The sequence below is a fragment of the Natator depressus genome, chromosome 9, assembly GCF_965152275.1.
Source record: "Natator depressus isolate rNatDep1 chromosome 9, rNatDep2.hap1, whole genome shotgun sequence".
Classification (NCBI taxonomy): Eukaryota; Metazoa; Chordata; order Testudines; family Cheloniidae; genus Natator; species Natator depressus.
In genome coordinates this window covers 34,196,902-34,253,814 of record NC_134242.1, presented here as the reverse complement: position 1 = coordinate 34,253,814, position 56,913 = coordinate 34,196,902, and the positions used below count along the sequence as shown (strand labels likewise).

The 56,913-nt window shown below is 41.6% G+C and overlaps 2 protein-coding genes and 1 long non-coding RNA gene across 9 annotated transcripts; 2 read left to right on the top strand and 1 right to left on the bottom strand.

Moving 5' to 3' along the window:
- The first annotated feature begins 5,332 nt into the window (after nucleotides 1-5,332).
- Nucleotides 5,333-46,822, top strand: MFF (mitochondrial fission factor). 4 transcript variants are annotated; one of them, XM_074963892.1, is made up of 9 exons: nucleotides 5,333-5,522; nucleotides 8,352-8,517; nucleotides 11,130-11,347; nucleotides 13,108-13,280; nucleotides 15,904-15,992; nucleotides 25,641-25,799; nucleotides 34,392-34,454; nucleotides 45,333-45,417; nucleotides 45,963-46,820. In XM_074963892.1, exons 2-9 carry the CDS (start codon nucleotides 8,480-8,482, stop codon nucleotides 46,092-46,094), a joined length of 957 nt encoding a protein of 318 aa, XP_074819993.1. In that variant the 5' UTR covers nucleotides 5,333-5,522; nucleotides 8,352-8,479; the 3' UTR covers nucleotides 46,095-46,820. The 4 variants fall into 4 exon arrangements, with proteins under 4 accessions (XP_074819993.1, XP_074819995.1, XP_074819996.1 ...); XM_074963894.1 differs by lacking the exon at nucleotides 25,641-25,799; XM_074963893.1 differs by lacking the exon at nucleotides 8,352-8,517 and having other exon boundaries at nucleotides 5,334-5,522; nucleotides 45,963-46,819.
- LOC141993989 (uncharacterized) lies at nucleotides 41,775-48,703 on the bottom strand. Of its 4 annotated transcripts, none has more exons than XR_012640987.1 (4): nucleotides 48,625-48,703; nucleotides 46,291-46,441; nucleotides 45,276-45,435; nucleotides 41,775-42,709 (listed from the first exon to the last, which is right to left on the bottom strand). It is a non-coding gene; the product is annotated as an uncharacterized LOC141993989 (long non-coding RNA). The 4 variants fall into 4 exon arrangements; XR_012640986.1 differs by lacking the exon at nucleotides 48,625-48,703 and adding an exon at nucleotides 47,891-48,115; XR_012640988.1 differs by lacking the exons at nucleotides 46,291-46,441; nucleotides 48,625-48,703 and adding an exon at nucleotides 47,891-48,115.
- Nucleotides 48,704-49,650: 947 nt separating this feature from the next.
- Nucleotides 49,651-56,243, top strand: MRPL44 (mitochondrial ribosomal protein L44). Its single transcript, XM_074962967.1, has 4 exons — nucleotides 49,651-49,941; nucleotides 51,664-52,132; nucleotides 53,722-53,900; nucleotides 54,785-56,243. The coding sequence occupies exons 1-4, from the start codon at nucleotides 49,766-49,768 to the stop codon at nucleotides 54,954-54,956; spliced, it is 996 nt and encodes a 331-aa protein (XP_074819068.1). The 5' UTR covers nucleotides 49,651-49,765; the 3' UTR covers nucleotides 54,957-56,243.
- Nucleotides 56,244-56,913: the final 670 nt, after the last annotated feature.

Genomic DNA, 56,913 nt, shown 5'->3' with positions numbered 1-56,913 from the left:
TGAATGTAGTCTAGCAGTTTGGAGCATGTGACGAAGTCAGGTGGTCAGGGTTTTGTTCCCAGTTCTAGACTCTGCCACTCCCTTACTGTGTGGCCTTGGACAAGTCACATTGGCTAAAATATTTTGGGCAGCTTGAGACTTTGTAAGTAACGAGCACTTGCAGCTCCCACTGACTGCAACTGGAGATGAAAGTGTTCAGCACCTCTGAAAATCAAACCCAGCATGTTTCAAATTGGGCACCCACAATCAAAGGCCATTTTAAAAAAAATGTTGGCCTTAAAAAAGTCTTTATGCCTCAGTTTCCCCATATATAAGTCAAGATCATTTCACTTTCCTATCACTCAGCATTGCAAATATTAGCTAGCTAATGTCTGTAAAGTTCTTTGAGAGCCTTGGGGAAAAGGTGCTAAAGAAGTGCAAAGTGTTAATATATTGCATTAAAAGAATGCAAGTGGCACTACGGGCAATCAGAAATAATGAGCAAATAATCAAAAAGACTAGGGAAAAGAAATCCTTTCTCTAAACGCAACCAAATAAGTAACTCTGACTGTACAGATAAAGTTCATTAAACTTATTTCTTTCCCTCCTTGCCAATGTATATACATAAAATAAAAATATCCAAACATTAATAGCTTGTCTTCTGACTAAAAACTGTAAATGGGGCTATATCATTCTACCAGTTTTTTAGCAGAACTCCCTTTTTAAAATCACAACTTTCAGTTTGGACAACAAAGTAAAAATGGTAAATCACAAAAGGGTGACTCCTATGATATCTGATATTTCAAATAAATATAGCGCTGGTTGCTTTTAGAACAGAGTGAAATCCTGGTTCCATTGAGGTCAATGGAAGTTTTGTTATTTCATGCCAGACATCTGGAAAGGAGAATAAAGCAATATTCACAGTAAAAAGAGAGAGAGAGTAGTACAAAGCAGAGTCCTCTGAAATCTTTTCCACTACTGTACATGCACAGTCTGCCTGCTATGTATCTCACCAACAGAAAAACATAAACAAGCCTTGCCTGCCATCCACCTGTATAATCTATTACAGTAAGAATACTTCAAGCCCTGTCTGTCTCAGTGCCCTCAAGAAATGCAACCAACCTAATGTTTCCTAACTTGACGCTGTATTTTGTAGTTGGTTTGATGTCTCGGTGCTTTAAAGTGTTTGATAGTTTCATGTCATCTAATTTATGCCATAAATTCAAGCCAAACCCTCACTGTATCTATTGGATTTATGCAGTCTTTCATTTAAACATTTGAACCTTTCATTGACCATGGAAATCATTGAAGCTAAAATTGTTCCCATCCCCCAGTTTCTTTTTAAATATTTCCCTGAAGGATTTATAAATTAGATCAGTAACTCCCAGAGGTCAGTTACTTTCCCAGTCAGTGAAGATTTGAGAATAGCAGATTCCAGTTATTCTGTGCATAGGAGTGATTGTGTCTTTTGACTGAAAACTAATGAAAAAGCATGTAATGATTTGTCTTGAAATGAGCCTCTTCACGCTGCACAGTTTCCCCTTGATTTTTTTGTGGGCAAGATTTATTCTTCATGTGGATGTAGAAGATAATTTTTCCTGGAATTATATTTTTTTTCCAGCTGTTACACACGTATGACCCTTCTTATACCAGGCAATAAAATATTATGTTACCTTTAGCCAGCTGAGTTACAAATATTTGGGCTTGTTATTTAATTGACTACACCAACGTTCTCAGCACCTACCCTTCGGACTCTTGGGGGTCACAGATCCCTTGTAGAGTAACCCTTGCTGAATGAAAACTGCTATATACTTATATTTGAGTGTCACTTAAGGGAAAGGGCCACATTCTTCCCTGGCTTACACCCTGTGCAATGTAATTGATTTCATTAAGGTTGCACGGAATTAACGTCAGAAAAGTGAGAGCAGAATTTGGCACAACATTAAGAACTACAGTAGCTGTCTGTAGAAATGTCTAAGTTATATTTCAACAAAAAGCAGTAAAAAAGTTGGCAAAAATGCTTGCAATTTTTCCCTCTCCTAGTTTTCCATCCAGCTCTAATATCTATTGAAGGACTTCACCTTCATTCTGCTCTCACTGAGCTAGACTTTGATATCCTTACTTACAATGCACAGTACCTTTTCCTTAAGTATCCTGTTGACTTTAGTAGGACCACCCATTCAGTATGAGTAAAGTTATAATATGGCCCTTTGAAGTCAGTGGCAAAACTCCTATTTGCTTGAGTAAGTGCAGGATGTGGCCTCTGCGCTGAACAATTGTACATCCTGCAGCAGAAGCTTTCAGAATATTAGGCTTAACTGGAGCCTCATGTGAACATTCAGAATTCCTAAGAAATACATACTTAGCAGGAAAGCATTTAAATGTACTTAACCAAGGACTTGTGTATACTAGCAAGTTTCTGCACAGTAAAGCAGCTTTTTGCGCTCAAACTGCAGACATGTACACACTGCCAAGCCAGTTTGTGCGCAGAAACTCCTCAGTTGCAGCGCTGCAAAAAAACCCACCTCTACAAGAGTCTTAAGGCTATTTGTGCAGAGGCTGCAGCGCTCTATTGCCAGTGTAGACACTTGATTGCTTTCTGCGCTGTAACTGGCCTCTGGAGCTGTCCCATAATGCCTCAAGTGACTGCTCTGCTCATTGTTTTGAACTCGGCTGCCCTGGAGACAGGCGCCCCACCCCTTTCAAAGCACCATTGTTTCTGACAGCCGTTGCACACTGTGCTGATCTGCTTTGGGACACACTTCCTGCCGCTGTCTGAACTTACAAGACAGCATGGTGACACACTATCCCCCAAAACACACTGTCTCTCTCACCCCGTCCATACACACACACACTCACTCTCTCCCTCTGCCCCCACTTCAGTTGAAAAGCTGCTGGCAATGTAGTAGGATGCCCATGGAACAACAGGATTGAGAAACCTGCATCATGTGACACTGTGCCTGCCCCATGAGGCATTGCAAACCCTTCCCAAAGCACCCTATGGCCTGTTGCACAGTGGGATAGCTACCACAATGCACTGCTGTCTTTGCCATTGCAAGAGCTGCTAATGTGGATGCGCTCCAGCATCACAAGGAGCAAAGTGTGGATATGCAACAGTGGTTTAATTCCAGCATTTTAATAAAAGTAGTATAACTTGTGGTGCAGAAACTTGCCAGTATAGACATACCCTAATTTAAAACCTATCAGACTCTATCTGGTATGTTCATTTTAAATTCATTTTTGAAAGGATTGTTGCCTTCCCAATTTTGACTGAAAATCTTTATGCATTTTGCAAATAAAGCTGTTAAAAGAAACTGTATACTTTCTACTGGCTGTGTGAGAGGAGTAAGCAAGAATTAAAGATCATCCCTGTGTTACTTGTATACTTGTATATTACAGTCGCATGCTGCAACAAGGTTTTCAGGCAAAGCTAGAGTTACTCAGACCATAAGAAAACAGCTGACCAGTACTAGAATATTAATTCCATCAGTCTGATACCAGGATAATGCTTTTCAGCTAGTAAAAACAACGAAGCAGCAGGGCCCAATGAATAGAGTCAAGAATGCAGGAACCTAAGGTTCTAGTTTTAGCTTAGCTGCTGTACAAGTCACTGCACCTTTCTCTGACTGTTTCCCTTCCTATCCTTCATCCGTCCTGTCTGTTCAGATTGTGAGCTCTCTAGGAGAAAGACAGTCTTACGGAGTGTCTGTAGAGGGCTTAGCGCAACGTGGCCCTGATTATATTGCCACCATAATACAAATACCTACCAAAATATCAACATAATATTTATCAGTAATATACCAAAGTTAATAAGACTATATTGATATTAGTTAATATTACTACTGCTAATATAACAGTAATTCAGTATTAATGTTACTCACATAGATCTTGTTCTTGCAATGAAAAATTAATGGGACACCACACATGTAGGGGACCTAGGAGCTTGCATTGCATGATCAGGGCCAAAGTAATGGTGCTGTCTGATAGCACCCCACTCTTTAGCCAGATTTAGCTACCAACTTCGGCAGCACATTCACATACTTTTGCCAATTTTCTTAGTTAAAATAATTAAATAAAATTATGACCTCAGATGTCTTAATTTAGCCTGTTATTGAAACTTCTCTTTCCTGTATTGCTTATATTACTGGTATTATGCTGTGCAGTATCATGTGTTAGGGCCCTTTTGCAAAAGTTAATAAGTCATTCTGTTCAGGGCTATCACAAAGTGCTTATGCAAAGTCCTATTGTAAAGAAGTAAGTAGCTCAAGTGAAAAAACTCAGAGCCAAGGTTGTTGCGTGTTCTCAAAGGAGGGAGTTGTTGGGGACCCTGGGGTATGGCCACTAGGTAACTCAAGGGGATGGAAGACCACGAGTGTTGATGAAGCCCCCTCGCACTAGGCCCAAGTGTCCTTGCCCCCCCCCCCTTGCCCGGAGGCACTCGCAGCCGTTATGCTGAGGATCTGCAACAATATGTTGCAGAGTCAGACTGCCTGAAACTAAACAAGGCCGAACAGGGCAGATATGGAAGAACAATGCTGAATAAAGCACCTTTATGTATGGTTTAACAAATGATACAGAGAACAAGGGATCTAGCTGGGAACTGGATTGGCTGGCTATATGGATACTTAGGGCAGCTTGCTATTGGATAAGTATGCTGGGAAAAAGGATGTATAAAAGGCTGTGTAACTTCCTGCTCTGGGTGCAGGATTTGAGATTCTATTCTCCCTGTACCTTTTTGCAGCTGCAAATAAACTTTTCTGCTTCTCCACCCCGTTGTAATTATTGGGTGTAGCACACCGGGTAGCGAACCAACCCCAGCTGTTGTTTAGCCTCTCGGCACTGGATGCCGGCAACAGCATTATCCTGGTATCAGACTGATGGAATTAATATTCTAATACTCATAGGTGCTGGAACTACAGGTGTGGTGTGGGGGTGCCACAGCACCCCTTGGCTTGAAGTGGTTTCCATTATAGAGAGGGTTTACAGTTTGGTTCAATGGCTCTCCGCAACCCCACTATAAAAATTGTTCTAGCACCCCTCCTAGTACTATTCTATTATTGATCTCTAAGAATGGGTTAATGTGTCCACATTGCTGGTGACAGTAAAATATAACTAGTGATAGACATTGAGGGCATTCACTCAGCATTATCACCTAACACTACACCGTCAATGTTACCGACCAGCACTGTATTTGTAGCTAGGAGCCTGTGGCAGCAATTACAGCAGTAGCATCACAAAGGCACACAGCGCTCACGGCCTGTCTGACCACAGTAAAGATGGCTTCCCCCTAGCGCGCGCGCGCTCTCTCTCTCTCTCTCTCTCTCAGGTGAAGGGCCAGAGAATCTCTTCCGCCCTTCTTAGGTCACGTGACGTTACACCGCTCTCTGCTCAGTGGTGGCTACGGCGGTTCGATGTGGACAATTCAGTCCGTTTTTCCATCTAAGCGGCCCGGACTGCATTGCGCTTTCTTATCAGTGAGAGAGAGCCCTTGAGTGTCTGGAGCGCGCGAGGGGCCTGCCAGGCGGCTTCCCGCCGGCCTCTGGGTGAGTCGGTAACGCTGGGGCCTGCTCCGCCAGACCCCGGCAGCCAGGGTGGGAAGATCCCAACTGGGCCCCCCCTATAGCAATATGCCCCCTACTCTGCCCCCCTAACTATAGGCTCCCCAGCCTTACCCCCGCCTGCTCTAGCCCCTCCCAGCTACAGCCCCCTCCTGCCTCACCCCGGCCTGCTCTAGCCCCTCCCCGCTACAGGCCCCCCTTCTCCCCGGCCTGCTCTAGCCCTGTTATGCCCATCCCCCATGTGTTGCTCCATGGCCTGTTATAACCGCCCCCCCCCCCCCGCTGAGTCCACTCACATTCACTGCCTGTCCAGCTTTGCCCCCCCCCATCATCTTCTTTATGCCCACCCCATCTTCTCTGCCATTCTCACTTTCTCTCTGCATATCTACTATTTTTTATACCCCCAGCTGGCCCATTTTCTCTTTTTCATGCCCCCCACCCCCAGTGTTTTCATTTTCTCTGCCCACACTATTTTATTTTAAATATATTCACTTAATAGGGGATCCTGCTTTCAGTAGCCCCCTCAGGGGCTGGATGCCCCTGATTTCACATTTCGAAAGACCCTAAACATTAGGGGTATATCTACATTGTGGTGCACCCTCTATTAACAAAATAATTTAAAATGACTTCTTAAATGGTTATGAGACTTGAGTGGTTAGGATTATGTAATACTCTAACTTACTGGGCCTGTTTTTCCCCCTCTCATTTATGCCCTTGTAAATCAGGACACTTCCGCAGAAAACAGTGCTGTGATACCAGTATTAGCTCAGGCTCAAGCCCAGTGAATTCCATTTTACTCTGTTTTTACTTTAGTAGTTGTCACTTTGTCCACAGCATTATTTGAAGTGTTACCTCTCAGTGACAACCTGGATATTTCAAAGTAGCAGCTTATCAAACTACAGCCTTTTTTTTAATTTATGCTAATTTTACAATACTCGTTTTCTACTAGAAAAATAAAGACGTTTGCTTGTAAAGCTACCTCTTTGCCCCAATTGGGATCTTCACTATGCATTGCAGCTTCAAAGCTGCTGCTGGCAGAGTGGCATTTGCTCTCTTGCATTCGTTAAATATTATACGAACCCAAAGCCTCGCTAACATTTGTTCATTCCTTCCATGTACATGATGTGCATAGGTGATGTGCATAAATAGGTCTGACACATGTATCATGATGAATGCATTTCAGTATTTATCCCTTGTGCGCAGATGACATGTAGCTCTGCATCCCCCTCCAATCACCCTGATAGTGTTTTGTTACATCATAGCTTCTGATTCTAAATGCTTCAGTGACTGATGTGCTGACAGTTAATCAGTCCTCTGTGTCCCATAATACATCCTCTTAACTTTGCTTCCAAAGCCCAAAACTGTCATGTCGTTTATGACAAACTTTTTCTCTCCCTCATCTCTCTTGTCTGTGTCTGGCAATTGCCATATCATGGTGTCCAAATTCATCCTTTGTTTAACTTTGTATACACAGATCCATATATTCTCCTTAATCACAAACTGCTGTTACAATGACAGTCCCTTTTAGGAGATCCAGAATGGGATATGCATGCTACTTTCTGTGTCCAGGAAGTCAGCGTCATATTGTATTGTCTCCTCGATCTACTTGATTCATCTTCATCTCCAAATCCCATTCAAAATAGCCCTCCTGGGTTCCCATTTACACTCCTGTGTGCACTCTCGGATTGGCCCCCTCTATCCCTTTTCCATGATTCTGCATAATTAATCATGTTTTTATTTGTGATGACTTATCTTTCTCAAACTTTCATTCCTCCCCCACCTTGACAACCACTGAGTTCTGTAAATGTCACCTTAAAACTTCCTTTCCCCCTGTTGACTTTGAATACTGTTCAACCACTCAGATTTTTCCAGTTAATAATGACAGTTCTGCTTTTCATTTACCATAAAGGAGCTAAGAATTTTATTTTTCTACTTTGTGCTTTCAGTTTGAGCTCTCTTGATGGTAATGAACTTTTTGTTATTATTTTAAGGTCTAAATATGGCTTACAGAGTTAGTTTAAATATTGTCACTATTTTACATAGGAAACTGAGGCACAGATAGGTCAAAGGTCACAGTAAATCAGGAGTGGAATAGACATCTACATATTCTGACTTAAGCTTCAGCCCTGCAAACTACTCTATACAGGTGCACTGCCATTGGGGTCACTAAGGCTGTCTACATTGCAGCTGAAAGCAAGCCCCCTAAACAGACTTGTGTTAGTGTGACTCACGCTAGCATGCTAAAAAATAACAGTGTGGACATTGTAGCACCGGTGGAGGCTCATTTTAGCCACCCAAGCTCAGACCTGGGGGCATGCAGCTATTTTTAGCATGCTAGCACAGGTTTGTCTACCTAGGCTGGGAGGCTCACTCTTAAGTGCAATGTAGACATACCCTACGATTTTGCACAGGTGCAGGAATCTGCCTACTATGGAGCAGATTGCAGGATCTCAGCCTTAGGTCTCTGTGCTAACTATTCTTTTTTCTAATATGGACTAACATCTTTTATAATAGACCTCCTCTTCTTTCTTCCCCATAAACATACATCTCTAGTTTAATTAGTAAGTTTCAGTATTGTAAGGATTGAGCAGCTGAAATCTCACTGTTTTTTCCTCCTGCCATTTAGAAAATCAATGAATTCTCCAGAAATTACATGTCTGAATTCTAAGACGCATGTGAGCATACTGAAGTATTGTATTTGTAGATACTTGGCAATTACTGCCAGACTCACATTATGAAACTGATATTTAGATTCTAAATATTTATGAAGTTGACTCTTCTAATGCTGTTCTTTCTTTATTTATTTTTTTACAGCTGGAAAAGCAATTGTCATGGTGTCTTATGTACAAAAACAGATCCAAACTTTACTGTGTTGTAAAGTAAACAGTGCTGCAGTGTAGTGATATTTGATTACAAAATTATAGCTGTGCAAATATTTCAAAATGAACAAAAGAACAAGCAGTGAATCACCTCTAGGGAGGTTAGTAAAATCTTATCGAACTCATCTGGTACATGTAACACTTAATAGATCGTGGCCATTTAACAAGGCTGTTGCCATAGGATACTCTTGGTATTTTTAAGTTCTTGTTAAAATTAAATACTTTCATTTGCATAGGGACTCTCAGCTCAAAAGATCTTGAAGTGCTTTTCTGCTTCTTCTGCCTGAACTGTACATGACCTTTTGGGATGTGCAAATCTCAGAAGGCACTTTGTACTTTGGCCACAATACATTAGGCTACTTTATTGTAGCAGGAAGGGTAAATCTGCTCTGTGAGACCAAAAGTGTGGGGTGGAGGGAGAGGCCAAAGTCTATGCATTTAAGTGTGGCAGAGCTGCTTGATTTCAGAGTAGCAGCTGTGTTAGTCTGTATTCACAAAAAGAAAAGGAGTACTTGTGGCTCCTTAGAGACTAACAACTTGAGCAACTGGTGAGTGCCTGTCAATGAGCTATGGAGTCACTTCTGCTCCCAATTTTTGGGTCCTATCAGCTCCTTCTATTGGAGCCATACAACCTGCAGGAGTTAATACAGACAGCCTATAACTCTGCATGGTTCTCAGCCTCAATGAAGGAAAAGGAATGTAATTTTTTTTTTTGCAAGCTTGCATAAAACAGGGCGTTTTTCCTTCCCTAATTTATGGTGTGAGGTTTTAAATATAAATATAAGAACAGCCATACTGGGTGAGACCAGTGGTCCAGCTAGCCCATTATCCTGTCTGCTGACCGTGGCCAATGCCAGATGCTACAAAGGGAATGAACAGAACAGGGCAATCATCAAGTGATCCATCCCCTGTCCTCCAGTCCCAGTACCTGGCAGTGAGAGGGTTAGGGACACCAAGAGCATGGGATTGCATCCCTGACCATTTTGGCTAATAGCCACTGATGGACCTATCCTCCATGAACTTATGTAATTCTTTTATTGAATCCAGTTATAGTTTGGCCTTCACAACATCCCCTGGCTACGAGTTCCACAGGTTGACTATGGATTGTGTGAAGAAGTACTTCCTTTTGTTTGTTTTAAATCTACTCCCTATTAATTTAATTGGGTGATCACTGGTTCTTGTGTTATGTGTTTTCAGGTTGGTGGGATTCCTTCTAATTGCCAGGGGTTTAATGTGTTGGGGAATCCCCATCACAACCCTGAGTATCCCTGTATTGGTTCCCAGGTGGATCTTACTTCTGGCACACTTACATTTGTTTCCACTTCATCATTTAATCTGGTGTCCTGTGTCATCAAACTAACTGTCTTTTTGAGTCACCTAAAATACAAAACTCTGAAATTAATTTTGGTGGTAGGGTATGAATGGGACATCCGGAAGGGCATCTCTCCTATATAATATTAGTAAATATATCAATAACTTAGTTTCACTATAATTACAGCAATGGACTGACTTCTCTATATGAAGTTTAATATGCAAATTAACCAAAGGTGCCCAAACGACTTACAGGTCTTAGAAGATACTTTATTTTGAGAAACTGTCTCTGTGTTTGGATTCCAGTACTTGATAGTTTTATGAAAATGCTCAGATATCCTTTTCCTTTCAGAAAGATGTTAAATCGAGAATGTGATACAAGTGAATAGTCTCAATTGGGGCACTAGGATCTGTACTATCCATATTGTAAAAAACATCATTACCATTACAGTCTTGTCACAGAGGCATGGTCAAGCAGAGTGAATTCCTTTCTTGCCCCTAAAGGGGGCCCTCCATCTCAGGGTGGAAATACTGTACTCTGGTTTGGCAGTGTGAGGAAACTCTTCCTGCTTCTGCCCATGGTGTATCTGTTCTGCAGATGTAGGATTTCCATTTTGAAAAGCACTCAGATTGTATATTGTAGATATATTTTTAGTCTGTCCAGATCATCAGATACATATTAGTAAAAAGTCTTTAAGTTTACAAAATAGCTTGTCCTTAAACTAGAAGTACTGAATAAATCAAATGGGAATGTTGTAGGAATGCTGAATTTCTGAAACTGATTGGACAGCTTACTGGTGAGAAACTTCCTTCTTGGTGAAACTGGGTTCTGTGTAAGTTAATCTCTCCCCCCGCCAACTCAGGGCTATGTTGCGAGGCTACTGTGCAACCCTGTCCCTTTCCTTTATCCACCACCCAGCAGCCTGCAGTCACCATTCCATTCTATAGGCTGAAATAGCAGCCACAGCCCCTGTGTTCCCATTGCCTGGGATACTGATGTTGCATAAACACATCTGTGCCCCGACTTCTTACCCAGTGTAGCTTTCTGTCCTAGCCTATGTGGGGGCTAGTATGGAAACCTTATCAATGTTGTGTAAGGAATTGCAGGCAGCCCTGTGTCACCATTGAGCCAACAGACCACCTGCACAGCCTCAGTGTGGGGTTTGGGTAGCATACGGAGAATTACTGTAGTCCTTTGCAGCTGGAAATTTTGCTCTTTGAATTTACATTGGAGTTATTCTCACTAAATATTGTGTGTGCTCAGTCAAGGAGATTTGACACTTGCCCAGTTATTGGAGAAATGTATCCACTTAACTCTATTGTGCATCGAGAAAGAAACCCACCTAATGTTTAGTTTTGCTGTCAGTTAATAATTCATGGCTTTTTGGTTTTCTTTCATCAGAATGAATGGGGCAGTGTTCCCATCTCCAGCTGCTGAGATGGCAGAAATTAATCGAATTCAGTATGAAATTGAGTACACTGAAGGGATCAGCCAGCGAATGAGGGTACCAGAAAAATTAAAGGTAGCTCCACCAACTGCTGAACTTGAACAAGGCATCCAAGAAGGACTTCCAAATGCCAGTGTAACTATGCAGGTTCCAGAGAGGATTGTAGTGGCAGGTATGTGTACGTTGTAGAGTAAAAGTAGCAGCTAAAGCATTATCCTGATTTGCTCTCTGTCCAATATAGCTTGTTTTGCAGGATTAAAAAATAATTTAGTGATGTTTTGGGAAAAAAATATTATTCAAAAACAAAGACTTGTGAAATGTATCCCAATCCTCCAAATAGGAGCTGCTGATCAATTATGACCTCTAAAGTTTCTTAAAATATGAAAAATGCTTTATTGACCAGAGACATTGGGATAATTTTTAAGACGACATGTTGATATGCACGGTTTCATAATTTTGATGTGCTATGTCTGAATGTATATTGACAATAAGCTGAAATAATTACATGCACCAATCTCTTACTGTGTCTTTCATGCCTGAATTATGAGTACTACAAATGGACCCCAGCAAAATTTACTTTGTATTCATAGACTTTAAGACCAGAAGGGACCATCATGATCATCTAGTCTGACCTCCTACACATTGCAGGCCACAGAATTTCACCCACCCATACCTACTGCCTGACTTCTGATTCTTAATATAATAGGAATAAGCTACAGTAGCTGCAGCATATTCTAAAAATATACTTTGTCTGACCCATTAGATATAATTCAAAATTATTCTGATTAATAGGAGCATCGACATCATATTGATGATATCTCTGCTACTGAGTTGGCTCTACGGATAATAAGCTTATGATATATAATAATCTGTGTTTGATCATACGATTATGATAAAGCTTAAGAACATCGACAATTCTTACATCTTTTCAAAGCTTGTCCTTGTTGCTAGTATGCATTTGTCCCACAGTTTGAAATACTCAGACATTCAAACTTCTATCCATCTTTATTTCTGAACAAAGAGAGCTTTGGTAAGACCTAATTCTGCAGGTTAGAGAGTGCTCTCAGTGAATCAGGTGCTTCCAGGATCATGTATTATGTCCAGAGAATACTGCACAGGTAAGAGTGAACAAAAGCTATAAGTGTGTCAAAGGGCTATAACCGTGACTTGTAATAAGCAAAAACCATGACATGTAGCTTGTAATAAGCAAAAACCATGTGAGAGATAGGTGGGCTCAATCATATTCTCTAACGTTAGGTGTTATGTATATGATGGCTATCTTAAACCTCCCTCCCCCCTGCCTCGCCCCGCCAATTTTAATGAGAATTTTTTTATCAAATGTCCCTCCTGCATTTGTGTCTTTATATATAATTTACCAAGGCAACAAATGAAAACCTTTCAGATGTTTGGGGTTTTTTAAACAACTGTCTAAAAATTGAATTGTATGAACAGGTTATTTGGATGGTGAGATTGTGGTCAAGTCACTCAATAATTATCATCATGCTGCAGATTTAAAGGTGACTGTGAAGTTATGTTCCTCAGGTGTTGTGGAATGTGTGGCCACTTTCCCAGGAATATATCTCAGTGGGGATACAGAAGCAAATAATAGCTAGTCTAGAAGAAACAGGTTGTGGTAAGGATTTTTTGAAGCACAGAAATATAGTTAAGGGAAATACTTTTTAAAAATCTCAATATATCCTTAACTGCAAGACTACTAGCAGCCGTCTTTCATAATTGTTTGGTTTTCTGAGTTGATTATATTTTGATGTTATATTTCCTTAATTCCTATGGCATAAATTTTCTTGCAAACATTTGGTCTATTTGTGGAAGTGTGAGGGATGTCTTTGTCTTCTTGAACTTTTTTACTAACTTTTCACCTGTTAATGTGTTTACTTGATATTGATTAAAATAATCTCAACTATGTTGTTGCAGGTAATAGTGAAGACATTCCATTTTCCAGACCATCAGATCTGGACCTTATTCAGTCTGCTCCATTCAAACCTCTGTCATTGAAAACTCCTCCCCGGGTTATCTCACTTAGCGAGCGACCACTAGATTTTCTGGATCTAGAAAGACCCCCACCGCAGACACCTCAGAGTGAAGAGGCTAGTATTTTATTTTATTTTTAACTTTTTCTTAGTTGTGAAAGTTTACTGAAGAAGAAAAATGGGATGGTGAATGATCCCTACATTGTGATCTAGATCAGTTTATTACCATAAAATGGGTAGATATAAAAATATTTTACAAAGTAATGTGTGCACTTACTAGTAATAAGATAACCCTCTAACGATTTGTCAGTTAAAATGAATATAGAACCTAGATACCATCGTTAGAACTGGTTTAAAAATAAAAGATCAAAATGCCTTTTTTGACTAAAAGGAAATTTACACAAGAAAATTCTGTTTTCACTGACATTGTTCAGGTTATCAGAAACTGAAAACCTAAAAATTCAGTGAAAGCAAAAAAAAATTCTTAATTATTTGGTGGGAAATAAAATATATTTCCTAACCAGCTCTCTGATAGGTAAGTGTCTATTTTATAGCCCTGGCTGTAAGTATTTTAATTTTATTCCCTATTTTCCAGATGCGTATGCTGTAACTTGGCCATATTTAAATTGCACCAGGAAAAATCTTGGTGTCCAGGTCAATGCAGAATTTTATGTCAAAATGTGTTGAAAACACATCACTAGGTTCTAAATTAAGTCTGAGACTCAGGAAACTAAGTGTCCTTAGAGCCAGTTCAGTTAAAATATTTGCTAAATGCATAGGAGAGTCAAAAAGGCAAACGACATAAGGTTGTTTAAATCATCACTTTGAATACCTCAGTTCCAGTTACTTCATCTCAAATAGAACATGGCAGAAATTGAAAGGGTTCAGCAAAGGACAATGAGAGTGATTAGAGACATGCAAAACTTCAATAATAAGAGTGATTAAAAAGGAATTGGGACTTTGTTTTAGATCAGGTAAATAAGAGATGATGTGATAAAGGTATAAAATAATGCAGTTTAGAGAGGGTAAATGTGGAGCTCCTATTTACCTTTTCTTTATAATACTAATACTATAATACTAGCACAAGGGGACAACACACGAAACTGAAAGACAACTAATTTAATTTAAAACTGATAAAAGGGGATTCTTTTTTACCCAGTATATAATTTAATCAGTGTAACTATTGCTACAGGATATTATTGAGAGCAAGAGAATAGTGGGATTAAAAAAGTGTCAGATTTGTATGAAAACCAGTATCCGTTGTTAATATAATCAATATTAAGCAAAATGTTGTTAATTAAGCTGTAAAAATGTGTTTCAGGGAACAAGACAGCACTGGCTTAGGGATGGATAAGATGACCTAATAGATATATTCTGTCTCCAATTTTCTAAGCAGCCAAACATTTATTAAACTGCATATGTAAAATACAGAATTACTATTTATTGTTTCAGACTTAGTGGGCTTCTATTGTCCTTTCTAACAGTAATTGTGTGAATGGTTAACAGAAACAGTAATGGGCATAAGGGGTTGCCTCCTCATTCATCTAAAATTCCGGTACCTCCCACAACACACCTTTCAAGATCCATGGGTCCTACACATGCGTATCACAACATGTGGTATACCTCATCCAGTGTACTAAATGCCCCAATAACAACTATGTGGGTGAAACCAGATAATTGCTACACTCTCAAATGAACTGTCACAGAAAAATAAAACAAAAACGCCATATCATCCCTGGGTGAAAATGGGTGAAAAAAGTATCAGATCTGCATGTTTCACAAAACAATCACTCCATATCTGACCTCTCAGTCCTCATCTTCAAAGGAAGCCTTCACAACACCTTCAAAAGACAAGCCTGAGAGCTTAAATTCATAACTTCACTAGACGCTAAAAATCATGGTTTTAAGAGAGATGCTGGATTAATGGTTTATTCCAACAATGTGTAATCCACTTGCCCTCCAACCCCGCCCCTCCCCCCCCCCCTTTTTTTGGTGTCCTATGACTGCAGGGGTGTTAACAGGCCACTTCACCTTGAATAGTCCCTGGGAACAGTGTTTCCAAACCTGTTTGATACCAGGGACCAGCTTGCTGTCTTCCTAATCTGTGTCAGGGAGATCTCAGGGACCAGTGTAGGTCCATTGACCAATCGTTGAGAAACACTGCCTTCCAATATGTGTTAATTACTTACGCTAAACAATCTGTTCCACCTTGCATTTAGCTGTGACACTGAGTGCCTTTCCCTGACCTGAAGAAGAGCTCTGTGTAGCTCAAAAGTTTGTCTGTTTCACCCACAGAAGTTGGAGAGACAAGGTGGTGATGTAATATCTTTTATCGGACCAACTTCTGGTGGGGAGAGAGACAAGCTTTCAAGATTACAGAGAACTCTTTTTCAGGTCCATTTGAAAGCTTGTCTCGCTCACCAGCAGAAGTTGGTCTGATAAAAGATATTACATCACCCACTTTGTCTATCTAAAATTCCATTTATTCATGTGTCTTGGACAGCACCAAGTAATTTGGGATAAACTGTATTAGAAACTCAATTCCATATTCTGTAAACGGGGCCAGATTCTGCCATCAGGTGCTCTTCTGTACTCACTTTGATATCAACGAGAGCTATGAATGTGTATCTGAGAGCAGATTCGGTCAACAGCCTTTAGCACAGTACTTGTGGGACACTCCTGAAAAACACTCTCTCTTCCTCTCTTTGTCTCCCTCTTCCACTTCTTTTTGTTTTTTCAGGTTCGTTCAGTGGGAAGATCGAAGAGAGAACGTTCTATGAGTGAAAACGCTGTTCGTCAAAATGGTCAATTGGTCAGAAACGATTCCATGTGAGTAGAGATCTGGGATGCAGTGACTTAAGGGCAACTTGATTAGTATTTTGTTCTCTCTTTCCTCCCATCTGCTTTTCCTGTTGATGTTTGGTATACTCATTTCAAACACTGTTAAGTAACACAAGTTTGAACATTATAGAAGTGCAATATGTTTCCTGAATAATCAACTTTTTAACCCTGTTTTTTGTGCTGTTGGCTGACTTCATTTACAATAAAATCTCCCTGTTCTCTTTGGAGTTTGGGATCTTTTTTCAGTTGTGATTTTGCTGTTTTTTGCCATGAGCTGCAGATCACAACTTTAGCTCAACTACTTTTCCATGTGACTTCTAGTTGTCTGCCTGTAACTTGAAAGAGATTATCAGATCATGATTTTGTGTACAATACTTTCTCCCAAGTTTCAGGTTATTCTTCCAAGAAATTGAGTTCTACTTTGTGTGTTAAAGATGTCCCCACCTTTTTGTGTGATCCCTTGAATAGGAGCAAAGAAATTGGTGCACCCTCATAATTACATAAGTAATTTTCTCTAACGTCATAAAAATATAATTTATTTGAAATCTGTCAATATATCTTCATGTTGAGAAGCCGGTGAGTGGCAGACACCCCTTTTTATTGGGTGTGGGTGGATGTGGAAATGTTGTAATCATATACATCTCATTCCCTTTTGATGAAATTTAATAGAACGTTTAAATAGTTAAATTTTGAGTATACTTCAGTTACGTTTTTTCACCATGGTATAAAAACACAAGAGGCTGGCTGTTTTTTTTTAATCATTGCAATTGCAATTGCAATCCTTGTATTCCTTCTGCTACTATCTGAAAATGCCACCCCTGTGTTCTAATTAGAATTAGGAATGTGTTTGCTGGATCTAAACAAATGTGACTTGGATAATAAGCCTATATATTGTATGAAATATGTGCTAGTTCTCCATACTATTCAGCTGTAAGGATCACAGTTTCCATGGTATAGTGAATTATTGACAGAAGCTTACTTGAGTCATTGTAGGCTTTTATTCTTGCACTTGGATGGGTCCGATTCACTTTCCTCCACAAACAGGAGAAGAGTCCACGCTTTGCAGCTTAAATTCAAGTTACATTAAACCCTTTAATTAAAAAGACAGTCCTGTCAAAACATTTTGCCTGTTATAGGATGTTTAACCCTTGCTTATCTTGTCCTCTTGGTCTAACTTTATGTGCTGACTTGACTGACAGCCAAGTATCATTGTGCACTGTCCACTCTGGTGTCTCAATAAAGGCTCCATCTAACCAGGAAATTAATCTGCAGAATCCATTGTAAATACAGTTTGTATAACTAGTGCAGATGTAACACAACCATTTAAAAAATATTCTCTAGATTAGAACATAGTGACAGAAGCATAGCCTGGAACACTGTATTTTTAAATCTTATTCCCCATCCACTCTGGCCAGACAAACTGTTTATACCATGCTTAAACTAGTCTTGCTAACATGGTGTAATTCCTAGCATAACTAGGGCATAAGATGATTCTCATGCACTTCTAGGGACTATTTTTAAAACAGGGAAGGGGAGAGTTAAAGATTTTTCTATTCTGCTTTTTAAAGCTTTCTGGGAGCATGTTGTACCTCAAATAGCCATAACACTGTACAGATTAGGGCTGAGATTTTCAAAGGAATTTAAGAGGAATTAAGCACCCATATCCCACTGAAAGTCAATGAGAGTTGAATACCTAACTTTTAGGCTCCTTTGCAAATTGCAGCTTGGGTTTTTGTCTTTTCCTCAAAAATATCACATAAACAAATGACTTTGCAGAGTGATTGTGCACTGAGACCCTGCAGTGATAAAAACGTAAAGAGATTTTTGTCTTTAAAATACATTAAATACCTGACTCTTAACAGCTATAGTATTTTGGAATAAAGATGGGCTGATGGGTTGTGTGACGTTCCAGTATGTGTGCTGTGAGAGTGACAGAAATAAAAACATTTTTAGAAGAGCCACCCCAGATTTGAGGGAAGGAGTTGGAACTGCTCCTGATTTTGTGTGTGTGGTGGGGGGAGTGGAGTTGACAGATGTTGCTGAATGTGTTGTCATTTAACTCCTTGTTACCCTATTGCATGCAGTGGCTGTCACGAGAATTTGTAGTCGGATGGGGGTGGAACAGTGACAGTAATACTTAGATTCTCAAATGTTTGTAAGGACCAGTTGACATGGTAATGACTAGGCACTTGTTGGTACAATAACTAACTGTTGAGCAGTAATGATGGTTCTCTAAATTACCTTCCATTTATTTACTAGGACGCTTATTTAAGAGAATCACAAGTCTTATTCAAGGTGGCACAGATCAGATACTGTCCCAAGAAATAAGATGCCACGGTTCCAGTCACCCTTCTCAACTAAGGACTACACATAAGCTTAACTGTTACTTTTGATTTTCATGTACTGTAATTATTTTTAATTATGTAGCTCTCTGTACTACTAATCTTATAATCACAGTGTCTGTAATTCAGTGCATACTACTTGAAATAGCTCTTAGTATGCTGAGGGCCTGACTTCTATCTGTAATTCTGTTGCAGGATTTCTCAAACTTTACACCTCATTCTTTCTGTTAGGTACTGGGGTAAAGAAATGCTTGGGCTTACATTTGTGGAAACTCTCTCTTAATTTAAGCAGAGACAGAAGTTAAGAGGGGAGAATCTCCACTCAGAACATAGTTGCAAAGCAAAAAACAGAAGAGTATGTTCAACGTATGGACATTCCTTGGCCATTTCTGCTTAGTTGGGGAAAGAGAGCTTTATGTTGGTTATTACCAACTGATATTGAATCCAAGGATTGATTACTTTTTATTCTAAAACAAGTGGTCCAGCAAGAATATGTGGCAGAGGAGAGTATTTAATTTTTTCTAGACTCTCTTCGTTTCCCTGGAAGAGGCTGGTGCCTTCTCAGGGAGACTAACCTCATAGTTTGAGAAATGCTGTTCTTCTGGCAACTTGTGGGGGAAGGAGGTGATGGAGTTTACATTTTAGAAATGGAACATGCAGTTAACTCCTAATACATCTTAATTAATCTGTGTTAAAGCTATTTAATCACCTTCATTAGCTAAATCTATTTACTGGAAACTTGCTCCTTTAGAAGCATAAGGCAGATCCAAGTCTGAACAATAAGTAAGACGCCTCTACATCTTCAACAGTTGTCTAACTGGCCTTCCTGCAAACATTGTTCAATCATGAACCTTAAATATTTTACAGTGTTGCTGAGCTTTACTACAGTTTATTTCAATAATTTCCCAGTTGGTTCAATTTCATCCCAAATGCACATCCTTCATTTACATGTTTAAGCAATCTATAGTTACAAACCTGCTAAAATGCTTCATGAAAATGCCTTTTGTCAAATCTCTGCAGCAAAATAGTATTAAATCCCAAGAATATTTAATTACAAAAATAGAAAAGACAAAAGAACGGCAGGGAAAGCTTTTGTAGATAGTACAGTAGTTAGAGTAACTAATGACAAGTGTGAGACACTGAAATGTAGGAGCACCTTGTATGTAATTCCCTTGGCAGAATTGTACATTGTAATTCCCTTGTACATCAAATGTTTACTCCATAGACCACTTCTCCATACTCTCTTCTTGACTTTGTGTATAGAATATTTCAGGGTACATCTACACTGGAATAAAAGACCCACAGCACAGAGTCCCAGAGTCTAAGCTCCAGCCCACTCCAGAATGTTGACATAGCAATTTTTAGCCTCATAGCCCAAGCCCAAGTCAGCTGACCCAGGCCAGTCACGAGTGTTCAATTTCTGTGTAGAAGTACCTTCAGAGACTTAACAAATGAATCAATTATAGCTCTATGCTGTTGAATCCTGAGGGAAGATCATAGAAGGGGAATTAACTCCATTCAGTTTTCCTTAACTCCTTCTGTTTTCACATAAATTCATTTTCTGCCCTTGAAACTTCAAACTGTGTCTGCATAATAATTCCCAAGCTTTGTCAGAACCAAAATAGAAGGGTTTCCCTTACACTGATTATGTAGTTTAGAGGGATATATAAGTTAACAAATTGCCTTTGTGGAGAAAACTTTCTTAATAGGAATTCTCTCTTCCTGCCTCTGTAGTTTGACTCCTATCCAAAAGCAAATAAATTTCATGATTCGAATAATCTCTGAGACTGTCCTTGCAAGCAGCCTATAAAACAGTCCTTTCTTGTAGCTAGTTTGGGGCTCACTGAACTGGATGTAGTACAGTGGACTAGTGATTAGATCAAGGACTAGGAGTTGTGTAGCTCTGGATTCTATTCTCAGCTCTGACTTTAGCTTGCTCTGTGATATTGTGAAAGTCACTTTATCTCTCTGGTCCTCAGTTTTCCTCCATTAAATTGAGTGCTAATATTTACCCACTTTGTAAAGCCCATTGATGTTCTCAGGGACAATTCAGAATAATTTGATGGTATATAAATTCAAGCAGCTAGTTCTTGTTGTGAGACCTTCAATTTATTCAGTACAGCTGTTAATGCAAAATGTCTACTAGAAGTACAAATATATGTTTCTAGTCAGTGGTTCCCTTGAAATCTTTACAAAAGCTTTTGTATATAGATAACACTACTGTGGTATTTAGTATTATAGACCGGGGGGAGGGGGGAGGGAGTGTGAAGGGGGCAGCATTCTATAGTTTGAAATATGTCCAACTCCATATTTGTTATCATAAGAATAGCCCTACTGGGTCAGACCGAAGGTCCATCTAGCCCAGTATCCTGTCCTTTGACACTGGCCATTGATGGACCTATCCTCCATGAATTTATCTTATTCTGTTTTGAACCCTGTTATGGTCTTGGCCTTCAACATCCTCTGGCAAGGAGTTCCACAGGTTGACTGTGCGTTGTGTGAAGAAATACTTCCTTTTATTTGTTTTAAACCTGCTGCCTGTTAATTTCACCCCTAGTTCTTGTGTTATGAGAAGTAATAAACACCACTTCCTTATCTACTTTCTCTGCACCAGTTATGATTTTATAGACCTCAATCATATCTTTCATTAGCTCTCTTTTCTTTTCCAAGCTGAAAAATCCCAGTTTTGTTAATCTCTCCTTGTACGGAAGCCACTCCATACCCCTAATAATTTTTAGGTTTCAGAGTAACAGCCGTGTTAGTCTGTATTCGCAAAAAGAAAAGGAGTACTTGTGGCACCTTAGAGACTAACCAATTTATTTGAGCATGAGCTTTCGTGAGCTACAGCTCACTTCATCGGATGTAGCTCACGAAAGCTTATGCTCAAATAAATTGGTTAGTCTCTAAGGTGCCACAAGTACTCCTTTTCTTTTTGCAAAAACACCAAAGTGGTCTGACATTGTAGCACTTAATTTAAAAAAAAAAATTGCTATTACTTTTTGAGTCTTTGGCTAACTGTTCCTCAAATTCTTTTTTGGCCGTCCTAATTGTATTTTTACACTTCATTTGCCACTTCATTTATGCTCCTTTCTATTTTCCTCACCAGGATTTAACTTCCACTTTTTAAAGGATACGTTTTGCCTCTCACTGCTTCTTTTACTTCGTTGTTTAGCTATGGCGACTCTTTTTTTGGTTCTCTTACTATGTTTTTTAATTTGGGGTATACATTTAAGTTGAGCCTCTATTATGGTGTCTTTAAAAAGTTTTCACACAGCTTGCAGAGATTTCGCTTTTGGCCCTGTACCCTTAATTTCTGTTTGTTTAACCTCCTCATTTTTGTGTAGTTCCCCTTTTTGAAATTAAATGCTACAGTGTTGGACCACTGTGGTGTTTTTCCTGCCACATTTCCAAGCTATCATCCATTGTTGATGCTGTCTCTTGTACAGTTTCTAATTTCTTCCATTCACTATTCTGCATTTTTAGTCATTAAGATGCATTGATAGATAAGCCAAATATTTTACTTAGTTTTTAATCTACCATCTATATGATTATAAAATTATTGCATCTTGAGAATTTGGAGGGACTTTTGTTCCCCCTGCTGATTCCACCAGTCTACTAAATCATGTTCCTTCGTTAGGGTCAAGGGGAATGAGGATTAATATGAAGTATCCTTTACCTTGATATCCTCCCTGTCTCCCCCAGCCCTGCCAATTCAAACTGGAAAATGGTATCCAAAGAATTCACTTGAGGGGCAATATCTTCTTGCCTGCCCCTGTTCCCTGCCTCTTCAAGTTTATCCAATGGATATTTACAGGGTGGATTTGATTTAAATCATGATTTAAATCACTAGTCAGGAAAACTTGGTTTAATCATGGATTTCTACATAAAAGTGCAGTCTTGTTCATTGTTATAACCTTAATACATATTCTTCACAACTCAGAGATGTAGGTTTCATTTTAGAAGGTACACACTATACATTTTTAAAGTGATTTATTTTGAAAACTTTTCAGATTAGTTTTACAGCTATATCAGAAGAAAATGAATGATTATTTGGTTATTTCATTTACCAAAGGTAATTGAAGCAGATATTTATGAAGTCATTGGGAGGTGAACTATCTCCAATTCAACAGGTTAATCATTAATATGTGGAGGATTTTCTTGCCATGCTGTATTAGGAGGAGAACATCATCAGACAGACATTTTAAATTGTTTTATTTAACTAAAACAACAACGTTATGTATTCTGGATTTTTTTCTTCAACAGCAAACATATACTATTTTAACAAAACAAGCATATGAATTTTTGAATTTAGTTAAACGTTCAAGTTTTTTAAAATCCGATTTGTTTTTGTTAAAATTGTTTTTAACTAAAATACTTAAATGAAATATTTAAAAAAAAAAAAACAAATTAAATAGACTATGTCAGCCAGGTCAACATGAGAAACTTAAAATATTGGCTTCTGCAGCTAATTAAGTCAGCTTCACCTTCATTTTCCTGTTTGTTCATCATCTAGAAAAGAAAAATAAGCTTTCCTAGATCCCAAACAATTTCTCAACTTGGAATGAATTAGTCCAGAGGAAGAAAATATTCTTTCTATATTGGCAGAAGCAGCTACTGCTGTTAAAAGTGAGATTATCACTTCAACAGTCTCCGAATCCAAGTGCTTAAGTGACTTCCACCAGTTCACTGGTGTGACTTTCTTTAAAACATCGTCACCGAACATATATTTCTTGAGTGGTTCTTATTCCCAAACTGGGTCTCTTTTACGGCCTGCTGCCATTATAGGTTTTCCCTTCTAGTGAGAGAATGGTATGGTAGATCTCAAATCAATGAAGGCTACACTCGGAAAGACCTCAAGACTTCTGGAATATGCTGCTCAAACAGTTTCACTTTGTTTCTACTGCCTGTCCCTCTCTTCTCACATTTATCTCCAGACTTCTTCTCCTTGTCCAGATCTATTCCACCCCCAACAATCTTCTGTTCACTGAACTTTTTGAAACTTTGCACTTTTAGGGAGAGGTAAGGGATTGACTCTGTGTACACAAATTTGCAGAGGGACAATAGAGTTGAGGTCTGTTATATCTCACCTCTATGTATTATTTACTTATTTAAAAACACTTTTGCTGTTAACAAGCATGTTATCTCTGGAGACACAAATCCACAGTTTGAGAACTGCAAAACTGAGCGTCTCTGATGGTATCTTCTGAACTGAGCACTGAGTCTCATTGGGTAGATAGAAAGACTAACCTAAATGATCTATAGAGAAGCCCCTGGAACCCCATAGATTGGGTCCCTAATCCATTAACTATTGGAACTCATTTACAAAACTTTTTTTAAACATTACATGAATATATTGTCTCATATTATAGAATTAGAATTTATAATCCCTATTCCATGATGAGATATCTTTGAGCTATAATGTTTCTTAATTAAAACTATCTTTAGATGGGGTTTTTCCTCACAAAGCATTTTATCAAAAAAATCTCATTTAAATGAAAAAATCCAATTTATTTGATTTTTTTTTTTTAAAATCATTGATTTTTATCCACCCTGGATATTTATAATATGTAGTCACAGTGCAAAGCAGGAGTTAGATGGAATTGCGCTACTGCCATGACTAATCCTGTTAATCAAAAAGTAAAAGTAATCCTAAGTATGGAAAAAAGGAAAGTGCAGGTGATTTTTTTTTTCAAGTATAGAAGAACACAGCCAAAACCATAAAATGGCAAAATAAATGTTTGCTATAGTCTCTTTGTTTCTATTTCTGTAAATTCTTGCCTAAGTGCTACATCTCTAATGTCTTGTGAAAATATCTTCCAATAAACACTGTGTTAGCCGTTGTCGGTCAAGCACCAAGGTAATTCATGATTTCAGGACAAAAGCTTAGTTCACAACTGACATTATCACATCTGTCAAAATACTATGCAGTAAAAGTTATTACTCATCTCATCCATCCTTATGTCTTCATCTTTGGAGTGGGAGTCAGAAATCCAGCTTTTGCATTCCTGTTGACCCTCAGGCTGGCTGTGCTACTGCTGTGAATGGACTGATGGCCAGGGTGATGCTGATCCTCCTTTTCAATGCAGTTGTTTTTTGTACCACCCATTGTTTTAATCTCAGCATCAGCTGAACACTCCTTCCACAATCCAAGAATAATTAGGCAATGAAAATCTCTGATCCAGCCAAGGAGGGATCCAAACATCAAGTATACTGATTTCCACCGTTAACACTTTACTTAAATAACAGTTTCTTGGGAACACAGGCAAAAGATCAGAAAGATTGGCACTCAGACTCAGAATATTGTAGCAGTAAAGCAGGAATGATAGACAAAGAAGATCAAAGGAACATCCAGTGTTGGTGATGAGCAATCGTCTTGGATTATAAACCATCCCAGAATTCTAGAGAGTACAGTGAATCAGACTCTTTCAAACATAATTACTAAATTATCAACTTAACAAGAATGAATTCAGGCTAAACAAGCATGTCATTATTAATTAAAATTTGTGTTTATTTTCCTAAAAATAAATATCCTGGTGTAAAGGCCTATATGGCAAATGGCAAGTTAATAAGAGGAATACATGTACAACACAAAGATGTTTGATCAGCATTTAATAGTGTCCAGCAGAGATGTTTGTAAAATAAATCATGTACAAAAAACCCCCTGTAATGCTTACATTTTAAACTCAGTTCACTTTTCTTTGATAGAATGGTCAGAATTATAGTTCATAGACTTTTTGTCATCTTTGGTAGATGAATTTTGGGTTTTTATTCTAACTTCTCAGTTAAACCTTGGTTCTTTAACCATCAGACACAAGCAAATCAAAATACTATCGTAATCTCACTCTTTCATTGTTAAACGTGAGAGACTTTTTTTGCTTCAAGAGATGGACTTATGCCAGGTTGTCATGTTTGCATTAATACGTAATTCTCTCAAAGTAAGACTTCAAAAGAGATTATGGGTGGAATGTTAAAAAATGTCGAATGTTGGCCTAACTCTCCTCCCATTGATGTCCGTGAGTACTGCGGACTTCTGAAAAAAACACCCTATATATCTGTACCAAAATCACAGTCTTGTGTAATGTAATTTGTATTTGGTTCATAAGATAATTAACAAATGTAATTGTGAATCCATCTGCTACTCTTTTTTTGACAGTGTTTACCTGGTATTGGTGGGCAAAGGGTAAGATCAAACGGAATCAACTTAAACTTTGGAACTAGGGCTGGCTGAAGAAGTTCTTTATTTAAAATCTGACAACAGTGTTTTTCTCTTCATTTGCTATGCTTGTACAAACAGTGTGACATCATCACTACAACAGGCTCGTGTCTGTCCTCCTCATATGTTACCTGAAGATGGATCTAATATTTACTCTGCTCGTGGCATTTTGTCGCTTATCCAGTCTTCTACTCGTAGGGCTTACCAGCAGGTCTTGGATGTGCTGGATGAAAATCGCAGGTGATTGGCCATCAGTGATTCTTCCAGCTCTTACTGCTTTTTTTTTTTTTTTTTTTGGTGTGTGCTCCTTTTTAGTGGAGTGTGGTTTCTGTCTACTTATTAATATGGGATGATATTATTTTGCTTTGCTTTCTTTTGCTTTCATTGTTTATAAATAACTTAATTGTCCAAAATTCACATTTCATAAGACTCCATTATCTAGTACCTTGCTTCAATCAAATATAGTATTTAAAGAGTGTGTGTTTGGTTTCTATTTCTCTTCATGTAAAAATCAAAATAGGAAAACCTAATCTGGTGATTGGAAGGCTTGGTTTATGTGCTGTTGGCAAATTGTTAATTTGTTAGATGTTTTCTATTGCTTTTGGCCGTCCAAATGATGATGGATCACAAGTCTGCAGGCTTCTTATAACATCCTTGACCTTTCTGTTGCTGACTGTTGGAACAAATCAGTAAGATTGGGTTGACATTGTCATGATTCAGTGGAACTAATATGAAGGAGCAAGTTGGAAACTTACCTAAGATAATTCACATCCAATGTTTTTCCAAACAATATTTTTGGAAAAAATGTTAGGAGACCTTTAACCTGTGACAGTTGTTATTCTAAATAGTAGATAAGTTAATTATGTAACTGATGACTGTCATTTTGTCTACATATTGTGCTCAAGTGATAGGTTAACTGCATTGCTATTGAAATAGTTTCTGGATGGTATTCTGAGAACTATTTGTTCAGTACTGCATTCTTTGGTGATCGTCTTATTGAGAAGTATGCTATTGTAATATGTTTTACACTTTATGGATAAGCTGGTTTATAAAGAGTAGTTATTTGGCCAAAATTAGCCCATTTGTGCCACTTATTGTACACTGAATTTGATCCTTTACCCTTAATTTGTTAGTACTGTAAGACTGACACATCCAACAATATAACATTACTTATAAAGACTAATAATGGTGACATTAATTTATCAAACTTCATGTGTTACTTTAATGGGCTGCATTAGAAAGGTACACATAACTTGCTTCCAGTTCCTGAGGAGCTGACCCAAAAGCCTTTGGAGTAATTACTGGGGAATTCTTGGAATAGCATTTTAGCATTGGAATTGTCTGCATCAGGGAATTCTTAAAAATTTTGCTCCTCACCCTCTTGATTTTAGCATCACAGTGAAATATTTCTATAACATAACCCTGGTGTAAATAAGGCTTAAGTTAAGCTGTTTCTTTCCCATTCATTTTAGTAAGGGATTGAATCGTAACTGTCAAGCCAATCTTATTTGCGTGGTCAGCATTCAAACTGACCCCTCCTATAGTTAACTAGAGTTGTCAACATGTTCATACAGAACTATCTATCTCAAGGTCACGTAATTGTGAAGAACTCCAGACTTGTTGGTCTTATGCTCAAAGATGGATTTTCAAAGAGGTCTAAGAGAGTTAATTAGATACCCAGTTCCCATTGAATTCCACCTAATGACTCCCTTAGGGTCTTTTTAAAACCTCACCCATAATTTTTGCCAAGATTTTGACCCTTGTCCAACAGTTTGGTGGATAGTAACAAGTTAACATGTCCATATCAATAAAAGGTTAAACATAACTGTAGTATGTTTTAGTTTTGCAAAATTGCCCCTCCCAAGTAAGGAAGAGTTAACTTTCCAAAAAAATAATATTTAAAGATTTATAGCATGTAGAAGACTCGTTTAAAAATATGTGGTGAAATCCTGTCCTCCTTGAGATTAATGAGAGGTTTGCCTTTTACTTCAGTGAGGCAGGATTTCACCCATATTCTCTTGGATTTATGGAAAAAATAGAACCTTCAAATATTGTTTGCCTTTCTAATAATTATCTGATGAGCTTCCAAGTCTGAAAGTTTCAGAAAACAGCCTTACTGTTTCTAGATTTTATGTTGATTTTGATGTATTTCTTTATGGAAATTCCTAAAGGAAACTGAAAACGATTACTATCCATCTACAATTTTGGCAGGGATCAAATATAAAATTATTGATGGACTAACGGGGTGATCTTTTTTTCTTTTGAGTAAATGTATTTTCAGATGTTTAGATCTTCCAGACTATTCTGACTGAAGTGGGAATGTGAAATTTGGATAATCCACGTGCATGGTTGCAAAATAGATATATATTTTAAATGTTTCAAACTGTTTTTCTTTGTTCTATGTAGTATAGTGTTCCCTATGTATTTCAAGGCATATCTGTTCTTATTTTAATATTAATGATATACTTTTTTCATTTGGTGTCACTGAAAGATCTCTTAAAATGAACAAGTTTTGATTGTTCTATTTACTGGAAATACTCTTTGGTTTGGTTTTGGCTTGCTTTTCTGTTTCAAAATATTGCCAGTTGATGTCCCAGTCTAGTAAAATTACTGATGGTAGTTTTATACTATAGTAGATAAGGAATTTATTCTTAGAATTTTATCAGTATTACTAACCTATTAGACTATTTAAATTGAAAATAGAATTTAATTCTCACTATTTATACTGTCTGTTTACTCTTGCATTTTATTCAGCTTGGATAATGAAAATAGGTCAGTTTCATTTTCTAACAAGCCTTCATTTTCTGGTTGTCCTGCAGTAATGTCAGTTTTTTGTTTCCAGAGCTGTAGGGGAGTGTTTAAATTTTCAGTACAACCAGATTTTTAATTAAATTTTGAGAAACCTTTTTTTATTTTTGGTACAACTTAAGCTTGGGACCTAAAACTACTGTCCCTTTTAGGTTGACCTGTGTTGGTAGCAACTCCATAGTTAAGTTAGAGCTGAGATTTTCATTTGCATCCTAATTAAAATAACTTTTTCCCACGCTAATAATTTTAATTTTGTCTTTACATTTGGACCAATAATTTTTCAGAGGGAAATTTAATTTTCCATATAATTTTTAAGGTAAAATATTTACAAACATTTTGCAGAGGAGGCATTTTAAAAATGCTCCTTCTCTGAAGTTCTACTCTGTTTTCCACACGCTTCTTTGGAATCCTTTAGAGTCTAGCTAAATAATCACTATCCCCCACAGATGACAAATGTAACATGCTCATTCAACATCTCAGAACAGGCCGCTTTTGAAATGTTTAAATTGAACAAACAATTGGTCACCTTATTTGGCATAACTGTTTTTAGCAAAGGTAAGATTAGCTGACAGAACCATTCAGATATGGGATGAGACCATAGGGGGGAGAGTAAATGGGGTTCTGTGGGGCATGACGAGTTGAGAAGGGCTTTGTGACTTTGGTAGTGTTTGGGAAACCTGTGGTTGACAGGAAGAGGTTTTCTGGAGGTTTGGAGGTGGTATATTTAGAGTGGGGAGTTGCAGATTCCATGGCTGTGCAGGGGGATAAGGGTCTGGAAGTGGTAGAAACTTAGGGTATGTCTACACTGCAGTGTAAACCCAGAGTTCGAACTCAGACTCAAGCCTAGCCCCCATTCCATATACATACAAATTACACTAACCCGGGACTCAGACTCAGGGACCAAGCACCTCATGTGGGTGGAGGGTTGAAGCCTGAGTCAAGCTGGGACCCAGGGTTCAAACCTTATTGCTTTGCAGTGTAGCTGCAGCCCCACTGGACTCGTGTTCTGGGAGTCCACAAAAGTATCCCACAGGCCTACTTTCTTTGTCCTTTGGACAGTCAAGTTTGGTGGACAGTCAAGTTTTATCACTGCACCATGAACAAAGGGCTAGAGTGGCCACATTTTGGGAGGGTGCAAGGAAATCTGGGATACAGGTGGTGGGACTCAGGCCTGCATAATGAAGTGTAGGTACTGGAGCCACAGGCTGGAACCCAATAATCAACAATTCCTAGCCTGAGGTTACAAATGAGTGTAGATGCTCAAGCCCTATGTTAACAAACCCAGGTTCTGCTAACTCAAGTTCTACTAGCCCTGGGCTGACATTGCATTGTAGACATATCCCTTATGTGTCTGCCAAGGCATTAGCACATTAAGGGCTTTCCCGGTGGTGCTGAAAGGAGCCAGGGGAGAGCAGCTTTAATCTGATGCCTGTAGTCTGTCAGTTCACAGCTCCTCTCTGATGTACTGTACTCACCCAACCCACCTCCAGTTCCCCTGTGGCCCTGCATCATTCCCTCCTCACCTCGCTCCCCCCAAAGATTTCCACATCAGACTTAAGGCACTCTGACCTGTAAATCAGCATTGGTGGATCAGCCTAGGGAATCTGACACTTCTGCTACTTTTTTGTATATAAAGAGAGGACATGGATTTTCAAAGGTGTCAAACCAAAACTTTTAATGATAACTAAATTCTCTCTCGCGCGCATGCGCACACACACTAACACAAACTGAAAGCCAAGACATTCATACTTAGTATGAATGAAAGACTGTGTCTTATATTTTTTTTCCTCAACATCCATGAGTTCACTACTGAATTATTATTATGGGATCCCCCAAAATATACTCTGCTCAGACAAAGGAAGATGAGCTCAGATGGACCATTTCAGCCACTGCACTGCTGTCCGTTTTTGCCTCCCCTATTGTGTTGCGACACTTTGCAGCACGGTTCCCTCCATGTTCCATTGTGTTTGCAATGGAATATTGTAATATGCTATGTACAGATGGCATGAGGGATGTGGTTAATTTTGATAATTTATTAGTATTAAATATACTTAATGTGGTGACCAAAATGATATCAGCGAGGAAATTCAAAGTTTTAAATAATTTATGACAGGAGTTACTCCGGTCATTAAGGAAGCCCATGTAGAAAGCTAATAACCAGACTAACTGCCTATTGTACTCACAGAGCTGTACAAAAATTAAGTAATTGCTAGTTTTAGATAAAGTGCAAAGAGACCTAAAAGTTAATTGTATTGATTTTAGTGGCTGCTGCATGCTATATGAGGACCCTGTACTTGAAGTGAATGTTACCTTTTTGAAATCTGCAATTAACGAAGATGTGGCAGGGCAAAGTACTGTTGGTTCTTCTACCCAACCAGTTTGCACAGGAACCTAATTCACTTACAACTTTACATTTAATTTGATCTGGATGGAGGAATTAAGGCCCAGATTTAGAAAGGTATTTAGGCATTGTTCTCCTCAGCATTACAAGGCCGAAGTGTCATTTTCAAAAGTGACTTGGGCACTTAAGCTTCTAATGCAGTTAAGTGTTGCAGTACTGAACAGAGCAACATCTAAATATCTTTAAACATCTGTACCTTAGAGACTTGTCCACAGATTAAATCAGAATATTAGTTTGGATTAGAACTCATGGTTTTCTAGCTCCCAGTCTCTAGCCCCCTGATAGCGGTTTCCTAGAAAATGTAGTTACCTCTAGAAGGGTAGTGTGTTTGAGATCAATTAGATAACAAGGTTTTGCAGATGCTACAGAACTAAATTGCCACAAATTATTATGGAGGCCAAGAACCGAGAAAGATTTTGAAAATTTTTGAATTTTAGATAATGAGAACAGCCAAAATAATATTAGGTGGAATAAGAAATGAATAAGGGATATCAAAACTCATGCTTCAGGGTGTAAACTAACCACTAACTGCCTGGAGTGGAAAGAAACTTCCTGTTTGGGCAATCTGTTCCACAGTTGCCCATTATAGGGTTTCTTACAGTTTCTTCAGAAGTATCTAGTTCTGGCCTCTGTCAGCACAAGATCCTGGACTAGATGGAACACTGATCTGATCAGGAATGGCAGTTCCTATGGTTTTATAAATTTATTAAATAAACTCTCTGTTCTAAAGAGGAAATATTAGCACCTATAAAACAGGAGCGAATTATCATTATGAAATACAACAGACCTCATTCTTTTGGGCAAGAATGCTGTCCTGTTATATGTGGAGGGGATGGGGGTGGGTATCTTTTGTTTTCTTTTGTAAAATAACTTCCTGCATAGAATTGCCAGGCATCTGGTTTTTGACCAGAACACGCAGTCGAAAAGGGACTCTGGTGACTCTTGTCAGCACTGCTGACCAGGCCACTAAAAGTCCAGTCAGTGGCGCAGCAGGGCTAAGGCAGGCTGCCTGCCTGCCCCGGCTCTGCATGGCTCCCAGAAGCGGCCAGCATATCCCTGCGGCCCCTAGGCACTGGGGCAGCCAGCTGGTTCCAAGCGCTCTTCCCCGTTTGCAGGCGCTGACTCCGAGGCTCCCATTGGCCAAAACCACAGCCAATGGGAGCTGCGGGGGCGGCACCTGTGGACGAGGGCAGCGCGTGGAGCTGCCTGGCCGCCCCTGCATCTAGGGGCCACAGGGACATGCCGGCTGCTTCCGGGAGCCGCATGAGGTAAGCACTGCCAAGAGCCTGCACCCCTCACCCTCTCCTGGAGCCTGCACCCCACAACCCTCCCCACACCCCAATCCCTCTGCCCCAGCCCTGAGCCCCCTCCTTCACCCCTCATTCCCGGCCCCACCCCAAAGTCTGCACCCCCAGCTGGAGCCCTCAACCTGTCCCGCACCCAACCCACTGCCTGAGCCCAGTGAAAATGAGTGAGTGAGCAAGGGTGCGGGAGAGCGACAGAGGGATGGAGGGGGGATGGAGTGAGTGGGGGTGGGGCCACGGGGAAGCGGGTAGGGCAAGGTTGTTTGGTTTTCGGCAATCAGAAAGTTGGCAACCCTATTTCTGCACTGATTTCACATTCTGCTGGCTAGTGTTCGGAGTACACCTCTACCCTGATATAACACGGTTCTCGGGAGCCAAAAAACTTACCGCGTTATAGGTGAAACCGTGTTATATCGAACTTGCTATGGAGGGCCGGGTAGGGAAGGCTGTGCCTCCCCGAACAGCCTGGCCCCGCCTCCTAGCTGACCCCCACCTACTTTCCGTCCCCTGACTGACCCCTCAGAACCCCCGATCCATCCAACCCCCCCGCTCCCTGTCCCATGACTGCCACCCGAGACCCTCTGCCGCTTATCCAACCCCACGGCCCGGCCGCCTTAACACGCCACTCAGAGCAGCGTGTCGGAGCCAGAGATGCTGCCGCCATAGGCGCCAACTCCGGGGCTGAAGCACCCACGGAGAAAAATCGGTGGGTGCGGAGCACCCACTGGCAGCTCCCTGCCCCGCCCCAGCTCACCTCCGCTCCGCCTCTTCCCCTGAGCGCACCGCTACCACTCTGCTTCTCTCCTGTCCCTCCCTCCCTCCCAGGCTTGATGCAAATCAGCTGTTTGGCATGGCAAGCCTGGGAGGGAGGGAAGGAGGAGGGAGAACCAGAGCAGCGGCGCGCTTGGGGGAGGAGGCGGAGCAGAGGTGAGCTGGGCGGGGAGCGGTTCCTCTGCGCGCGCAGCCCCCCGCCCCCAGTTACTTGCTGCGGCCCTCCCCACACACCCCCTTCTCCCCACCCCCTCACCTCCGCTCCGCCTCCTCCCCTGAGCATGCTGCTGCTCTGCTTCTCCCCCCTCCCTCCCAGGCTTGCACAAGCCTGGGAGGGAGGGCGGAGGAGGGGAAATGCTTTACCACGTTATATCCGAATTAGTGTCATATTGGATCGTGTTATATCGGGGTAGAGGTGTATGTTATGGAAACTTTTTTTTGTATTTTTAATTTTATGGGTGAGTTTGTTGCTGATACAAGTTAAGCACCAGAATTGCTGATCAGAGCCAGGCCTAGTGCAAGTAAGCACAGTGCAAGGTTTCCGCACTGTTCTGTTTGTGCACCTCAATCTTCATCTTCTTGAAATGAAACTACTAATTGTGAGGTTTTTGTGTGTTCTTTTGTGTACATGGCTGCTCACCTCTACTCCTTCCCCAGAGAGAGTTCTCTCAGCCTTCTCAGCGCCAGACCTGTGGGCTGTGTGTATCCTCTTGCCCACACACTTCTGCTCTAAAGGTCATCACACCTGGATTCTTTAGTCTTACCTGGAGCCTAGTACATACTTGGGACTAGCATGTTGTGCAGATGTCTGCAGCTGGCCTGAAGTGAGATAAGAGTGAAAAAAAGAGACCCCCAAGGCCTTGGAGAAGTGATTACACATCATAGATGTTTCAGCATACAGACAGATGCTAGAGGTCAGTTACAGCCTCATTTTGAGAAGTGCTAAATGCCTGCAACTCCACAGTAAGTTAGGAGGTGCTGTGGGTGCTCAGCAGTTCTGGAAATCAAGACCTTAGTACCTTTTCAGCAGCCATGAGCATACTAGACACAATTGTAGCAACCTGGGAAGCCTTGGCTCTTCTATTTCTGCTGAGATGGATCCGAAGAGGACAGAAAGAAAAGAGTTAAAAAAAGAAATTGGAAGAAAGACAGTAAGTGAAGGGGAGAAGAGGAGGAGCTGAGATTGTTTTTCATTATTAGCATTTAAAAAGCCTATATCGAGAGCTCTTATTCACAGACTTGTATCTCAACAGCATATATTCCCATAAATCAGTCTTTTCCATCAAGAATGACTAGGTTGTTACAATAGCTGCATACTTTTATTGTTAGTGCTATATTAAATAAAAAGAATATTATATGGGGTATTTCAAAAATACAGTTTACAACACGATATTAACTAGATATTATATTGTATTGAAATACCATACAATATAATGGAAAATATTTTGACATTTCTTTGTCCTTGTTTCTTTTGTTGTATCTTTTCTCTGTGTTTATGCTGTTTCCTGCTTTTGTCTTGTGCCTCCTATCTGCAATAACCTGCCGTAGGCCTGTGTTACGAGGTGGGTCAGCTGCTGCCACTTCCTCTAACCCTCATCATGAAAACACCAGGTAAACGTATTTCTTTTTAGTCAGGGTGCACTATTTTAGGCTTTAAAATTTCATGACTTAATTGTTTTTGATTACTGAATCCCAAAATAGTTTTGGGGACACCTATGCTGAACATAACATTTGATCAACATCCTTTCTGCATAGAGAGAGGTTCTGTGGGGCATGACTGTATGCCTATCACTGTCATTAGCAAAGCTCTCATTAAGGTTCAGGTCCTTAAAATATGTTGTCAGCTTTAGAATTTAGTTTCAATTTGTCAATTGAAGCTTTTAATCTATGATAGAAGCACATGTGGTAGTACTTCCATTGGGCCTCTGACCTCTGCTTTTCTCTGAGGGAAGTAAATAAAGTGGTGTGAAGCCAACTAATATCTAAAGTGTGTATAAACAGTAAAATGTAGACGTTTTCAATAATGTGCCTCATTGTTTTGCATGGGGTTTCCCATATCCATTTTTCTGTAAGATGGGTGTCATTTCAATGTAAGTGGGTAAAAACCTGATTTATGATCTGATGGCTAAAACTATGAGAAATCTTTCTTTCTGCATATTATGTAAATTTCACTTCCTTCCACCTCCCACTCTTTACCACCCCTGCCATCTCCCCAAAGGTAAACATCCTGAATATACAAAAGTTATAAAGATTTTTTAAAAGCTGAGTAGGGGTGGTAACTCCTTTTTCTGTTATCTAAACATTAACATTTTAAAATAAGAAAAATTGGTCTATAAGACTAACCCTTAACAGATCTCCAAGTCTGGATCCATACAGATCATTCTTCTGGGTTGACTTGGGAATTTATAGCTTTCATAATTGAGAGTGATTTTTTGGCTCTGCCAGTATAGCTGATTACAATCTGGATCTAGTGTTTGGAAGGGGATTGGAGGTTGGTGAGGTGATAATAATACACTTGTGATAGACTTATCATAACTGCTGCCGTCTGAGGTTGGAGTGCACCTATGTCATTGGAATGCTGGCTCTGTTTTCAATATGCCATCTGAGGAGATTGATAGAACCAGTGAGGTTTCAGCCAGCTCTGAGGGATAGGATTGTGATGCCAACAGACTAGTCTGCAAGTGGTCTGGTCAGATTTTTATACGTTTTTTTTTTCTTCAGCCATTGTTAGCCGATGGCCAGGGATGTTTGGTGAGGTGCCAGCTATGCCCGTTTATACCATCCGTGACTTTAACCGCTGGGACGCACTGTCCCTTCGCGGCGGGCAGCCCGGGCTAGGCTGACGGATGCCCCAAGGTCCTAACCACCCGTGACTTTAACTGCTAGAGCTCAGAGCTCCTTCGCAGCGGGCAGTCAACACTGACTGACAGGTGCCCCAATGGCAGCACTAAGAGCCTCTCCACACCTGTGACTTTAACTGCTAGAGCTCAGAGCTCCTTCGCAACGGGCAGTCAGGATTGACTGACAGGTGCCCCAAGAGTTTGCCCCGTGGAGGCGGCACAACTCAACGCTAGGCTCTTAGTACTCTCACCTAATGGCCAGGCTTTATAGCCAAAACGGCTGAGGTTCTTTAATTGTGTTGGCTGCTTCACAGTAAACCAGAGAAACAAGTCAGGCTTATGCATAAATGGTTACCAAAATTTATTAAACTAGATTCTAATCATGTGGTTACAAAATTGCTAGTGCCTACTTATTTAAGTGTAGAGATGTTACACACACAAACAAGTTACAAAACTGAAGCTACAATCCCAAAGAAAGAAAACCAAGTATAGAGCTCTATTTCAAAATATGTGTACACTAAAGATAGGAGATCAGGTGTGGGTGCTTCTTACCCTCCTTGCATCTCTCGATTCCAGCGGTGCCAAGCCAGGATCGGTCACTCAATTCCGCGGAAAGACGAATAAGGGACAAGGCTTAGGGACCCTCTTAGCTGCAGAAGCCTTGGGAGGCTGTCACTTATCTGACCAGCAGATAGATAGTGAAAAGCACTCAAAAATCATGGTGCTGTAGGTCCCCTACTTATACCTCTGTACTCCTTTATTCTCTTTCTCCTTTCTATGCTAAATTGGGGCTGGTCTGTCGGGGTGACGCCAGCTCTCGCAAGAGTAGTTCACACTTGCAAGGGAGAAACAATAAGTTTCGACTACTGGACACTTCTTTTATCAGGGTAAATATTTTCCCACCTAGGATGTTGGTGTGTGTGCATCATGCTGTTTTAGTAGGGGCTAAGAGCCATGTCTGTCACAGCGCCTCTGCCTGCTGTGAGCCCAATTGTTGTATACGTTCCCAGAGGCACATTGTCGCAGCACACCTGTGCTTCTCTCAGCTTCAAAGGCTGTGCTGGAATTCATGTTAAGTGCCCTGTGGTTTTTGGCTCCCGTGTGTTTCCAGCAATGCTGGTCTGAGAGGGGGGGCTGGCTGTCTGGCTACATTCCACCCCCTGATGCACCACACTACATCCCAGATTGCAAGGTGGCGGTGATGCCAGCACCTCTTGCCCTCCTTGGGGAAATCTAGAAATACCCAACAACCAAATTAGAGGATGAGGGTTCGCGGAATTGGTTAGGATCCCTTTTTAGCTCTAGGTATCTGATTTGTGTGGAGGAAAGAGCAGTTTGAATCAAACGCTTCATAATACATAAAGTTACACAAAAAACAATTACAATAATTAAAATGGTTAAAACAGTATTTACAACCGAATGTAAAAACGGGGAGAGGGAAAATCCCAAGTGTTGAGCTAACCATTGCATCCATGAGGTTTGTCCATTCTCAGCCACTGCATGTAAAATTTTAACTGCACCTTTAATAGCAACCACATCTTGCTCTATTTGCCCTGAATGATTTACATAAACTTTTTTAGATGATCCCGTTACATATTTCACAGGCCGTCCCCAAACAGTGCGATGCCATTGTCCCACCTCCCCCAAGTCAATGCGAGGGTTGTTGGTGTACCATGCTGCTCCCCACTGAAAGATGTCGCTTTTGTTCCACCAATCATTTAGGCTGAGTGGTACAAATTCAATTCCCAGTCCATTGGTTGAATTTAGCAAGGTGCACATCCAGCAATTTGTAGCACCAGCAGCTGAGGCGATGGTTTGGATTGCTCCCCGAAGAGGATGTTCTGGTATTGCCAAGGTGACTAGAGCCAACAGAAGGATCATGAGGGCTTGCAGGAACATATCTCTGGTGGGTCGTGTTCTAGCTAAAAAACTTATTTTAAAACCAAAAGCAAAAATTACACCTGCTATTATAAGTAATGGCAAATATATCAACAGTCCATAGTAGTCTCAAGTGATCAAACAGGTCTGCTGCATGGTCCATTTTGCTGACAGGTTAGCTGGCAGGTTGCTCGGAACCATGGGACCATTCCTGCAATAAATCACATGGTCAGCCGGTCTTGGATGTGATCCAAGCCTCTGTAATGGTTATTAGCCTTTTATCAGCATTTAAGGCACTCCATACACCTTTCTCTTTATAGGCGTGCAAAACGCAGGTAAAGGTTCCCAGGGCTGGGTGTTTAATCACCACAGTGTCTCCGGGAGCATACTTGGAACTGTGCAGTGGTGTTCTGGCAGGGGAGATAGCTTTCCCTGTAGGGAAGAATCCCCTGCTGATTGGACTTCCTGTAGGAGTCTGTCTGTTGTTTAATCTCTGCACCATTTCGTCCAGTCTGTCTCCCCATGTGCCGTCAGTAGGCTTCAAGTGATTCTTTAGCAACCCATTCCAGCGCTCGACCATGCCATTAGATTGAGGTCGATATGGAAGGTGTAAGGTCCATTGGACTCCATGGTTAAGGGTCCATTCCCTTACAAGTTTATTCTTAAAATGCGAACCATTATCTGATTGGATTTCTTGAGGCATTGGGACAATTGCTGTTAAGCGGTTTAGTCCCATAATTGTGGACAACCCTGTTGCCAATCGGGTTGGATATGCAAAACCAATCCCTGAAACAATTTCTACCCCAGTCAAGATGTATTTCCACCTCTGCCTTGTAGTGGGCAGCGGTCCGACATAGTCGACCTGCCAGGTTGCCCATAGTGTTTTCCCATCTCTTAGCCTGGCAAACCTTTGTCCTTCTGCTATATGTTTTCTAGTCTCAGCACAAATAGCGCAGGCTTGCACCAGGTCTCTAGCCTGTCTGTGGGTGATAGGCCACCCCCTGATATGTGCTTGCCGCACTAACTCATCACTTCCTGTGTGTCCTAAATTATCATGTAACCATGAATATAAGCGTTCCCATTCTACTTGTGTGGTAAAGAGCTGGGCAGCTGCATCGGCTAAATTGTTTAACTGTGCAGCTGGGGTATTATTCCTCTGATGAACTGAGACATGTCCTATAGACAGGGGTTGTTGCAGGGCATGCTGATATAACCACTTCCAGTATTCCAGTCCCCATACTGGTTTACCTCCTATTTCCCAGTGGTTATTTTTCCAGTTAGTGATCCACTGAGTGGCACCTGCCCATACTGCATAGGAGTCCGTATATACTGCGGTGGCTCCTGCTTCACAGGCCAGTTTAATTGCAGCCAATTCTGCAAGTTGTGCTGACCCATCAATTTCAGCAGTTAGGGGTGCTGCAGAGGTGTCTGCAGGCACTGCTGCAGCTTTTCCCTTCCATTTTCCTTTAACCAGCCTGGCACTGCCATCAGTGAACCATACTCCCTCAGGCTTAGAAGGATCAAATGGGGCAGCATCCTTAATAGGAGACTGCTGTGGAGGTAGGCGGTATTTATCAGGCATTCCTACTTTCCATAGGGATTCCTGAATCATAGTGGGGTTTTGTGCAGTGTCTGCACTACCTACCCTGTGGTGTATGTAAAGTGCCCATCTTTGGATAGTCATTTTTTGTGCTACACCAGGTGGTAACTCTTTCCCTTCCAATATAGGTTTAATGATTGGAAGAGGAGTGTGAATTGTGATGTCCTTATCCTGAGTTAATTCCTCAGTTTCTCTCAAGGCTGTGTAAGCTGCCAGGAGCACCTTCTCATAAGGCGTGTAGTTAGCCTGTGACCCTTGCCATGACTTGGAACCAAACTGAATTGGTCGTCTGGGAGCAGTGTCACTTTCTTGCCAGAGAGCATAAGACATTCCAGTGGCTCCCACAGTTAGGTACAAATGGAATGGGGCTTCAGGATGTATGGGACCCAGAGCCTGATAGGTGTGTATCTCCCCTATCAGTTGCCTGAGGGCTTCCTCATGGGCAGGAGCCCATTCCCAGGCAGCACTTTTCTTTAACAAATTGTACAATGGTCTGGCTATAATGGCAAAGCCAGGTACATGTTTTCTCCAAAACCCCAGGGTTCCCAAAATCTGTCTCAATTGATCTTTACTTTCAGGGGAGGGTGCCTGATTTAGCTCTTGCACAGTGTCATTAGGCACAGACCTCCTACCTCCCATCCATACAGTACCTAAGAATTTTATCTCTTGGGAGGGACCTTGGCATTTCTCAGCTGGTAACTCTAAATTAAGGGCTTCTAGTGCTCCTTTGATTTGATTCATAGCCTCCTGTACCTCTTCTGAGGTTTTCCCACCTATTAAGATGTCATCAATGTATTGCACAGTTTGTACATTGGGTGGCAGTATAAGGTCATCTAGGACCTTTGCCAGTGCCCCATGGCAAATAGTGGGTGAGTGTTTAAACCCTTGTGGCATTCGGGTAAAAGTGTATTGTACACCTCTCCAAGTAAAAGGAAATCTTTCTTGGTCATCCTAGGTGGGAAAATATTTACCCTGATAAAAGAAGTGTCCAGTAGTCGAAACTTATTGTTTCTCCCTTGCAAGTGTGAACTACTCTTGCGAGAGCTGGCGTCACCCCGACAGACCAGCCCCAATTTAGCATAGAAAGGAGAAAGAGAATAAAGGAGTACAGAGGTATAAGTAGGGGACCTACAGCACCATGATTTTTGAGTGCTTTTCACTATCTATCTGCTGGTCAGATAAGTGACAGCCTCCCAAGGCTTCTGCAGCTAAGAGGGTCCCTAAGCCTTGTCCCTTATTCGTCTTTCCGCGGAATTGAGTGACCGATCCTGGCTTGGCACCGCTGGAATCGAGAGATGCAAGGAGGGTAAGAAGCACCCACACCTGATCTCCTATCTTTAGTGTACACATATTTTGAAATAGAGCTCTATACTTGGTTTTCTTTCTTTGGGATTGTAGCTTCAGTTTTGTAACTTGTTTGTGTGTGTAACATCTCTACACTTAAATAAGTAGGCACTAGCAATTTTGTAACCACATGATTAGAATCTAGTTTAATAAATTTTGGTAACCATTTATGCATAAGCCTGACTTGTTTCTCTGGTTTACTGTGAAGCAGCCAACACAATTAAAGAACCTCAGCCGTTTTGGCTATAAAGCCTGGCCATTAGGTGAGAGTACTAAGAGCCTAGCGTTGAGTTGTGCCGCCTCCACGGGGCAAACTCTTGGGGCACCTGTCAGTCAATCCTGACTGCCCGCTGCGAAGGAGCTCTGAGCTCTAGCAGTTAAAGTCACGGATGGTATAAACGGGCATAGCTGGCACCTCACCAAACATCCCTGGCCATCGGCTAACAGCCATTGATACAGTAGCCCCTGAAAGCTCCCTACTCCCCCAGTTTCTGTGTCATAGGTTCACTGCGGCTTACAAATGACCTGTGACATTAAGCAACAGGAGATGGCTGGAGCAATTGCAGTGGAAAGTCTGAGTGATTTATATCATTTAAGTATTATGCCACAGCTATGTCGTAAGCAAGAAAAAGGCCTTTGCGTCACCACAACATAAGGAAATTATGCCATGTGGAACTATTTAATACAGGCTGCCACCACCTGGCCTCAGTATCAAGTCTTCCTTGCTGTGAGGGATTTTCAAGTTTCTGTGTATATAAATTTGCTCCAATCCAGATAGAGCTTTCTCCCTCTGTGGCATAACAGCACTATCCTGAGGGGTCTAATGCAGAGTTATCTTTGAATTCCAGCCAGTGTCACTTCCTGCAGTTCTGTAAGTGGTGGGGGCAGTTAGGCCCATCGAGAATGTATTTTTTTTTCTCTCCAGGCTATAGTTAGGTAAAACCTGAGGATTCGTTTCCTAGATGCCCAGTGAGATTATCCCCTCAAAACAGCTCAAGGACAGGTACATTCACTCTCTGGTTTAGGCGACTGTGCCTAGTTCATATTTTTTTCCTCCAGAAAATCTGCCCAATAAAGATGAAACAGAATTGTACTCATCAAGTCTATGGATACTGGTTATCTCTGAGAAAGGATCCTTATATTCAAATTTGGCAGAAAATTTAGATTTTTCTACAGTGTTTTATAAAACCTGAATCAGCAGACATCTTCACAGTGGTTTTTAATATACTGAAATGTATATTTAAACATTCCTCTGCTGTGTTTGCAACCTGATTGCTGCAGTAGAGAGATCCTGAAAGTGAAACACTTCATTGATTTTCACATAGTCTAAGCTGAGGGAAATGTAAATAGTAAACAGCATAAATAACACACAGTAAATTGAATTTTAAAAGTCCCCCTGTTTTAATTATCCTTATAGGTAAGGAAATGTTTGTTTTATAGTGACTTAGGGTGACAGTGGCTCTTTTGACAGGAGGTTGCCTAATTAGGTTGTCCCTCAACAAAGTTCACTGTAGTTCCTTGCCTTTCAAAAACTAGTTTTTTCACATATCAATTGATAATCCAGCTGATCTCTTTCAGCCAGTGTTATGCTATACAGACCACACAAGATTTTTTTTTTTTATAGGGGAAAAGGCAACACGCTGCATTTGAGAATACAGCAGTTAGTATATGCTTTTTAGTAACTTACACACACACACACAGTTTTGCCAGTTGATGTTTATAGTTACTAGTGTAGAGTTTGGATCAGTCTAGTGGCCAGCCAGTTTGGTCCCAGCGGGGAGCCAGGCTCTGTTGGTGGCAATCTGATGCTCCTGGAGTTGTTGGCAAGACTCCATGGCAAAGCACCCTGTTCTTATAGTCCTTCTTCTCCATTGAAGTCTATGGATTTACTGTGTCTGTTTATGACCGGTTACTCCTCAGTGGGTGTTATCTTTTGATGGCCCAAAACACCTCCAGGAGGGTCATTCTGTCTGGTTTTGATTTAATTAATTATTTTGTGTTTTAAGGATGCCAGCCTTCACCTCAGGGTCGTTAATCTGTCCCTTCTCAACCATGGATGCGTGTTGATGGTTCTCTGGCATCTCTGAGTCTTTTTAGTTTCTTTACTCCTTCTCCCTTGGCCATCTGGCTTCAAAAATGGCCTTCACACCTTCTTTCCCTGATGCATACATTCCTCATTCACACAAACAGTTCTTTGCAGAAACCTTCAAAAGGTAACAAATAGCAGTGTTTTATATTGAACAAGAAAGGCATCATAAATTAGACCTTAGTACATTTTGTAACTATTCTTTCCCACATTGGGACCTGAGTCTCCGAAATTCCTCTAATCTAATTAACAGACACAGACAAAATCCTGTCTGTTACTTACAAGGCATAAAAAGAAAATGGCTAAAACTAGTATCCACTATCCTAGTCATTTATTTTAATTTTTACTATAAAACATACAATGTATATAGCCAACACATAATCAATTATATAACACAGTACCCATGGTACAACAACAGCATCTCTCGGGGTTCTCATTGTTATCAAAGCTTCAATTTAATTTTTTTAAACCACCAAAATATTGACAAACTATAGGGTAACTGACCAGTAACTACAAGAAATTATGAATTCTAGTTAAATTGGGTATTCAGCTAATTGCACTCTACAGAAACTTGTTCCACTATAAGTGGCCCAAGAGAATGTTAAATGCAAAAGAACTTTCCTTATTTAAAGGGACACTGCCAATTAAAAGAATCCAATTATATCTGATTTTTTTTATTACCTACTATTACAAGTGAAACCTACAGTTAATATAATTGAGGGATTATGTAGAAAATTTCATTTTCTACTTTATTTCTTTTCTGCATATACCAGCACTCTGTATCTTAAGTCTCATTGTTTTCCCAGGCTGTTTGCAGGGGTTTTTTCCCACATCATAACATCACCACAAGAAAGAGAAATAAATAAAATAGGAAAATGTGACTTTAAAGCAAAAAAAAAAAAAAAAAAAAAAAGGTCAGACATTCAGATGAAGGTGTACTGAGATTACTTTTAACTGTTTGCTGCAAGAAAATCTGATTAAGAGGTAGCCTTTGATGGTCAAAGCACATTCATTTACCAAGTTTCTCAAACTGTCAGCACCATGCCACCCTGTAATAAATGTGCCTTGATCAGGGTTAATTTGGATAGAAACCCTTCTTGATTAATGTAGAGTTACTTAGCTAAATCCACACTGGAGTTAAATTAGTGCCCTCTTTGTCCTTCTTTTAAAGCATAAAATAATCACCGTATTGGGTGGACTGTCCGGGAAGCGGCCTGGAAACTAACTTATTTTCTGAAGGGTACGTCTACACTGTATGCCACTGACGGCAGTTGAGTACATGTAGCTACACGCTGCATTCACACTCTGGTGTGTAGCTACATCAGTGAAAGACTCTGTCAGGGGAGAGGCAGCAAGGAAAGATTGTGGCAGTGGGGAGCTCTCTTTCCACTGCCAGAGTCTTTCCCTGAGGTAGGGAAAGGCTCCGACAGTGGAGAGACGGAGGGATGGTACACTGCTAAAAATAGCAGTGCAGATGGGGATGGTACTGCCTGAGCATGTAGAAAGCCTGGAAGGATACACACCCACAAGGTTCAGGTGAGTCTTTACTTGTGTAAACAGTGCCTCATCATCTATCCTTTTTTTCTTATACTCATGCTGGGAAGGCATGCAGTATATGCACTGTAACGCTGCTGCAAGAAGTGTGCAGTGTAAATGGTACCCTAAGGGTTTATGAAATTCAGTGGCAGTGATTCAGAACTCATTGGCAAGGGCTTTAATAGCTTCCTAGTCTCTGCCTGAGAGCTAAGAGTATCAAGAGCTCCAGCCTCAACAGATGTCAATTTGGGGGAGATTATTATTAGCTCCCTGGGGTAAAATACTCTCTTCTCTTCCAGCTCCTTCAGAATTATATAAAAATGATTTATTTGTGAACTCTTCTCTAGAAGGCTCTTTGTTGGATTATGACCTCAGGGATAGTGGCTTTTCTTTGTTTGCAAAGTTTCTAAGCCAGCGGTTCTCAAACTGTGGGTCGGGACCCCAGAGTGCTTCAGCCCTGCGTGGCAGGGATTAGGTTACAGGCCCCTTGTCTGAGGCTGAAGCCCTTGGGCTTCAGTTCTGACACCCCACCTCCCAGCCTGGGGCCGGGCTTTTGCAGGCTCAGGCTTCGGTCCCCCTCCTGGGGTCATGTAACAATTTTTTTTTCTCAGAAGGGGGTTGTGGTGCAGTGAAATTTGAGAACCCCTGTTCTAAGCTAATACACTTTCTCAAGTTGTGGGGGGGGGGGGGTTGTTGTTTTTGTTCTTTTGGTCAAAATAAGCAGTTAGTTTGAATATCATATATATCTGTTGAAACTTCATGTCAGATTTCAATATCTGATTTGTCAGATCTGTTAAATGTCTCAACTATATTTTTGGGGTTTTGGCTCAAGCTTTTTGCAGGTTTCAATATTAGATCAAGCAATTCTGAGAGATTTACCTTATGGTCCAAACCACAATACAGATTACTTCCAAAAGCTCTTTGTTTTGTGGAGCATCTACAAAAACACTTAGTCCTGGAAAGCATTAAAGCCCCAATTCAGCCAAGCACTTAAGCACATGCAAACATTAAAGTAAATGGGACATGAGCCCGTGTCTAAGTGTTTTCATGTATTAGGACCCTAAAGCATCAGATGCTTTTTTAAAAGTTGAAAAAGACCTTTTTTTCTGAAAATTCCTGTTTGTTATAGAGAACGTCAAATATTGTACCAATTACTCTTCACACAACATGTAGAGCAGCTAAACTTTTTTTCCCCCTTCTGATAGGTACGGTCTTTCAAACTTGGACGCAACACTTGAGGGAACTCCAGATGACATGTCAGTTGTGGATGCTGCTTCCTTAAGAAGACAGGTATCTAAAATATGCTTCCTGGTGAGATAAAGAAAAAGATTTAGAGCTGAAAATGGGAGAACAGGTTAGATATGTGATTGCACTATAATTTGCAAAGGCAGAATATCTCTCAGACATCACATCTATGGTAATTGGTCATCTCTATTCACTGGCGCACCTAGAATACTCTATTATTCTGGGCATCTCAGTATCAGAGGGATGTTGGCAAACACAAAGGAATCCAGAGAAGAAAAACAAATATGGTGTATAATGGTCTTGAAGGATTGACTGACTGATTTAGGAAAGAAGACAAGAGTTAAATATAGCATGACTATGTAACAGTTAAGAGGAGGGGGATCCAGCTTTCTAAAAGATCAATGTGAGTTATTTCCCTAATAAAGGACTTAAAAACTGGAAAATGTTGTCCTCAGTCAATGAACCTCCTAAACAGTGAGGTTGTGCAATCTAATCTTTAAGAATAATGCATTGTACATACTTTTTTTATATATTCTTTAGAGAATCTAGCAGTCTTATACCAGGCATTAAAGCAGACTTTCTTTTTTTAGATAATCAAACTTAATCGCCGTCTACAGCTTCTGGAAGAAGAAAACAAAGAGCGTGCTAAAAGAGAAATGATCATGTACTCAATTACTGTAGCTTTCTGGCTACTCAATAGCTGGCTATGGTTTCGGCGCTAGACACAGCTCTCCAAAAGATTTAATAGCTGGAAATAGAAAGAATTTTCAAAATCTTTTGTCTCTAAATTGTATGCTGTTTTATAATCCATGCACTGAGAACTTCTGCCACAGAAAAAGGCTGTAGAGTTACAGTGTTAAAGGGACATTCTGTTGCTCAGTAATATTTATTTTTATCAGTTTGTACTAACATACTTACAGTATCGTCCCTTTGCATGTCTCAATGTAAATATTGATAGACTCATTTTGGAAAGGAATTTGCTTCTCTGCTATGTAAGGATGGTGACCTGCAGAAATAATCATTGTCTCTCTTGTGGTAGGAAGAGAATGGATTTGGAAAAGAAAAGTATCTGTAAACAAAGTATGTAACACAAGTATGAGGTTTTTTTATTGTTGTTCTCTTGTTAGATGCAGTAATTTTATGGTTAAACATTATTGCACTAGTTTTCCTTTAGCTAAACTAGTTACAGCTGTGTGCCAGACTTAAAAAAAAAAACAAAACAAAAAAACCACCTTAGTTCATTAATATGTCCCGTTATTCACATGTACAGATTGAATGAAAGGCATTCTTTGCTAACATGATTCAGCAGATTATCCAGAGGTGTGTGTAATATGTATTTTCATATTTTAGCTTTAATTTTGCAGATGTTTTTCTATAAAAGACATTTTTAAGCAAGTCTGTCTGTGAGTGATCTAAAGATTATGAAATATAAGGTACCAATGTAGTGTATTTAATAAATATATCAAACCAACGCAGAATTTAATGTAAGTTTTTAAAAGGTTTAAAAGGTTTTCATTACCTTTCTTATCTTGGGAATTCTTAAACACTATTTCATTCAAATGTGCAGGAATCCTGTATTTTCAGACAAAAACTTATTTCTTCCTTCAAAATGCTAAATATGCTTCCTATTCACTTCCTCTAGCCAAGCATCATTTCCAGAATCACTGTCCCTCAACTACTTATCCATTTCATTATGTAAAACAAGAGATGTTGAGTGTCCTCATAGATATCTCATCTACCTCTCTCATAGGTAGAAACGGAAGTTTATTGAATTTGCTATTCATAACATCCAATTTGGAAACTTACTGAGATTCAGCATGTTCTTTTTATTTCTTAAATTTTAAATCAATTATATTTAAATTTAAAAGGAAGCCAAAGAATTTCCTAAAAGGCAAAGGAAGAAAATCTGTAGGGGTTGTATTAAAGGCAAAATATTAGCGGTCAGTAACTTCTGGTTGGAAGCAGGTGTCCCATTTTGTGTTGAATGTTATATATTCACCACCACGCAGTGATGAGCTGCCAAAATCGTAACTGGTTCCCTATAAAAAATTCTGATTTAAGGGATGTGCCAAAAGGTGGAGGGGGTGGGGGTGTAGTGGCAGGGAAGAGATTGCACAGAGGCAAAAGGGGCTCGTTGCAGGGGGTACAGTGGCAGGGAGGGAATGGCACAAGGGAGAAGTGGGCAGGAGGGGGTTGTTGCAAGGAGCTGGCAAGTGGGGGTGTGTATGTGCCCAGGGGGGTGAAGGTGGCAGGGAGGGGTTTGCACAAGGGAGGAGTGGGCAGGAGGGAGATGGCAGGTGGGGGTGGGGGGTGACTGTGGCTGGCTGGTGGGGGTTGCCGGGTGGAGGTTGCCCAGAGGCAAAAGTGGCAGGACAGGGTGGGTTGTTGGGGTGGAGGGCGCACAGGGGAGAAGGTAGCTGGTCGGTGGGTGTTGGAGGGGGTGGCACTGGCTGGGAGGGGGGTGCCTGGGTTGCTCCCACATACACCATTCCCCAGGACAGGGACTGGACCTGCCTACCTCCTGGTGCTCCATGGGCCTGTGCGGCTCCCTGCGGCCCGGCTAGGTACCTTGCAGACGGAGTACACACCCTGCTTCTCCACTCAAAGAGCAGAGCGCAGCTGTGCCTTCTTCCCCGCACTGTGGGCCGAGCCGGGCTCCCTGCTGCCCCCGGGGCTCTCAGTGGCGGCGCAGGCAGGCAGCCAGCCCGCCAGAGCTGGGCTCCCCGGGGCTCTGCGTCAGCGGCGGGGAGCTCGGCTCAGCCCCCGGGGCGGGGAAGAAGGCACAGCTGCTCGTGCTAGACCCTTCCCTTCCCTGCTCTGCCGCCGGCTGCTCCCCTGGGAGAAGGATTGGCTGCGCTGCAGGCAGCCCCTCTGGAGCTGGGAGGCGGGGAGCAGTGGCAGCCTTATGCTCCGCTGTTTAAAAAATATTTTTAAAAAACTGCTTTTTGGTGCCCCCACCCACTTGGCGCCCTAGGCGGCTGCCTAGTCCACCTAGTGGTTGCACCGGCCCTACCCAACAGAGCCCCCGGAACTCCCATGCCTACCCAACCCTCCCCCCCCCGTTCCCTGACTGCCCCCCCCCAGCACCTCTGCCCCCTCCAACAGCTCCCTGCCCCTTACCCAACCCCTCCTCCCAGCCCTGGTTCAGGCCCCTTACCATGCTGCTCAGGGCAGCGTGTATGGATGCCGTGCAGTGCGCTGGAGCTTGCAGCCCTACCCCTTTACCATGCCGCTCAAACCATGGCCCCTTACCATGCTGGCAGGAGCTGCAGAGCTGCCCAGGAGTGGTCCAGAGCACCGGCAGCGCAGCACACTGAGTCCCTGCGAGAGGGGGGAAGGCGGGGGAGGGGTTGGGGGAACCTCCCCGGCTGGGAGCTCAGGGAGCGTTAACAATTTTTAACAACCGGTTCTAAAACTGGTTCAAAATTTAACCACCAGTTTGCACAAACCGGCTCCAGCTCACCAGTGCCACCATCCCACTCTCATGCTCACCCTTTGGGTTTTGCCCACACTGTGCTACAAGCAATTGCCTACTGTGTGCGTTTATTTTTAGTTATTTAAACAGCCTGGCCACCCCCACCAGTCTTTATCCTTAAAATACATGTGATCAGCTGAGAGAGGGTGGGATGAGATCGCAGCCCTTCACTGGTCGTGCACTCTATTTATCTAGGACGGGGGTGAGTGCCTTAGAGCTCCTGAGAAGAGTTTGCTGGGTGCTGTGCCGCTCTTTGCATTAATGCAGCAACTGCAAGACTGCTGTGGGCTGGGAGGAGGCAGCACTGTTGCTTTCTGGCCTGAGCCGCCAATTACGGTTGGATGTATTCTTGGAGGTTTCATCACATGCCATAAGCTTTAATTCCTGGAGATTCTAGGACAATCCTGGAACGCTGGCAACCTTAAGCCGGGGTCAGAGCAGCGCCCACGTGCCCAGGCCGCAGCCCAGGCAGCTGTTAGGCAGGGCAGGGGCGGGTCCCGCCTCTTCCCCGGGCTGTGAGTGACCCTGGGGCACCAAGGCAGGAACACGGCAGGCGCGGTGCCCGGGGAGTCTGGGCCTGCAAAGCGGGGGAGGGACCGGCATAACCCGAGCTCCTGGAAGCCTGGCCGCATCGCATCTTTCCGATGTCAAACCTAAAACTTGCCGGCCCGGGCGCCCTTGCAGGGGAGAGGTGGGCCCAGAGCACCACTGCTCCCGGCACGCGGTAGGCGTCGGGGGGGGCTGTGGCTGGAGCAGCGCCTGCTGGGAGTTGAAGTCCTCAGAGCCGCCCTGTCTCGGGCGGGTCACGCGCTGAGGCGCGCCCGGAACGTTTCTCCCCGGAACTGAAGGGCCGAGGGCTGTTCCCCGCGGCCGGGCTGCTGGCGAGCTCCCTCCTGTTCCCTTCCGCGCCGAGCCGCTATGGCGACGGGGCTGCTGCGGGGGCTGTTACTGGGGGCGCCTCGCCGCCTCCTGGCCGCTGCTGGCGGCGCCGGGCGGGGCGCCCTCGGCCTCCAGCAACAGCAGCGCCGGGGCAAAAAGTTCTGGCTCCGCGCCTACCTGGAGCAGCAGCGGCTGCGGGCGCCCGCTACCCGCCGGTAAGAGCCGGGTCCCGGGTTCGGTCTCCCGGCCCTACCGCCCCGTGCTGGGGGCCCCGCTCCTTCCCCGCCTCCTTCCCGGTCGCTCCGCTTTTCCTTCCCCCGTCTGCGCTGGTTGCCCCTTTCCGCTTCTGCCCCCAGCTCCCCCTCTCCTGGACGCCGAGTCCGGGCGTAGGTGGAGGAAGGTCATTGGTAGGCCCATGCTAGGCCGTCCCGGGTCTGTGCATCCCTTCACCCCACCCCCCCGTGCTGGAGCGTTATCACCATCTCTCCTCTTGCTAGACCCCGCGTCCCCCAACGGGACCCAGCACAGGGCGCGGAAGCGCCTGGCCCAGACCCACCCTGTTATTTTTCAGAGTAGCAGCCGTGTTAGTCTGTATTCGCAAAAAGAAAAGGAGGACTTGTGGCACCTTAGAGACTAACACATTAGTCTGTAGCTCACGCAAGCTTATGCTCAAATAAATGTGTTAGTCTCGAAGGTGCCACAAGTCCTCCTTCACATTGTTATTTATTGTCGCTATTACAGAAGCCCCGTCCCACCCACCCCCCTGCAGCTCAGTTTTAGTGCAGACGAGGTGCATGGGGGCCCTCATTCTCCTCCTTCAAAACCCTCCCTCACTGGCTCCTTTTGCATAACACCAACAAAAAACTTGACCCTATTTAGAGTGCTGGTGTGCTGACACTGTGGCAGCGGGGGCCAAATGTACTGACCCTCTGAGCTGCGTATGACAATCTTCAGAAGTTCAAGAGATGGGCCCCGTGCCTACGGAGGCTCGGGGCGTCAGCGACACAGGAGGGGCCTGCCGAGGCTTGGGGCGTCAGCCTTGCTCTTGCTGAAGCTCTGAGCCCTGGCAGGTGCACCCCCCAGGTCTGAAGCCCTAAGACCACCACTTCCCCTGCCCGCCCTCCCCTCCCCCGCCCCCCTGTGCGGCAGAAGCCCCTAGCCCCACCACTCTGCTGCAGGGCAGAAGCCCTGAGTCTGTGTGTCCCCACCCTCCCCCCAGTCTGGTAGTTGGAGAGTGGGGGCTTGTGGGGGGCTCCGTGAGATGCACTTTAACTGTAAGAGAGCTGCATGTAGCTCTCAAGATGGGGTTTGGCCTCCCCTGACCTATGGTGCTGAGGCATATGGTCTCATTGTTTCCTTTTATTTCCCTCTCTGTATCCATTCATCATTTCTTATCTTTTACTTAAATTATAAGCTGTCTGGGGCAGTGACTGTCTTTTTGTTCTGTGTTTGTACAGGGCCTAGTGCACAACAGGGTCCTGATCCAGGACTAGGGCTCCTAGGGAGTACAGTAATGCAAACAACAAATAATAATATTTGGGGGCATGTGATCTGGTGGGAGGGGGTGCTGGCAACCCTGCATGGCATCTGTCAAAAGGAGAAGAAGGAAGAAGGGCAGGTTAAGGGACAGCGGCCTCATAGGCTATAAGCTGCAGACAACTCCTTCCCTTTGAGATGCTATATTTCGACCCCTGCCTGGAAACAAAATTTGTATCCGCATCCAGTTCACGATCCGCAAAAACTATCCGGATGCAGATATCAACGGATTTGAAGGGCTCTAGCAATAAGCCGACTTGAAGATGTCTGAAATACTCTGTTTATTTTTACATTTCCTTTTAATAAATGGTTTCATATCTAAGCTGTTTAGTGGAACAGATGACATTCTGCCGGGAAGGTCTGTTCTACTCTTGAGTTAATTCTCTCTTGTATGTTTGTAGTTCAGAGAAGCCTAACTGGGATTACCATGCAGAGATACAGGCTTTTAGCCACCGACTACATGAAACCTTTTCCTTGGACCTCCTCAAAACTGCATTTGTTAATTCTTGTTATATTAAAAGTGAGGAGACCAGACGCCAAGAACTTGGGCTAGACAAAGAAGCGGTTGCCCTCAATCTCCAGGATAATCACAAACTTTCTGAACAAGGGGTATCTCTTTCACGCTCTTACCTCACTCAGTGTTTTGAAGATGCTTATCCAAAGATGCCCTCTGAAGGGATACGAGCCCTCGTTGATTTTCTCACGAGCCAGGAACTTGTGTCTTATGTGGCCAGAAACCTATCCATACAGGATTTAACGCTTTGTGCAGAGTTTCCTGTCCCACCCAGTGTGCTGCAGAAGACTTTGTTTGCTGTAATAGGAGCATTGTTTGAAAGCAGTGGGCCTCAGAAAACAGGGATATTTATCAGAGTAAGTACTACCAGTTACAGGTATTATTTTTATTTCTTTGGCACCTCTCTAAGGCTGTAGCGATCCCAGTCTCAAACTATAAGACCAAAAATAAATAAATAGTATCTTATCCCTGACTGCTGGCAGAGGCCAGACCCCCTACAAACTTATTTCCCGCATTCAGGTCTAACTGATGTGCATATATGCAAGAGCTAGGAGATATATTCCACTTAGGATGGAAGCATCAGTTGCGCACATACAAAATGGGAAATGACTGCCTAAGAAAGAGTACTGCAGAAAGGGATCTGGGGGTCATAGTGGATTATAAGACAAATATGAGTCAACAGCTTAACACTTGCAAAAAAAAAAAAAAAAAAAAAAAAAAAAGGCAAACGGCATTCTAGGATGTATTAGCAGGAGTTTTGTAAGCAAGACATGAGAAGTAATTCTTCTGTTCTACTCCACGCTGATTAGGCCCTCAACTGGAGTGTTGTGTCCAGTTCTGGGCACCACAATTCAGGAAAGATGTGGACAAATTGGAGAAAGTCCAGAGAAGAACAACAAAAACAATTAAAGGTCTAGAAAACATGATCTACGAAGGAAGATTGAAAAAACTGTTTCTTTAGTCTGGAGAAGAGAAGACTGAGAGGGGACATAAGTATTCAAGTACATAAAAGGTTGTTACAAGGAGGAGGGAGAAAAATTGTTCTCCTTAACCTCTGAGGATAGGAAAAGAAGCAGTGGGCTTAAATTGCAGCAGTTTAGGTTGGACATTGGGAAAATCTTTCTAACTGTCGGGGTGGGTAAGCACTGGAATAAATTGCCTACGCAGGTTGTGGAATCTCTATCATTGAAGATTTTTAAAAGCAGAATAAACGAACACGTGTGAGGGATGGTCTAGATAATACATAGTCCTGCCATGGTGCAGGGGACTGAACTAGATGACCTAGAGAGGTCCCTTCCAGTCCTATGATTCCACTTTACCTAAGTCAACCTCTACTTTTCAAGGAATAGTAACCAATTATTTATTTGAGTAGCACTGTTTACTTTTGGCCTGATTTGTTAGATATTTTATGGCTGAATCAGTGGCTGCAGTATAACTTTTTAAACAGTTATTTGATGGTTAGTACAGTCATGAAACTGTTCCAGAAAAACTCTGCAATTTCTTAACATTATGCATAGAAAGTCAGATCTGTTAAGAGTCTCCCTGAAATCAAACATCAAAAAGTTTCTTGTTAAAATATATTGTAAGAGAGAAGTCATTTTAGCAGTTGCTATCCTTCCAGTTTATGCCGTTTACTTCTAATTTTGTATCAGAGAAATGTCAGCTAAGAGACATAATATGAAACAACTTAAAACCATGTTACTTCTGCTGTATGACATTCAGATATGTCTGTAGGAAAAAGCAACTATTACTGGAGAACAGCTTCCTTCCTATTTAGACAATTGTCTCATTGTTTACGGGATCGCGAATTTCATTCAAAATATCTTGTAATGCAACATTTCTGTATTGGATTTTCTACCACATAATTCTATAGTTAGTTAGTACTTATAAAGCACCAGAGCATTCACTCTCCTTCCTTTCTGTTAATTGTAATGTTTTTGTTCAGGACTTCTTAATTCCTCAACTGATTGGAAAAGACCTTTTTGAGATCTGGGATATTATAAACCCAATGGGTTTGCTAGTGGAGGAATTGGCCAAGAGGAATATATCTGCTCCAGAACCAAGACTTACCAGGCAGTCAGGAGCCAGTACGGTTCTACCACTGTACTTTGTTGGATTGTACTGGTTAGTAAAACTTTCATCTGAAGTCAAACAGATTCCAGTTTTGGGGGGAGGGAGGAAGGAAATGGTCTGTTTTTTACAAGTTGCCCTTGTTAAAGTTGCCATGTAAAAATAATTTTGGAAGAGAGATGCAATTTATGCAATGGACATTATATAAATGTTTGAGGATTGACATGTTCATTCCCATAACAAATGCATAAAGAGACAGTCCCCCATCTCAAGGAGTTTATAATCTAGTATCGACACATGCAGTACATTGGGTGCAGGTGCAAATTTTAATAGGGTTCTTGCAGACATTATTGTTGAACAGCTTTGAGAAAAAATGAAACCATTCCAGGCTTCAGTAGCATGGGCAGAGGATGCAAAAGGGAAGTGGGATTGACAAAAGAACCCTCCAAGTACAAGGGTTACTTTAGAGTATTTAAGGCCAAATCATGGCCTCATTTATGTAGCCATGAAGATTGTTTCTCTGCTAACTGAACTATTTTTGAATAAATCTATTGCTGAACTGTGTAAAGACAAGACACTTCAAAATGATTGTTTACCAGGAAAAGAGAGGGGTATCAAGATGATGCACAAATGATGTACTTGTATATTTTTAAAAAGTTCTAACAGAGATTGGATAGTTCAGGCAATAGGTAATGGAATGTAAATCTGAATTAACACAGTTGTACTTCAGAAATTCGGTGTAATTCTTACCTGAGTGTCCATCAACAAGTACATACTCATGTACAGTTGCCCATAAGACCACCATAATCTAAATGTTTTCCCTCCAATAAATATGAAATGCTGGTTAGAGGACTCGTATTATATATTAATGGTGCACAGTGGTGGTCAGTTTTCTCATGAGGACACTTACTTGATTTTTTTTTTTTTTTTCCTCCCAGTGATAAGAAGCTTATAGCTGAAGGTCCTGGTGAAACAGTGTTAGCTGCAGAGGAAGAAGCTGCCCGTGTGGCACTGCGGAAACTGTATGGATACACTGAGAACAGACAACCGTGGGACTACTCTAAACCAAGAGAGGGATGGAGAGCAGAAAAGGCTATTAGCAGCAGTTAGACAACTAAGCATACTTCTTCTGCCTATCCACAAAAGCCATGTTCTCCATGCTAAGTATAAATGCATTTCAGAAAAGCAAACTTCAGCAATTCAGCTCTTTGGTATAAAGGATATGTTTTGAAAATTGCAGCCATCACATACACTTTTAGAATTCTCCGAACTTGAATAGATTGATTTTTCTTTCTGCAAAATGTTTCCTCTTATAAAGTAACTGAGCAAAATGGGATATTTCTTGTTAGTAACAAAGCAGGGGAGTTTTCCCCACTGAGTTCCCACTATTTGGCTAAGAACTTGACCATATATCCAAGCATACAACTCTTAAGAATGTATTGTAATCTGTGACTGACCACTTTTTTATTTTTGCGCAAACTGTCTCCATACAGGAAATAAAACTTTATGTATAGGTATCTGGACCAGTTTTGAGAGTATTAACAACAAATCAGCACTGAATTAAAAATGTAACATTAGCATGAGACTTGCATCTGATTTCAGTTGGCCTTGAGTTGTGGTAAAATCCATATGAAATATAATATCCACCTCATCAGTATCACCTCAATCGGAATAAAGGATATGCTCTGACATCAGTTGCATACACTGATGCTGTTAAGGCCTTACCAACAGTTTGCTTGCTAATTTGTAATTTACTGTTCATTTGCCATAGACAGTTGCCATTTGTTTCTGGACCCTGAAAGAGCGTGTATTCTTCATTAGAAAATATTGTTTGGAGTGACAGGGAGGAAAGAGCTTACGTTTCTACATGATATAAAAAAAATCTAGAGAGTACCTTCTGTTCTTGTTGGCCTGGTGATTGCTACTATTAGGTTGACAAAAGATCTTGGTGCTTTGTATTCACTAACTTTTTGTTTTGCCCATCCAGTAGAATTCACCCCTTCTTTTGAACAGCTCAGACTGAACAGGCTTTTAGGCCTGCACACTATTGGATTATATGAAAATCTATTTGCCCTTGCACACCCCTTTCTAACACTCAAAACATTTGTCTCAAAAAGCTGCTTTAATGAGGATGCTACGATATCATTACATGCTCAATACAATCTGATGGCTTAGCACTAGGTACTCTTGATCATACAGAAAATAACTTTTTTCCGTTTGACATTCAAAATCTGTTGAGTGCAATTGAATCTCTGAAAGTTTGCATCTGTACATTTCCAATGTGAATAAAAGATTTGCATCTGGAATTCATTTTAGTCTAACTCCTGTCAAGCAGGACTAGATAACTCAGGATTGGTTTTGTGATATGGAGCTTTTCATCTCGGTCACTAGTAAGATTCTCTTCCAGGTAAAATGGTCATTTATGGCCAAAATCTGATCTATGCATGAAACTCTGAGAAAAGGAGACAACCAGCATAGCGGTTATGGTAGAGGGAGAGACTGAATGTGTGGGAAATTCAGAGGATAGTTCACTTGGGCTCTCTTGCCTGATACCATGCTGAGGGTACTTGAGAAATGCATTCATTAGGTGCATCTACTTGAGCAGTTACGAGTGGCTGTGCTGCCTGATGGGGGGGGGGGGGGGAAGTAGCCACATGTATCTGCTGGCCAAAACCCCAGTGTAGGGTGGGGGAGCGGTGGCAAAGCAGGTACAAAATCCTCCACCGTCCTGAGATTGCAGTAGTGACTGTGAAGCAGCTCTATGGCCTGGGCATGAGAATTCCATCCCACAATATCTACGGAGTTCACTCATCAAGTCCTACTGACCAGAGCTGTTCTTCAGAGAAGAAGGTTTGGCCCTGAGGTATGTTATAATAAAACTGTAGCCTAGTTAGTCAATTCAAAGAAAGCCACAAGTCTGTCATTGTTCAAATGTGTCCTTGTTCAAATGTGTCCTCATTCAAATATCTGACATGAATCTCCGCACATATGAAACGCTTCTGAGTAGATAAGTGTAGTCTTTCTGCTTGCTTCTAATACTGCAGTTTACTTAAGTGGAAAAAATAGC

Coding starts and splice junctions, on each gene's coding strand:
- MFF (XM_074963892.1), top strand. CDS start 8,480: ATGAACAAAAGAACAAGCAGTGAATCACCTCTAGGGAG. Junction 15,993..25,640: donor TTGGTCAGAAACGATTCCAT/GTGAGTAGAGAT, acceptor TTGTACAAACAG/TGTGACATCATCACTACAAC. Junction 34,455..45,332: donor CCTCATCATGAAAACACCAG/GTAAACGTATTT, acceptor CCCTTCTGATAG/GTACGGTCTTTCAAACTTGG.
- MRPL44 (XM_074962967.1), top strand. CDS start 49,766: ATGGCGACGGGGCTGCTGCGGGGGCTGTTACTGGGGGCGCCTCGCCGC. Junction 52,133..53,721: donor AAACAGGGATATTTATCAGA/GTAAGTACTACC, acceptor GTTTTTGTTCAG/GACTTCTTAATTCCTCAACT. Junction 53,901..54,784: donor TACTTTGTTGGATTGTACTG/GTTAGTAAAACT, acceptor TTTTCCTCCCAG/TGATAAGAAGCTTATAGCTG.